At 39.3% G+C, this 72,089-nt stretch overlaps 1 protein-coding gene across 1 annotated transcript; it reads left to right on the plus strand.

Annotated features, from left to right (window-relative positions):
- Positions 1-15,111: 15,111 nt before the first annotated feature.
- On the plus strand, positions 15,112-38,416 carry ARL14EP (ADP ribosylation factor like GTPase 14 effector protein). Its single transcript, XM_060262172.1, has 3 exons — positions 15,112-15,993; positions 32,736-32,866; positions 36,200-38,416. The coding sequence occupies exons 1-3, from the start codon at positions 15,925-15,927 to the stop codon at positions 36,426-36,428; spliced, it is 429 nt and encodes a 142-aa protein (XP_060118155.1). The 5' UTR covers positions 15,112-15,924; the 3' UTR covers positions 36,429-38,416.
- Positions 38,417-72,089: the final 33,673 nt, after the last annotated feature.

Raw genomic sequence — 72,089 nt, forward strand, 5'->3', positions numbered from 1 at the left:
ACTTCTTTTATCTACCCATATATTACTTTTTACCCACCCCTCCCCCCGTTACTTGACCCCCGCCGGTGTTATTTACTTATAATGCTTATATTTAAAGGTACCCTTAACTATTAAAACAAAAACTTATATTCTTCTTCTAAAACTTAATCATTATCAAAAATTGTCCAATGTCCTTTTACTTTCCACTCTTTTTCTACATATCTTCTAAACTTTTTCCATTCCGTCTTAAAAACTTCTAAATCATAGTCTTTTAATGTTCTTGTTAATTTGTCCATTTCACTCCATGTCATAACTTTTATAATCCAAACCCATTTATCTGGTATTTTTTCTTGCTTCCACAACTGCGCATATAGCGTCCTAGCTGCTGAAAGCAAGTACCAAATTACTGTTCTATCTTCTTCTGGAAATTTTTCCATTTGTAATCCCAACAGAAAAGTCTCTGCACTTTTCTTAAATTCATATCCCAAGATCTTAGTAATTTCTTGCTGAATTATCTGCCAATACATTTTCGCCCTTTCTCAAGTCCACCACATATGGTAGAAAGAACCTTCATGTTTTTTACATTTCCAACATCTATCTGGCATCTTGTTAATCATCTTTGCCAATTTTTAGGAGTCATGTACCATCTGTACATCATTTTAAAACAGTTCTCTTTAATACTATGACACGTCAAAAGTTTCATAGAATTTTTCCACAAGTGTTCCCAAGTTTCCATCTGTATTTCTTTATTTACATTAATTGTCCAGTTAATCATTTGAGATTTCACTACTTCACTACTTCTGTAGACCATTTTAACAGTAATTTATATATTTTTGAAATTAATTTTTCATTCTCTCCAAGCAGAACTATTTCCATTTCTGTTTGTTCTTTTCTTATCCCTTCAGTTTTAATATCATTATCCACCAAGCTCATAATTTGTTGTATTTGGAACCAATCATATTTATTATTCAACTCTTCAGCAGCTTCCAATTCTACTTTGCCACTTTGTATTTTTAATAATTGATTATATGACAACCACTTTTCTTCACCTATTTCAGCCGTTATTTGAATTACTTCCACCGGCACTATCCATAACGGTTTCCTCTCATCCCCATATTTCTTGTACTTCATCCATGTATTTAACAAATTATTTCTTATATAATGGTGAGAGAAGAAACCGTCCATCTTCTTTTTTTCCATAATACAAATACGCGTGCCAGCCAAATTTGTTTCCGTGACCTTCCAACACTAAGAGTTTTTTGTTTAACAGCGTTATCCATTCTTTTATCCACACCAAACAAACTGCTTCTTGATATAATTTTAAATTCGGTAGTTGAAATCCACCTCTCTCTTTTGCATCTGTCAAAACTTTCATTTTAATCCTTGGTTTCTTCCCAGCCCACACAAATTCTGAAATTTTCCTTCACCATTTATCAAATTGTTTACTTTCTTTCACAATGGGAATAGTTGAAACAAATACATTATTCTTGGTAGAATATTCATTTTAATTGCAGCAATTCTACCCAGCAATGACAAATTAAGTTTGTTCCATTTTAACATATCTTCATCCATTTTACGCCATAGCTTCTCATAATTATTTTTAAATAAATCAATATTCTTCATTGTTATCTCCACACCCAAATATTTTACTTTGGAGATAACGTCACAACCCGTTAGTCTCTGTAATTCTTGTTGCTTATTTAATTGCATATTTTTGCATAGAAATTTTGATTTTTCTTTATTAATACAAAGTCCCGCCAACTCTCCATATTCTTGTATTTTAGCTAACAACAAAGGTGTAACTTGTATGGGGTTTTCATTTATAAACATTATGTCATCTGCAAATGGTCTATATTTGTAAGTAAATCCTTTTATTTTTAATCCTTCTATATCTTTGTCTTCTTGAATCTGCATCAGTAATATTTCAAGAGTCATTATAAACAACGAGGAAAGCGGACAACCTTGTCTTGTGCCTTTACTAATTATCATATCTTCTGTAAGGTCTGAAAAGGAAGATGGTGACCTAAAAGAATATATAATAAAAATAATTGCAGAATTTTTAGAGGAAGATCCTGAAGGGACTAAAAATATGTATGACTATATGTATAGAGTGAACTCACTTTATGCCAAGAAAAATAATCTACCAAGAGTTGTTGTTATAAGATCATGAGTAAAAACTTTGAAAAGACATTGATAGTGGGAGGCAGCAGAGTAAGAATTATGAAGGAGTTGCCAAGGCAAGTAATAAATTATAGAAGAACATATAGAAGAATGACAGAAAAATTACGGGACAATGAAATGAGGTTTAGCTGGATAATACCTGAAGGTTTGAGTTTTGAACTTCAGGGGAAAAGAATCACAATCACAAATACACAGGAACTGCTTAGTTTTTATGAAGAACATAAAGAATTTGCACCATGATGGATTACAAATTATTGTCTTGGAATGTAAATGGACTAAATTCACCACACACAAAAAAGGGCAACGTTTCATTGGATTAAAAAACAAAATTGTAATATAGTTTGTCTACAAGACGTGCATATTAAACAAAAGGATTACAAATTTTTATGGAATAAACAATTGGGGTTAGAATTTTTTTCATTGGCTGAACAGAAGAAAAGAAAGTGATTTTTTTATATTAAACAAGAATTGGAACCAAAATTAGTGTTTAAAGACAAAGATGGAAGATTTGTAGCAGTAGAAATAATATTAAATGCAAAGAAAACGCTGTTATTGGGATTGTATGTGCCTAACGGTGCAAAGGATGCTTTTTTTAAAGACATTACACAACAATCTGATGAACTGACGTATAACCAAGTTTTGATAATGGGAGATTTTAATGGAACAATTAAGAACTCTCTGGATAGATCGGGGGGGGGGGGGGGATAATAACAAAGAAGGAAAATTGCCAAAATCTTTTTTTGAACTGGTTAAACAAGAAAATTTGGAGGATATATGGAGGAAATTCAACCCTGAGGTGTGGGATTATACCTTTTTTTCAGCAAGACATAAAACTTTTTCCAGAATTGACATGTTGTGGGGCACTAAAGATTTAGGTCATAACAAGGAAAATGGAGATTTTACCCAAAATTGGGGCTGATCATAACCCAATAATGTGGATTACAAAATTGTCCAAGAAGTTGAGAAGATAGAGATTGAATGAGGATTTACTACAGAATAAAGAAATAGTGACATTTTTAGAAAATGAAACTAAAGCTTTCTTTCAAGTGAATGATAAAAAGGATATGGATTTTCAGATGGTCTGGGATGCCTATAAAGCAGTAATGAGAGGACTACTGATTACTTTGAATAATAAAGATAAGAGAGCAAAAGAAAAACAGTTGTTGGACATTCAGAATGAAATAAAGAAAAAAGAAGGGGAGTTGAGGAAAAGGCCAGGGAAAAAGAAAATTATAAGGGAAATTACAATATTACAAACACAAATGAGACATTTGTTAAATAAAGAATTGGAATGGAATTTGAAAAGATTGCAGCAGAAATCTTCTGAGGGTACAAACAAACCTGGAAAATATTTGGCTTGGCAATTGAAGAAGAAGAGAGAAAATAAAATTATTAATAAAATTGTGGTAGATGGTTAACCAAGAGGGAATAAAAAGAGCTTTTTTAAGTATTATGCCAAGTTGTTTAAAGGTGTTAAAATAAAGAAAGATGGATGAGTATTTACAAAAGATAAAAACAGAACCCTTAACAGAAAATATGTGAAAAGTTTTGAATGATCCAATTGAAAAAATTGAAATTGAGGCTGCAATTAATGCAATGAACATTGGAAAGGCACCTGGCCCAGATGGATATACAGCTAAATTTTTTAAAGATGAGTTAACACCGAAATTGCAGAAGTTGATGAACATGGTAAGAATAAAAGGGACAATACCAAATACATGGAAGGAAGCTGTTATTTCGTTGATACCAAAGGAAGATAGAGATGTCATGAATGTTAAAAATTATAGACCAATTTCGTTGTTAAATAATGACTATAAAATATATACAAGAATCTTGGCAGAACGGCTTAAACAGCATTTGATAAATTTTATAAAGGAGGATCAAGCAGGGTTTCTTCCCAAAAGGCAAATAAGAGACAATATCAGAACTGTTGTAAATATTGTAGAATATTACGAAAGACATCCAGAAAAGGAAGTAGCATTATTCTTTGCGGATGCAGAGAAAGCGTTTGACAATTTAAATTGGGACTATATTTTTACTGTAATGGAGAAGATGGAATTGGGAGAAAGCTTTATTAGAATGATAAAAGCGATATAGACTGAACAACGTGCCTTTTACAAATCTCTAGCCTCACACGGGGCATTGTGTTAGGTACACATTCTTCAGTCACATTGTACATGGTAACACTGCACATGGTAACACAATGTTATGATATGGTCTGTGTACTGTATGACAAATAGTTAGACTCAGTTGTTAGGATTTTAAATGTGAAAGGTTTCTAATATCATATTTGGAAGAGGAGAATCTAAATGTTTTAAAACAAACAACATTAATTCAAAAAAACGGAAAATGTGTTGTCGAGCTGCTGCTAGAAATTTCCTCAGATAGTCTGGGGTGAATTTGGCTTGGTTATCTCTCCCATGTTTGGAAGAGGAGTAACAAGCGCAGAGAGAAGGGAGTGTGAGAAGCATAACGGCTGTGTGAGACAGCATAATGCCTCCTCCTGAACTGCAGACTTCAGATGTCTTGTGACAGAGTCTCAAGAGAGAAGGGGCATGCCTGGCCTTCACTGGCTTATTTAAGGTCAGTGCAGCCTGACTGAAGAGGAGCAGCTAGTAGTTTCAAGGCCAAGCAGGTTTACTACCAGAAGGAAGGAAGGAGGACACAAGAACCCATAAATCTTTTCTGTCCCCTATCTGAAGCCCACCATATGGACATCAGGCCACTGGGTGGGACACAACAGACTGGGGTAACACAAACCCTAATCCACACAATATGAACTTTACAGGAAAAATGCTTTGAAGAGCAGCAATTGTTAATTGATTAGATATTAATCTGTTTTTACTACTGATGGGGAAACACCATTTTTTATTTTCGGAGTCAGGCACACCTATTGTTTGTGGGCCATCTGTACCCAGATTACACGTAGTGAATGCCTTCACTTGGGTGGGTAGGAAGACAGCAAGGGGGGGGGGCACTAACCCATAGCCTCTTTCTAGAGCCTGTTGTATTTTTTTCTCTACAACAGGCCTTATTCCTAATCCTTTAGTAAAGGGTAAGAGGCTGTGTACTACTACTCTGTATACTATTACAGAGTAGTAACAGTACAAGGCAACTGAATATGGATTTATTTTTAGATATTTGGAAATCATTTTTAGAAAATTATGTGTAGATCTGCCATCATTGTAATTTTGTCTGTCTGTATTATTTTTTTCTTTTCTTTTAATCTTTCTTTAATGTTGGATTGTAGGTCCCCCCCTCTTTTTTTTTTTGAGGAAATAAAACCTACAGGCTAACATATCAGTATTCTAGCCCACTAAATACTAGACCAATTTTTAGAAATGTTCAGAATTTGATACTGGAACATTGATAAAGTTGTTCAGAGAACTCTGTCAATCCAAGATACCATGAAGGACAATAACAGATGAATGGATGAAGTAGATGCTTATCTCATCACCATTTCTCATTGGGCACATCCTTCCCACTCTTTCCATGCCATAAAATCTTTCTGTAACTCCTTATTTCCCAATTCAAATCCTTTTGGGGAAATTCATGGTTATATAAAAGTGCATGGGCTTCAAACTTGGGCAGCCTAGTATCACTTAACAACCTTTTATCACTTGCGGGGGGGGGGGGAGGATCACCTTTTAAAGTCTGCAAGCATTTCACTGTTTGGTCCCATTGACTTCATGCAGAATCGCCACCAATATCAATGAAAGAATGATTTAGTGCTGAAACTTGTACGAAGCTGAAGTCATTCAGGAACGTGTTAAGGGAGTTCCTATAACTTTATTCAAATCAAACAGAGTGAAACAAAGAAAAGAGAATGAGGCATATCAGGGTCCTTTGTAGTAGCTTACCCTGCCCTGCATCTGCCTTTACAGAGACATAAGTAATAATTATTGAAAACTACTCCAGATTTTAGTACCCTGGAAGTAAAATAAAACACGGAATTGATTTCTGAATATTACAAAAAACTTGCTAAATGAATGCTAGCAGTAAAAATATAAGTTGTAAACATTTCCCTGTTATTTATATAAATTGATGTTATAACTGAATCAATAAAACCTTAACTCATAATTTTTTTCATTGATTTCCTCACTGAAAAGGCCATTTTGTAAGAGAAGCCTTCCTTGACTGAGAGTACTTCATAGTTTCTCTGTCAGTCTGGGGCAGTGATGCTCTGTATTCTTGTGCTTGGAGGGGGCACAGTGGCAGGGCTTCTAGCCCCACTGGTGGACCTCTTGTTAGCACTTGGGGTTTTTGGCCACTGTGTGACACAGAGTGTTGGACTGGATGGGCCATTGGCCTGATCCAACATGGCTTCTCTTATGTCTTGGGCCAACATATGATGGGAGCATTACAAACTGAAGTTATAATTGCTTTCTATAGAGGTTAGATGAAGAAATCACAAATGAGATACTCAAATCCAGTAGGTGATAAACTGAAAATTCTGTGATGCTTTCCAGCCAGCTCTATCTGCACTTTTAAAAAGCTTAGAAGTGCTGTACAAAACCTGAAGGACTGTGAAGGGTCACAGAGCCAGAGAGCCTTGAGTAACAGACTGTTCCAAGAGATCTTATTGGTTAGCATCAGCTGAGCAGAGGAAGACTTTTGAACTGGATGCTGAGGAGAATTTAGTCTGATTTCAGCCCTAGCTGAGAAGAGTCAAGTACTGACAGTTTTGGAATTCTGCCCTGACTGAGAGCAATTTAATACAGATAGGAGGGCTGGGGGCAAAGAAGTTTGGGAACTAGGCAAAGATTCCCATTCAGGTCAGAAAAAGGAAATAGATCTTCTAGTGAAAGGGGAATTTCCCTACCCAGTCAAACAAGGAGTTAGCTTCAAAGAGTTAAGAGATCTCTGGTCTGAAGTGGTTAGAAACTGCCTTTAGAGATCTTAAGAGTCAATTAAAAAGTCAAGATAAGGACTGGTGTTTCAAGAGAAGGGGTTTGGGTACTGGAAAAAGTGTACCAGCCTTCTGGAAACCAAAAGAGTCAGAGAATACTCAAAGAAAGTATACCAGAGTGTTTGGGAAAACACTGCAACAAAAGTCTCTCAACATAATGATTACAGTCACTGTGAATAGCTTAAAAAACTCTCATTAGCCTGAAACATAAGAACTAAAGTCTGTACATGTACCAGTTTTACCTCAGAAATTTCAATCCCTGATTTTGCTTGACCTTTCCCCTATATGTGAAATAAAATATTATGGGGGGTTTTTTTATTTCAAAACACCTCAAGTGCCATTTAAGTAGTTTAAGTTAAAGAGCGATCCTGCCCCTTTCCTTAGGTTCCTGGGCTGAGCCAACAGCCAAAATATCATACTGTGACAGGGTGGGGCAGCCAGAGTTTTTCAGCAAATAAGAAAACACATTACTAGAGCAGCTCAGTCACAAAAGGGAAAGAAAAATGGAAGGAAGAGGACAGGGCCACCACATCTATCTAACTTTCCATAAAACTCTAGAAAATATTTTCAAAAAATTATGACTCAGATCCACATTTCAAAACTGCAGCAATTTCAGCTATCATACACAGTTCAGATTTCATTCTTAAATCAAAGCTGAGTTACAGATTGGGTCCTAGTCTCCTAATTTAGTACCTGGGAGATAGTCATTCAACATGCAATTTTCCTCATAGGTGGTATTATAGAGAAGGAAGCCTCAAAGCAACCATAGTGGTTAAGGATTACACAGAGGTAATACTTGGTATTACCAATATTTGGTAGTACTTGGAAGGGAGGCAATGGCAAACCACCTCTGACTTGAAAACCCCTCGCTGGGGTTGCCATAAATCGGTTGCAACTTCATGGCTATATATGTAAATAGCTATATTTGGTACGTACAACCCAAAAAACAAAGGCACTTCTGCCAAAAGAAAATAGACACGATTGCCATCAATTTGCTTCTCCTGTTGCAGACCCCTATTTTGCCTTCTATGTTCATCCAATGGATCTCCTTGGCCTCCCAAAGCAAGATTTTGGAGAGCTCAGTGGAAAATTCTTTTCTGTCATTGAAACTGCATTCTCAGTATTTTATATTCAATACAAAGAATCTTCAATCTCCTTTTTTAGTCATAAGACTTGGGTGTTTTTTTTTAAATTCTTTATAAAAGTTATATTTCAGCATTCACCCTGAAAACCTCATTTCAGGCATTGCCATTGTACTAATGCTCTATTTTCGATTTGATTTTTTTCCATTACTATTATCAACAGCTGAAAAAGTGATTCTGATTTGCACATTTTGTTCCTACTTTAGGGTTCCAAAATACATTAACTTTGAAGTTAGTCCCATTAGTTGTAATGGAACACCCTCAGGACTTCACCCTTTCTAACTCAAGATAGAGTGGATAGGCTTCCCTCTAAGCCTTTTCCTCCAGTGCTGGAGCCTTCATCCAACCCTTGTTCTGTGACTGCCGATGAAAGGAATGGCATTGTTAATTTATTCAGAACAAGCATGTGGTGTCATCTGCTATCATGTTCCATTGCAATTCTCTTGTGCTAGAAGGCAACAAGCACGCTGTTACTCACTAGCCTGTTAGTAATTTCAGTTTGCTTGGCTCATTAAAATGATTTCTGAGATCTGCACTGTGGTTCACTGGATTTGTTGTGACTAAAATTCACCTTTTTCTCCAAATAAAAGATCATATTCTTAAAGAACTATTAGATTGTTATAAACAAACAACTAAAGGTTAACTTAAGAATAGGGAAATAGGGCCTAGAGTTCCCACAATCCCATAAGCAATTGGCCTTTTCATTTGCAACTACTTTGATTCTATGACAAGAGGAAAGCATTTAGTAGCACCAGAGCATGAGTCTACAGCTAGCAAAGGGGGAATTTATAAAAAAGAAATGAGCACCATACAGAGGCACAATACAAGAACTGCAATGCTTCTGTCTGCAGATAAATGTTAGTGACGGAAGACATTATATCTCTGTATAGCATAGCAATTAGAGGACTGAAACTAATTTTATCTGTACAGCACTACTGTGCCTGGTTCATGTACACCTGGCAATATTTGTGGCACACAGTAAACATGAGGGGGGGGGTGAGGAGGAGTAGGAGTTGGTTTTATACTCCATCCTTCATTACCTGAAGTAGTCTCGGAGTCTTCCCTTCCTCTCCCCACAACAGACACCCTGTGAGGTAGGTGGAGCTGAGAGAGCTCTTTCAAGAACAGCTCTGAAAGAATTTGTGACTGACTCAAGGTCACACTAGCAGGTACATATGGAAGAGTGGAGAATCAAACCCAGTTTTCCCAGATTAGAGTCTGCACTCCTAACCAATACACTAAAATGGCTTTCCCTTTGGTACAAATGTCACTTTCATCACCAACGATCACAGCAGCAAAGATATTACAATCTACATATGAATGTTCAATAGATGACCAGGCAGTAGTTATCACTGGTATAGAAACTGGGAGGTTAGTGAATAATCAGTGTTAAAAAAGTAATCTTTCACTAAATCATGGATTACCACTTACTGTACCTTCATTTTGCTTTGAAGAAACGTCAGAAGATATGGGGCTAGACTGTAAGAAATATTTCACTCACACACAGTAAAAAAAAGAAAGAAAATGGAAACAAAAGGAACAGACTATAACCTAAACTTTTATATTACAAAGATCACATGGAGGCCACTATAAATCATTCCACATGAGAAGGAACTTGATAGTGATTTATAAATGTATGCATGTAATGGAGGAGGTGGATATAGATAACTTTATTTCTCTCTCCCATAATACCAGCATTCAGGGGTACCCAATAAAGTTGACAGGCAATATGTTCAGGACAGAGAAATGGAAATACTTTTTTACTCAACCAATAATTAAATTGTGGAACTCACAGCCAATGGATGTAGTGATGACCACAAGCATGGATTCCAACGGTCCAATGGTTACTAGCCATGATGAGTAAAATATAGGGTTGCCAGCTCCACCTACCTCCCAGGGTGTCTATTGTGGGGAGGGGAAGGGAAAGGAGATTGTGAGGTGCTCTAAGACTCCTTCGGGTAATGAAGAGCAGGGAATAAATACCATCTCTTCTTATTCTACTATTTATAATAAAAATGGATAAAAATTGATCTCAAGAAAGGAGCTGCAGTCTTTCAATTATTTCCATTTATATTTAATTACAGCTTTAAGAGAAAACATTTGGAACTTATACAAATATTCATATCTAAGAATCAGTATGCCCTCTGCTGTCACAGCACTAGTACTGAGTCTTGGACTGAGCAAAATATTTTCTGTTTTGAGTTCCTGGTTTTTATCAGTATTTTTAAAGGCTAAGCTTTAAAGGCTGAATGCTGAATATGGCTGTTGTGCTTATTTCCAAGCACTTTTGCATGCATTTTTCTGTACCAAATGTTTCATCTTATGTTGTTTTTATTTCCTGAGGTTTTTGTATTTGTTTGCACACATCATTGTTTTAAAGAAAAAAATGTCAGTTGCCTTTGTAGATTTTATGAGAGGTCAGACAGATTCTTACATTTAATAAATAGATGAATAATACAGGTAAAGTGCTCAGAAAAAGTTGTAGAAAAGGTGTTTTGGCTTCAAGCAGACAAGACCAGTCCTGGAAAAGACATGGCTCTCAGAGAACCATCTATGCAGCAACAAAAGCCACTTAATTCTTCCTTCTACCATGATATTATCCAACACCAATAGCTTAATAACTGTGCAAATCTATTGGAAGGAGGGCAGATTCATTGCAAAGGATATGGCTCATTCACTTACCTTTTCCTAATTCCTAATAGCAACAACTTTGATGTTTTTATTGTATGTTGTATATCACCCAGAGCCCTGCAGTAACAGGGACTGGGTGAATCATAAATAGATAATAACTCCCTCTACATCCATATAAGACTTAAGTGTTCTTCTCATATTATCCTCCTCATAGTGCACTGGCTCCTCATGCTGAGAATGTAAGAAGTCCTAAGCCATATGGGAGGAGCCCATACTACGACACTGTTGTCACAATTATCATGAGAACTATTGCTGGCCTGGAGAAACGTCGGGGTTCTGTTTGCATAACAGAAGCAAGGACTCCCTTTTTGCAGTCCTGCATTAGACTATTCACTCTTGTTTCATACAGGACAAGTCTATTTTGAGTAGTCTCCTGTCCAGTAGTTATACGGCACCAGACACCAAAAAAATCCCCCAAAACGTGACCCTATGTGTGGGAGTGAAGTGGCAAGCAACAATTCAAAGCTGTCCCAAAAATGACAAACACAGTCCTAAGCATAAGAGAATAAACTCCACTGCACACAGTGTGACTTACTTCCATGTACACAGGCAAAAGATTGCTCGGCCATTTGCTGAACTAAGTCTTGAAGCCTTCAGCAGTGGGCAAAGTTGTAATACCAATCAAGTGTCTTGATATGGGACAACTTCTTGTTGGCATTTTACCACTCAATCCCCATAAAACCATGTCCATGCCCTCCAATGCCAAGAAGATGTATGACCTTTTGTACAGATTGCTGGAAAACAGCTTCCTCTTTCTATAAAAAAAAAAAAAGTCAGTCCCTTTCAGAGTTCAAAGCAATGGATCATATTCCCAACCTGCTGCCCCAAAAGTTTACCTTATATAGCCTCCTTCTTCCTTTCTTTGTTCTCCATAAACGTTTTTCTCCACTGCCACCTTAGTTTCTGGTCACTGGAACCCCTCCCCCCCTTTGAATCTACTGATTCCTTAATAACCTGCCTGTCCCATAGACCCTACCCATGAGCTCTGATTCATCTTTGCGAAAAATCCCTCATAACCCCTCCACACTTTAATTTATGCTTTTTCATAGTCGGCTGTATACTTTTGAGTTCCATAAATGCCCGCTCCTTCTTGCATACAGTTACTTATAATACCCATCTAATGCAACTAGACTATATGGGTATTTTCATATATGACACAAAGACACATGGGTCAGTATTATGTGATCTGACTGGCAACAACTCTCCAATGTTTCCAGTCTTTCCTGCCACTTGATCCTTCTGTCTGGAGATGACAGAGAGTGAACCTGGGAACTTTACATGCCAAACAGCTCAATTATCTACCCCACCACCCACAGGTCAAATATCTATAAAGTTAGGTGTGTCAAAGCCCATTGAGATCAATAGACATAAGCATTTCTAATTCTGCAACAAACCAGGCTGCTAGAAGGGCCCTTGAGTTTCTCTTGCAACTGAATGAATGAATGAATGAATGAATGAATGAATGAATGAATGAATGCTATAAAAATAGAAGAGCACCCTGAAGAACAATTAAATGTGCATTCTGCTAATGAATAACCAACTTCTAGGTGAGGCCCAAAATTCTCCTGAGATTATAACTGATCTCCAGATACAGAGACCAGTTCTCTTAGAGAAAATGGCAGCTTTGTACTTTATGGCATCACCTCCTTGCTGAACTCCTCCCCCCCCCCCCCAGATTCTACCTCCAAATCTCCAGAAATTTCCCACCCTGGAACTAGAAACCCTAAATAAACCAAAACTGATTCAAGAATCTTCTCATCTACACCCCTTCCCCATACAACATAATGGGGAGATTAGATTAACTGGTTTGAAGAGTCACAGCATATGAACAGTGCTTTATATATGCAATTTGCTGTAATGTAATATTTTATCTTTACCATGTGACCAAGAACTGAGCCAATGTGCTGAAACAGCCTGAAGTTGAATCAACCAAAACTTCATTGGCTGCTAGATCTAGGATAGAATGACTCAAACTATTTGTAAATGCTGGATAAAAAGAAAAAGCAAATCAAAAGAGCACTGATGATAATTTTTAAAACCATGCAGTTTTACAACTGCCTTGTCATTTTCAGTACCAGAAACTGGTAGTGTATCTTGCTGTATTACCACAATAGACCTGCAAGAAAATGAGTCATTAGTATAATTATTAGTTCAATAATCCCAGAATCTAAGGACTTTGATTCTCTGCTTCATACATGCTGAAGTGGACCCTCTACATTTCTTTTTACCAATCCAACCTTTTTTTAAAAAAATTACTCAGGCAATATTGGTAAAATTGGTGAGCCAGCAGTAATTTCATAATTTTGCCTGGGAGTTTTTTTTTGGGAAGGTATTTCATATTTGAAAACTATATACCAAGAAGCATATTATAATAGTAAAGCTAAAGGTAGTCCCCTGTGCGAGCACCGATTTGCTACCAACCCATGGGGTGACGTCACATCACGACGTTTTCTTGGCAGACTTTTTACTGACCTCAGAAGGATGGAAGGCTGAGTCAACCTTGCGCCGCCTATTGAACCCAGCTTCTGCTGGGATTGAACTCAGATTGTGAGCAGAGCTTGGACTGCAGTACTGCAGTTTACCACTCTGTGCCACAGGGCTCCTCCTATTGTAATAGTAGGTCTTTTTTAAAATGGGACGATTTAGAATCAGTTGCCTTTTAAACAAGCAACAAAATAAATTCAATTTTCCATGTCTTTGAGTCTGTATATAGATTATTGCTTTTCATAATAACGTTGTATTGTATATAAACAGTGCCTAAATGAGACAGCAAGGTAACAGGATATCAGCCAGGATTGCTTCTTAATGCCAAAAATACCCCCCCTCCCCAATTAGGAACCTTTCTGATGTTTCTGAATAGGAAGTGGTTTGGCTCTTTATTATTAAACTATCCACAAATTTAGGCACGCCTAACTGTATATACGATCAGACCGCTAGATATATCTTCAAGGTATAAAGAAAGCAACATGTTGGCATCCACAAACACATACTTTTGTTTACTGAAACGGCCATTGTTATGACTTACATATCCTGTATCATTTTTGCTTCCTAAAGTCCAAACTAAGCAAAGCACATTCCAGTAAAGTGTTGTCGATTTAAATAAAGCAGAATTCGAAGTCTGCATCCCATAACCTTCCTTAGGGTAAATGTCATTAAATATAGTCCAACGTACTTCCAGTAGGGATGCATAGCTCTCTCTCAAGCGAACGGTCCTTAATTTTAATGACTCGTACTCGGTATCGTAAATAGATAAATAAATGTTATGAATTTCAAAGGACTGGACCATTTATTTCACAGAGCTCGCTCTCACCGGTGAGAATTCTCGAGAGAGTAGACTGCGAGAGGATGAAGGGGAGAGAGCGAGTGCTGAGAAACTAGCTATACTGCGCATGTGCCTGATCTGGCGCGTTATTCTTTCGTGAACGCGCTGTGGCGCTTCCTGTTCCTTGATCTCTTTGGAGCAAAGAGATGTAAAAATCCAGGATACCATGAACACAACACTTCCAGTTTCAAGTGGAATCTTTTTTGTGGTGTAAAAGAAATGAAGTATATACGAATCGATTCATATGTAAATAGGAGGGAGAGATTTCATCACAGTGCATGGCAGTAATAGCCTACTCCCAAATTTCTTTTGCTCATTGATTGAACTTTGAGGTTTATAAAAAGGAAAAGGTAGCTTTGTAGTGAGAAGAAATGAGGCAGCAAATAAATTCAATCTGGCACTCAAATTCAGTCGATAAATTATTTACTGGAGCCGTAAAGTGACTTAACTACTGACCTGTTTCGCTTTCTGTTTGTAATTAAATAATCTTCTTGGACTAGTTGATACTTCAGCAAAAATAAGTGAGGCAAATCGTACACTCCAAACGATCTTTACAGTCATTTTCAAACGAGAGGGGAGAATAGAATTCACTATGCTCCTCCTTTGCAAACTGAAATGCCAGAACTGCATTCAGGGCACAATTCTGGAGTTCACACTGCCCGCCCCGGTTTTGAAGAGGGCCAGGAGCAAGGGAGGCCGCTCAGATGTTTGAGTAATAAATAAGACAGTGTGGTGCAGAGGGGGAAACAGGGAGGTTTACCAATCTCCACGCAGAGCCTAAACTTCTACCGGAATTGAAACTGATCTCCAGGCTCCGGAGCCAGTCCCCCTTGAGGAAATGGCGGCGTTGGCATGTGGACGCAGCGGCCTGACAGCTGCACTGAGCTCCCCTTCCCAAATTTTGCTGTCCCGAACGCTCCCACCAGGGCAACGTGGATTTCTCAAACTGGAGTTGGCAATAAAATGGGAAGTACTCGATGAGATTTTAAGAAACGACGAAGGTGAACATTGCTTCAGAGGGCAGCCGTTTCAGTCTGTAGAGGAACAGGTAGATGCGAGCACCTTAGCGACTAACAAGATTTTCGGAGCGTGAGCTTTCGAAAGTCAAAGCTCCCTTCGTCAGAAAGAAACGTATACAGTAGAGCCTAAATTTGTCAACCGGAAGCAAAAGTTTTGTAGGAAGACCTACCAGGCGCTTCTTGGAATTTTTCAACACAGGGTGTTGTTTCAGCGGGGGGAAGTGCTGTGTGCCAGGCGAAAATTTAACAGGTGCAGGCTCCCCCATCTTATCTTCAGAGTGTGGTTGTACTAATTCAAGCTTTGCCTTTCACCCAATGTTTAGTCGGACGAAATCGCAGTCTTGTGTCATAAAGAGAAACTTTTTTTTTTTGCAAATCTCTCAGGAAAGCAAATAAGCAACAGCTCTTCCCTCTTCACACCAATATTATCCTCCGTAGCTTACTTTCTTTTGGGAATGTGGTTACGTAACGAAAGGGACTCTTTAATGTCGCCTGTCGTGATTTTCCACATTACCGCCGCTGAGCTGGTCCCACACATGGAGGACTTTGTCGTGTTCAATCAGAATCCAGAAGTCTTGCTGAGGTGTCATTCAGACTACAGTCTCTTAGGGTTGGGGTTCTGCGTAGGTCTCCTTCCGCTTCGGCAGGGAGAGGGGGAAGTGTGTGGAGCTGATCGAGCTCATGGCGGCTTTTGCGGAAGTAGGATCGGGAATGGTCTCAGGACAAGGCCGAAGGAAAGCTTATGGCAAGGTACATGTTGGCGGGGTGGTAAGAGGAGCCTGTTTACAGTATGGCGTGAGGTTTTGTTTCCCTCGCCTCTTTCAAGGTTGAACGCAGGAAGCATCCCCCATTAGCGGTTTAAGGAAAGGGATTCAATGTTAGTTAAAAATAATAACTCGGAAGCTAATGAGTGCCTCGGCAACAGGAATATGGAAGAAGTAGTATGCATCACAGTCTGTGAAGCGGTTGTGCATGTTTTCTTTTCCATATCATTCAGTAATGTGGTGTTTTGTATTGTTAATTATGATAAGCGCAGTTAGTGAGGTATACATGTACCGGCTTCAGGAAAAGAAGCATCTATTGGTAAATCCTAAATTACACAGGAGTCAATAACAATGGACAGTTTATTTCAGCAGTTTCATAAGAGTTCATTTCTTCAGTTGCGTGCAGTACAAAAATGGCACAACCGTTGAGGGTGTGGGAATATTATAAAAAGAGGCCAATAAAAGGGTGTAATCTATTCACAGAGAGTGGTTGAGAGTTGCTCCCAAAGCAGCCAAATAAATTCGTTTTAATTTAATTACATTATAGCCTGCTTTTTCAAATAGCACAAGGCACCATAAAATGCAATAGGATTAGATTTACAAAAAAAAAAAAATAGAAACAATGGGGGGGACAGACATGGTGTCTCAAACAATGCAAAAGAAAAGAAACTTCAGAAGTAGAAAATGTAGTCAGAGCAAGAGGATGTACAAAAACGAATGGCAGTGTGGTCCATAGGAAACAATTGCAGAACCTGGATGTTCCATAGGATATAATGGGAGAGAAGATTGTTCATTGACTTGCATGGGTTTCATTGAAATACATTGAAGGACAGAAACGGTTGTGACAAAAACCTGGAATCGATCATTTTTTCTCCCATTATATCCTATGAACCATCCAACCTCCCATCCAGGCTCTGCTATTGTTTCCTATGGACAATCGTCTGCCAACATCCATGACTTTATTGACAGTGCTTTGCCAACCTCCAGGACTGGATAGACAGGGGAAAGTGCACTCTGCCAACTTTCAGGACTGGATTGACAGGGTAATAGGCCCTCTGCCAACTTCCAGGACTGGATTGACAGGGAAAAAAACTACGCTGCCAAACTCCAGGACTGGATTGACAGGGGAAAAGTTACTCTGCCAACCTCCAGGACTGGATTGATAGAGGAAAAGTTACTCTGCCAACCTCCAGGACTAGATTGACAGGGTAAAAGGTTCCTTGACAACCTCCACAACTGGATTGACGGGGAAAAGTCCTCTGCCAACCTCCAGTCCTGGATTGACAGGTCAAAATGCACTTTCCAACCTCCAGGCCTGGATTGACAGGGGAAAAGGTAGTTTTCCAACCCCCAGCACTGGATTGATAGTGGAAAATGTACTACCAACCTCCATGACTGGATTGACAGGGGAAAATGCACTTTGCCAGCCTCCAGGACTGGCTTGACAGGGGGAAAGGTCCTCTGCCAACCTCCAGGACCGGATTGACAGAGGGAAAGGTCCTCTGCCAATCTCCAGGACTGGATAGACAGGGCAAAATGCACTTTGCCAACCTCCAGGGCTAGATTGACAGGTGAAAATGTACTTTGCCAACCTCCAGAACTGGACCGACAGGGGAAAAAGTACTCTGCCAACCTCAGGACTGGATTGACAGGACAAACTGTACTCGGCCAGTCTCCAGGACTGGATTTTTTTTAAAAAAACAATTTTTATTATTCTGCAATATATTGTAATAATACTCATCTATTATTAAAAACTTAGTACCAATACATTACATTTTTCTCCTCCCCCCCCCCTTTTCGTGACCTCCGACGGTGCTTTTTAATTAAAATAATTTTTAAAAGTAAAAGGTAATTTTATGCAATTAAAAATCTTCATAAAAAGTGTTATGTCCAAAGTATAATAAAAATAAGGAAAAAACCATATACTATAATTATACTCCGTCTTCATTATGATCCTTTAGTCCTTATCATAAAAATAAAATTGAAGGGATAATATATTCCGTAGTCTCATTTTTAACTATAATCCTTGTCAAAAAAAGTTGAAAACAAAAAAATATAATCACATAGTCTCATTTTTTAACGTTCAGCTGTTGTCAAAAATCACCAAATAACCTTTTACCTTCCATTGTTTTTCAACGTATTTTTGAAATTTTCCCCATTTATTTTTAAACTTCTCTAGATCACATTCTTTTAAGATTCTTGTAAGCTTGTCCATTTCATTCCAATGCATAACTTTTATAATCCAGTCCCATTTTTCTGGTATTTTGTCTTGCTTCCACATCTGCGCATATAATGTCCATGCAGCTGAAAGCATGTACCAAATTATCGTTCTATCTTGTTTAGGAAATTTTTCCATTTGTAATCCCAACAAAAAGCTGTCTGGTGCCTTCTTAATATTGTAACCCAAAATTTTTGAAATCTCTTGCTGAATCATTTGCCAAAATTGTTTTGCCTTTTTACAAATCCACCACATATGGTAGAAAGATCCTTCATGTTTTTTACATTTCCAACATTTATCTGACACCTGATTGTTCATTTTTGACAGTTTTTTAGGTGTCATAAAGCACCTATATAGCATTTTAAAACAGTTTTCTTTAATATTATTACATGTTGATATCTTCATAGAGTTCTTCCATAGATACTCCCATTGTTCCATCTGTATTTCTTTATTTATATTTATCGCCCATTTTATCATTTGATATTTAACTACTTCATCTTCTGTAGACCATTTCAATATTAATTTATAAATTCTTGAAATCAATTTTTCATTGTCGCCAAACAGCATTCTTTTCAGTTCTGTTTGTTCTTGTCTCACTCCATCATTTTTAATATCCTGTTCAAGCAAACTCTTGATTTGTTGCAATTGAAACCAACTATACTTATATTCTAATTCTTCCGCCGATTTTAATTCCACCTTGCCTCCATGTATTTTTAACAATTGTTTGTACGATAACCATTTCTCTTCATTAATATCTGAGTATAACTTTTATTACTTCTGTTGGCACAATCCAAAGCGGTTTCCTCTCATCCTTATATCTTTTGTATTTCAACCAGGTATTTAACAAGTTACTTATATAATGATGTGAGAAGAAGCTGTCCATCTTACTTTTCCCATAACACAAATAAACATGCCAACCAAAAATATTTCCATGACCTTCTAATGCCAATAGTTTTCTAACTAATAATGTCATCCATTCCTTAATCCACACCAAACAAACTGCATCATGGTACAACTTTAAATCCGGCAATTGAAAGCCTCCCATTTCTTTTGCATTGGTCAGAATTTTCATTTTAATTCTTGGTTTCTTTCCAGCCCATACAAATTCTGAGAGTTTCCTTTGCCATTTATTAAATTGCTTATTATCCTTCACTATTGGAATTGTTTGAAACAAGAACATAATTCTTGGTAATACATTCATTTTGATTGTCGAGATTCTGCCCAGCATAGGCAAGTTCAACTTATTCCATTTTAATAAATCTCCATCAATTTTCCACCAGAGCTTCTCATAATTATTTTTATACAAATCAATGTTTTTTTGTTGTTATTTCTATACCTAAATACTTTACTTTAGAGGTCACTTCACACTTTGTTAGACTTTGTAATTCTTCCTGTTTAATCTTTGACATATTTTTACACAAATTTTTTTACTTCTCTTTATTTATACAGAAGCCTGCCAGCTCTCCATATTCTTGTATCTTTTGAAGCAGCAACGGTGTAACTTGAGTTGGATTATCGTTTATAAACATTACATCATCTGCAAATGCCCTGTATTTATAAGAAAAACCTTTCAATTTCAATCCCTCTATCTCTTTATCTTCTTGAATTCGCATAAGCAATATCTCTAAAGTCATTATAAATATCAGTGGAGACAGAGGACAACCTTGTCTTGTTCCTTTATTGATTATCATTTTTTCTGTCAAATCTGCATTTATACAGAGTCTTGCTTGTTGTTCAGTATATACTGCGTTCACCATTCTTACAAAATCTTTTCCCAATCTCAATTTCTCCATCACTGCAAACATAAAGTCCCAATGCACGTTATCAAATGCTTTCCTGGAGGCTAGTAGTGTACCTTTTCCCCTGTCAAGCCAGCCCTAGAGGCTGGCAGAGTACCTTTCCCCTGTCAATCCATTCCTGGAGTCTGGCAGAGTACCTTTTTCCCTGTCATTCCATTCCTGGAGGTTGACAGAGTACCTTTTCCCATGTCAATCCAGCCCTGGAGGCTAGCAGAGAACGGCCCATTGGAGGTTCGGAGGATTATCTCTGTGGGTTATTCCTACTGTTCCTTCAGGGAGGCAGGAAACACTTCCTTCACCTTCCTGTTGGCGCCTTTGGAATAACCCTGCCCTCAGTTGTGGCACTTCGAAAACTGTTGTCTTCCCTCTAACTAGAAGGACTAAAAACACAAACTAACAACATGCAACTACAACACTCCACTCCTGGAGGTTGGCAACTACCTGTTCCTCTGTCAATCCAGTCTTGGAGGTTGGCAGAGTACCTTTTCGCCTGTCAATCTAGTCCTGGAGGTTGACAAAGTGCATTTCCCCCTGTCAATCCAGACCTGGAGTTTGGCAGAGGACCTTTTCACCTGCCAATCCAGTCCTGGAGCTTGGCAGACTACCTGTTCCCCTTTCAATCCAGTCCTGGATGTTGGCAAAGTACATTTTCGCCAGGAAATCCAATCCTGGAGGATGGCAAAGTAAATTTTCACCTGTCAATCCAGTCCTGGAGGCTGCCATACTACTTTTTCCATTATCAATCCAGTCCAGGAGGTTGGCAGAGTACCTTTTCCCTGTCAATGAAGTCCAGGAGGTTGGTAGACTACTTTCTCCATTATCAATCCAGTCCTGGAGGCTGGCAGAGTACCTTTTCCCATGTCAATACACTCCTGGAGGTTGGCAACTACCTGCTCCTCTTTCAATCCAGTCTTGGAGGTTGGCAGAGTACCTTTTTGCCTGTCAATCTAGTCCTGGAGGTTGACAAAGTGCATTTCCCCCTGTCAATCCAGACCTGGAGTTTAGCAGAGGACCTTTTCACCTGCCATTCCAGTTCTGGAGGTTGGCAGACTACCTGTTCCCCTTTCAATCCAGTCCTGGAGGTTGGCAAAGTACATTTTCACCAGGAAATCCAATCCTGGAGGATGGCAAAGTAAATTTTCACCTGTCAATCCAGTCCTAGAGGCTGCCATACTACTTTCTCCATTATCAATCCAGTCCTGGAGGTTGGCAAAGTAAATTTTCACCTGTCAATCCAGTCCTGGAGGCTGCCATACTACTTTTTCCATTATCAATCCAGTCCAGGAGGTTGGCAGAGTACCTTTTCCCTGTCAATGAATTCCAGGAGGTTGGCAGACTACTTTTTCCATTATCAATCCATTCCTAGAAGTTGGCAGAGTACCTTTCCCCCAGTCAATCCAGTCCTGGTGGCTGGCAGAGTTCCTTCTCCCCTGTAAATCCAGTCCTGGAGGCTGGCAGAGTACCTTTTCCCATGTCAATCCACTCCTAGAGGTTGGCAACTACCTGTTCCTCTGTCAATCCAGTCTTGGAGGTTGGCAGAGGACCTTTCTCCCTGTCAATCCAGGCCTGGAGGTTGGCAGAGTAACTTTCCACCAGTCAATGCAGCCCTGGAAGCTGGCACAGTACCTTTTCCCCTGTCAATCCAGTCCTGGAGTTTGGCAGAGTACATTTTCCACTGTCAATCCAGTCCTGGAGGTTGGCAGAGGACCTTTCCCCCTGTCATTCCAGCCCTGAACGCTGGCAGAGTACCTTTTCGCCTGTAAATTCAGTTCTGGAAGTTTGCAAAGTGCATTTTCCCCTGTCAATCCAGTCCTGGAGGTTGGTAAAGTATATTTTCCCCTGTCATTCCAGTCCTGGAGGTTGGCAGACTACCTGTTTCCCTGTCATTCCAGTTCTGGAGGCTGCCAGAGTACCTTTTCCCCTATCAAGCCAGTCCTGGAGGCTGGCAGACTACCTGTTCTCCTGTCAATCCAGTCCTGGAGGCTGCCAGAGTACCTTTTCTCCTATCAAGCCAGTCCTGGAGGTTGGCAAAGTACATTTTCACAAGGAAATCCAGTCCTGGAGGATGGCAATACTATCTTTTCCATTGTCAATCCAATCCTGGATGTTGGCAGAGTACCTTTTCGCCTGTGAATCCAGTCCTGGAGGCTGCCAGACTACCTTTTCCATTGTCATTCCAGTCCTGGAGGTTGGCAGACTACATTTTCGCCTGTCAATCTAGTCCTGGAGGTTGGCAAAGTGCATTTCCCCCTGTCAATCCAGACCTGGAGGTTGGCATAGGACCTTTTCACCTGTCCATCTAGTCCTGGAGGTTGGTAGACTACCTGTTCCCCTGTCAATCCAGTCCTGGAGGTTGGCACACTACCTTTTCCCCTTTCAATCCACTCCTGGATGTTGGCAAAGTACATTTTTGCCAGGAAATCCAGTTCTGGAGGCTGCCATACTACTTTTTCCATTGTCAAAGTACTTGTTCCCCTGTCAATCCATTCCTGGAGGTTGGCAGAGTACCCTTTCCCCTGTCTATCCAGTCCTGGAGGTTGACAAAGCACTGTCAATCCAGTCCTGGAGGTTGGCAGATGATTGTCCATAGGAAACAATAACAGAGCCTGGATGGTCCTTAGGATGTAATGGAAGAGAAGATTATCCTTTCTCAACAGTTTTACACATTTTTAGAATGACAGAAATGTGGGAGCCTTTCTGGTCTTCTTTCTCAGACCATTTCACAAGGAATGGGCCACAACAAAGAAACGTGTTGAGCAACTATTGATCTTAATGAATTACAAAAGAAGGAATAACAGTATATATAAACCAATCCAAAGACATAAGGAACCGTTATTAGCATAAATCAACAAGGAACTATGCTCCTAAAATCTGTGTTAACAATTGTAACTCTCCAAAAAAGAATGCATTAACACTCAAAAGTCCATGCAGGTGTTCTGAAGGTTCACAAAGTCCATGACGAAGACCCGAGAATATTTTATTCTTCATTTCAATAAAATTCTTCTACATACAGTCTACATAACAAAATGCAATAATAGAACTTCAGAATATTTTACACACATCAAAAAACTGGGAAGTGACAGAAGACAAAAATGGCTCTAACAGAGATTGAAGATACTCATTGCAAAAAGGGTTTTATCAACAAGTATGTGAATACAAATTGGTTTTTAATTTTGTGGCCAGAAGACAGTCCAATCCAAAAATGGCATAATTGTCATAATAAAAGCAATGGGGGGGGGGGGAGGAAAACAGCTATAGGGCAGCCCCTATATGCAATTCAGTTGCAATAGAAGTTGTATAAACAGAACTTGAAGAAAAGACTAAGTGAAAGTACAAATATTTTCAAATTGATCTTACCCATTTGGAGGATGACACTTTCAGAAGGTTTCACTCAGATGAGCAAAGCTGTTGTGACACAGCATAGCAAGAGAGACTGCCCTGCAGATTCAGTGGTCCAAGGCCATGAAGGGCTTTGTTTGTGATCACCAGTACCTTGACTTTAACATAATGACTGATAGGTAACCAACAGAGTGTCTGCAGAATGGTTCTGTGGACTTAATAATTCTGGATATCAGGTCACCATTACAATCTAAAGTTTGCTTGTGGTGTCTAGTGCTCCACTGGCCCTCAGCCCATAAACTGCATTACAAGGAGGAGAGAAAGGAGGAGTTTGCTCTTAAAAGGAATGCAAACCGTAGCACTGAGCTAATTTGTTGCTGTGATATAAAGCACTCTATAGGTGACAAATGGATCAGTATCAGATAACAAAAAGACCAATTTATTGGTGTCAGAAAATTTACGCACTGCTAACAGATTATCAATAAATTTGGCTCTAGCCTCTTTGTACATGGGACAAAATACAATACAATGGATTAAATCCTCTAAAACTGTAGCTCCAGAAACAAAAACGCTGAGCCATTGGGATTTGAAGATATCTTCCCTTAAGAAGAGCCATTGGCATTGACTGGAAACGCAAAGATGTGAATGCCTTTCTGAGAATTTGAAATGAGATTTTCACTAAGAGGACCTAATGTGGTCTCTTTAAATAGCTTAAACCAAGGGTAAAATCTGGATTGGGCAATTCTAGAACTGTCCAAATGGGCATCACATTCATAGACCCAGTTTCGTAAGTTGGAATTATCAATCAAAGCCCCTAATAGATCATCTCGAATAGAGTACCGAACAAGTATGTTATAGCAAGCAGCCTCACGTGTCATTTACTGACAATATTGTTTGCTAAATACATTGGTGCTGTTACCTTTATTCCAGAATTTAAGCAAAGCTAGATGAATATGAGGTCTGACTGCAGCAGGCCCAGTTCAGCCCTCATTAGGGCTGCAGGGGTTCCCTTGGGTAGAGCAAGAAGTCTTCTAATGAACAGATTTTGTATTGTTTCCAGTCTGGAAATATGCTCCTTCCATCCTGACTTCTGTGCCATAAAGGAGGTGGGGAACTGCCTTACTTAAAAATAGTTTTATTGCTGGATCCACAAGATATCCACCCTTGGTATAGTAAAATCTCAGAATTGCTCCTATAATTTTTATTGTGGAGGATTTGACAATATCAAAATGTGTATTCCAATTTAAAGTTTCACTAAAAGTCACTCCCAAGTATTTAAAAGAGCTGCATTGTTCAATGGGAATACCATGGATGCTCCAAGAGTGTTTTTAGGGTGTTTTTTAAACATCATAGCATTCGTTTTTGTATAGTTTATAGTAAGAGCCTCCTCTTTACAGTATTCACCTAGTTGGAACAGCAAGAGATATTAGGACCATGTCACCTGCATATAAAAGAATCGAGATTTTCTGATGACCAAGTGTATGAGCGACAAACTTGGAACCTGACAACCTGTGTACTATATCGCTTAAGTACAAGTTAAAATGGAGGGGGGCAAAGACACATCCCTGCTTTACCCCCGCCCCTAAATATTGGACTTTCATTTGTTAGGGAACCTGAAGTACCCACCCCAATTTTAGCAAAGATGTCTACATGTAGTTCTTGAAGAAGGAACAACAAATGTTTATCTAAGTTTGTGCTAGATAACTTCTGCCAAAGACGGTTTATATCTATAGAATCAAATGCAGAAGCAAGATCTACAAATGCTACAAAAAGGACTTTGGTTGGGCCATTAATGCCTAAGAGGGCAAGTTGTTACCATACCATAGGGCCTGTAAGACAGAACTGTTCCACCAGACCTTTGGCTGAGGCAAGCAGGCGTCCTCTCTTATTGTCTATACCACCTACTGTCTTCCCCACAATGACTTACCATCTGAACTATTATATTCGGGCCATTAACTATGTTTTAATTTGCAAAATGTGCCTGTCTCACCTGTATTACATTTTTACTTGTATTGTTTAATTGTAGACTATTAATTTATTGATGTATTTTAACTGTTTTTATGCCTGTAATCCACCCTGAGCCCATATGGGAAAGGGCAAAATATAAATCTGCTAAATAAATAAAAATAAGTAAGTAAGTAAAAAAAGAATACAGAAACATTATTCTCTTTTCAACTCAAGTCTGGAATCCTGGGGTGTATGTCTGTGTACGAGAATGGATTTCAAGCAGAAGCCCCCACTTCAGTGATTTAATAAAATAAAAATAAAAATGCATCTGGATCACAGTCCTGTATATACAATGAGTTCATTAAACCTGCATATAAAACTATTCATAATCTACTCTACTATTTGTGGTCTGACTTATTCCAATACCACTAAAAGTTGGCATGAAGACTGAAAGACTCATTGCTTTTTCTTCATACCAGGTTCCTCTCACTCCCCAACACCACTTTGGGGGAAAGTCACTTACCTTTGCCCATCCCACCAAGCACAGCCACCTGCCTGCCTTCAGCTTTCCTCCAGCTCTGGCAAGAGAAAGCAGATGTCCCCAACAAACATTTGAAATTAATTAAATATGAATGTGGCATGTGTTTTCACAATTTTGGTCAGGTTTGTTAATCAGGGGACAGTGATTGGCTAGATCAGGAGTGTCAAACATGTGGGCTATGTGTTTGTCTACAAAACTGTAGTCTACCCCAGAGAAATAACTACAACTCCTATGTGGCAGTGCAAGAACAGAGAGACAGCCATGTCAGAATCAGCCTCCTATCTGGGAAGTCTAAATTCAAGATCTCCAATCAAAGGAAAATGTGAAAGAAAAATCACAAAAACCTTGGCTGGACACACACTCTCAGCCTAATGCTGGCTTGTTATTTCTCTTCTAAATAATTCATGTTTTCCTATTGAGAAAGACTGGAGGGCATGAATACAGTGAAAAAGAGGAGGGGGGGACCCAGTTGCATCCATAATAAGCCCAACAAAACACTTTCTCTTTGTAGGCGTGGCTCAGTAGCTCTGCAGTGTGATTGATTGAGCCCGGCAAACTGAATCAACACAGAGCTATAGAGCCAAGCTCCTTCAGCTAAGGCGCCTCCTCCCTTTGGGAAAAGGGAGGGGGAAGAGGGGAAGAACAGAGAGAGGCTGCTTTGCTGGCTGGCTTATTGGGAGAGAAACACAAAACGGCGAACAAAAAAGCAGGCAAGGGAGAATGAAGCAGACAACAGCCAGGTGCTAGAGGACCTGATTGGAGTCCTCTGGGGGTCAGATCCATCCCTTGGACTGTATGTTTGACACCCCTGCTTTAATACATTATTTCTCCATGATACATCTTAGGAAACCAGGTGATACATATTGTTTAAGGCTAAATCATATAGCCTTGTTCAAGGCTATTATTTTGGATGAGTGTTCTGTCTTTCTGCTGGAGGCCCACTGTCATAACCACATAAAATATGTCTTCAGTGCAGCTAAACTTCAGATGTTAACATTTTTATCATGGCCAGTATTGTCAATGACAAAAACTTCAAAAATAATTCTTATTCCCATGACTTTAAGAAGTAGTCTGGTTTTATTCCAAATGAATTTACTGCATTATCCTGTGTATGTTTACTGGAAGTCAGTGTGTTTATGTAAGTACACTTAAGACCACAGCCTTAAATGAACAGGTCCATAGATCTGCATACTAAACAATTAACTAAATTTTCTGTTTGGCTGTCATTTTTATTGTAAGTTGTCATTACTTTCTAAAGTACAAGACTAAATGAGGGGTGTTGTCAAGAAACAAGTTTGATTTTCAGAATGTGATCAGATAAATGCCTGTGGACTAGCTAAAACAGATGGCATTTCATGTGCTGGGTTACTACAGAGGCCTGAATCAGGCTGAATACAAGAAGCTAAATTTTAAAATTCCAGATTTGGTTTAAATTTCAAGGAAAGTGGCCCAGACCTACAGTAGAGATGAACTGAGATTCAAAGAGGTGCTTATAAGCAACTTCATATAAGGGAATGTGTGTACTAATGCTGAAGGGTATTTCCATTTTTGTCCTCTCTCTCTGCATCCCCACTTCTGGAGACAGTAGAGAGTATCTATACACTGAATGGGAAACCAATGCAAATCTTTGTATGCAGATTCACTTAATGGACTAGTTTGTACCCTGGCCTCAGAAAGTAATGTAACAAATACATATAATGATAGTGGGAATACTAAATAACTGAATATTAATTACTCATTGGAATAAAAATTTTATTTAGCCTTTAATGAGGAAGTGTGCCAGAACATAGATAGACCTACCCACACAGCACTACTTTCTGAAGAAAAAGTCATAGGGTTTTGTTTGCTGGTCTGGTTTCAGAATGTTTGTATATATCTGAAATGTCACTGGCTTAATAGCTTCTGCATATTGGTTTTGCCTCCATCCTTTCAAATTACTGGCTTTTATTCTTGCTTGAATATATTGATTTGATTTGATTTATATCCCGCCCTCCCTGCTGAAGCAGGCTCAGGGCGGCTCACAACATAAAATCGCAACAGACAACTAAAATCAATAAATATTAAAATTACACATTCAACAGTTGAAACAATATTAATTTAGTGCTATTTCAGTGGCGGTGGCATTTCTTCAATTTCCCTGAGATACAGGCTCCATGTCAGTTAAACGCCAGCTGGAAGAGAATAGTCTTACAGGCCCTGCAGAACTGCGCAAGGTTCCGCAAGGCCCTCACTTCCTCTGGCAGTTGATTCCACCAGCAGGGGGCTGCAATCGAGAAGGCCCTGTCTCTGGTGGTTTTTAATTTGGTGCTTATAAGTAATATAAAGTTTTATATCTTTCCATTTTTCTTTTTTTTAAAATAGAAAACATTCAGATTTTCTGACAGCTGCTTCTTACTCTCTTTCCCCCCTTAAGACAGATGGTGAAAATGCTCTGTATATATTTCAGGAATACTTTGATATGTATGGCTTTAGTATAACTGGAAGAGCCTTTTGGAAGCTGCTGGCTAAAAGCATGTGTGATATGTCTGTTTTCAAAACATGCATGTTACAGCTACTTCCTAAACAGATCTTAAAACATAGGAGTATATTAGAAAAGATGGACCAGAGTTCTTTTCCTAAGATATAATGAAGCACTGTTATCAATATATATTTATGATTAATACAACACTTTCAAGTTTTTACTGCAAAACTCTTGCTCAGATATGTTGCTTACTCAGAAGGTGATTTTATTTTAAGCTTACTTATAGTGAGCTCCAGTCAAAGAAAACTTTTCTGACTTTGCTCTCTTTTATATCTACTGTTTAAGTCCAGCACAGAATTGCAGACCTCTGGTTCATAAGGCCCCTTAGATGTTTTATAAAACAGTTGTCAGTTTCCTCATACCCAGCCGTTGATTGATCCTAGTGAAGGCACTGGATGCAAGACAGCAGTTTAGAGCACTCTGGAAGAGTGTCAGTACTCATGTAAGCTCCAGATTTTTCTTCTGTACATAATAAAGTCTGCAAAACAAAGTAAATTGTATAATTTACCTGGGTCACTGCATACAGGATACATTTCTTGAATTTAATGTTAGGATTGGTTTTCATTTTGAAACCCATCAGTCAAGTGTGAAAGAAAAAGTTAGCATAAATTTTACTTCTTTTACTGCTTTTTCTCCAAGATAATCTTCCTAATAGCTGCTAAAGATGATAATGACACAATGCAAACAATGAAATACATTGTACTGATCAATTATAATGGATCTATGTTCTGTTGGAAATCAACTGCAAGTTAGCCGTGACTGCTATTAAAACATTCTTTACCCGTCTCTCCACCTTCAAGACTAAGCAAGAATTATCATCAACTGACCCATTATTACTTCAGTTTCGGAGTGGGGTAACTTTTAGAGAATAATCTGTATACTATTAGTGACATGTGGGCCCTATCTGTAGATACCTAAATCTGTGGATCAGGGCCCCGGTGATCCTCTAAGTTTGCAGAAAAATCTGAAATGTTAATGAAAATATATTGGGGGTTAAATTCCCCCAATAATAAACAGCATCATCTGTGAACATAGAGACAACACACTTACTGTTGGGAGTTGTGGCAGAGCCTGGTGGTGGTGGCTGCAGTGGAGCCCAGTGGCTGGGAGCTGCACAGGGGTATACTGATGGGGAAGAAGAAGCCTGGTGGGTCTGGTGGCTGGGACCCATGTAGGGCTCACCACCATTAACAGTGAGGGGAGAAGACTTGGCAGGAGTGTGGCTAGGAGCTGCACAGGATTGCTGCTGCTGTTGCTGATGGGAAAGGGAGGAAGAAGCCTTGATGGGCCTGGCAACTGGAAGCTGAAACTTTTGTCCAAAATGCACACAGATAATCAGTGGAAATGCCGAGGCTGATTCTGAAGACCCTCAGTGAAGGACACTTGATTCTGATGCATGCATAAGGGAGCTTTTTAAAAACTTGTCTTAATACTGGACTAAGACTATCATGTGCACGCTAACCTCAGAGCCAGCTCTGTTGGAAATAGTAGTATGTTCTTTCAGTAAATATGCACAGGATAAAAATGCATAGCATGTTGAAACATAATTTTCTAGTTATGTTCAAACTGGAAAAACCCATCTTAAGTGTTAACTGTGTGCTGGATATGAATATACACAAAAACATTCATAGTTGAGAACTACAGAGTGAAGCAGTAGTTTGTATGTGTGCAACATTTACTAATCAAATGTAGCTTGGGTTTTTGTATAATCTCATAACAGTAACTTTCAGTAAAGCCACTTGATACATTCATCACATGATTATTTAATAACTGAGTGAAGTAAACGTATATATGAATAAACAAGGCATACAGAATGAACGTAAAAGTGAGTGTAGGAGTGGACAAAAAAAATGCTGGAAGCAGAAGTGGATGGATGTGTATGCAAGGTGACGCTACAGAATTATAGAATGTAATTTGGAATCAGTGAGTTACTACTTCAGAAAGTATAAACAGACATGACTCTCTTTATCTGACCTTTTCAAAGTACAGCTGTGGTATGGTTTCTTTAACTTACATCACTGAGATCACTGTCACGTTCAACTTTATTCCTTTCTCCAAAGTAGCAACCTCTTTTTCTCTTGCTGTTTCTTACTGGGGGGAAAACTGAATAGCAGCTCAGCAACACCAAGAAGTGATTTCATGAAGATGTGGTGTATGATTCAGGGCAGTTACTTTTTCATACGTGTAGCGATTATATGCACACTAACCTCAGAGCCAGCTCTGTTGGAAACGGTGGTATGTGCTTTCAGTAAATATGCATAGCAATTATTCTTGATACAACTCACCTCACTAGTAGATACTTCTTTCATCTTGGGAGCTGCTAGTTTTAACTATCTCCCGCACATGGAGTTGGTTATTACCTGGAGCTAGATGAAACATGCATATTACTCCCATCTTGCAGACACTTCACTGGCTGCCTGTCTGGTACTGGGCTCAATTTAAGCTATTAGCTATAACTATCACATCCAAAAATTTCATGGCCTTGGACCCTTATATCTGTGAGATCACGTCTCTCAGTATGCTCTACAACAGCTTCAGTCATCAGAGCAAGGTCTTCTTCAGCTGCCAACCTGCAAATGGGCAAAATCAACAACTTCAACCTTGTGGAATGACCTGCCTGAGGAGGTTAGGAAGGATCCCATTTTGCAGATAAAACCCTGTCGCTCTGCTGCGACCTCCTAGCCACATTTGATACAATATAGGGACTGGAAGCCCCTTGTCTGTCTTCAGGTCCTGTTTTGGATTATTTCAGCCTGCTCTCCCAGGACGAAGTAGACAAGGCCCTGGTAGCTGTAACGTCTACCACATGCCCCTTTATCCTTGCTCATTGTGGCTGGTTAAAGCCTACGGTGATGAGGTATGAATTCCCCTGAAGGAGATTATCAACTTGTCCCTTTCAACAGAGACTTTCCCAGGGGCTTTGAAGGAGGCAGTGGTCCACCGTTTCCTGATGAAACCATCTTTGGACCCTACAGCCCTCACAAACTACCACCCAGTTTCAAATCTCTCTAAATCTGGTCACCCAGACTTAGCCCCAGAGGAACTGGGTGGAGTATTACAAGCCATGACTGGCTGGTTGAAACAGAGCTGGCTGAAATTGAACCGATTGATGACGGAAGTCCTGTGTCTGGGTTGTGGGGGACTGGGATAGGGGATCCTTTGATGGTGCCCCTTTAGTGCCAGCACCAAGGAAAAAACTTTAGGGGCATTCTTAGATGCCCCTCTGACTATGGAAAACCAGGTCACCCCACTGCCAGAGCTGCTTTTTCCCATCTAAGGCAGGTCAGGCAACTGGTCCCATATCTTGCCCCCTCCATGAACTGGCCACAGTGACCCACGTGATGGTTACTTCCAGGCTGGACTATTGTAACTCTCTCTGTGTGGGGCTGCCGTTGGCTCTGATCCAGAAACTCTAGCTGGTGCAGAACTTGGCTGTGCAGATGTTGACTTCATCGCCTCTGTGGGCACAGATCCATCCTGTGCTCCGTGAACTGCACAGGCTTCCTATTGAGTACCAGGTCTGTTACAGTTCCACAGGGTCTGCAAAACAGGCCTTCAGTTGAGGGGGCAGACATTGACTTTTGTTCAGCCTCCGCTTCTCCTAGCACTTAGGATTGAGTGGTCTCTGGATTTTGAACAATCGTGGCTGTTGAGGCAGTATTTTGGATGGGTTCTTTAGTAGATTGTACTGTAATTTTAATGTTTTATTGTATTTTAATCCTATTTAAATTGCTTTAACCTTGTTGTAACCCACCCTGAGCCTGCTTTAGCAGGAGGGGTGGGATATACGTAAATCAAATAAAACAAATAAATAATAAACTAATAGCTTTCTGCAGACTATGCAGAAACTATGCAGAACTGAATTATTCAAGAGGGCTTTTTTAGCAGACAATAGAGTTGCATTGTACTGAACGATTCACAAAGGGACTGTGGTCTATACTACTGTGTATAACTGCTGAAACAGCAACAAAGATCCTACTATGGAATTTTTCATCATTTAACGTGTCATTTAATACTTATGCTTTGCTTCAGTTCTGTGTTTAACTTCTGGTTGGTTCTAAAACCCTGATCCTATTGCATTGTTTATTCAGTGACCCATCCATTGATGTATTGACTACTCTATGTCATCCACCTTGCAAACAAGTGAAAGAGGCAGACTGTAAGCAATATAAATATATAAAATAAATAAAAATATTTGTGCAGTCAATGTCTAAAGGATTTGACACTTAAGAGTTCTCACACACGGCCTCAGCTTTGTGCCCAAATTTTATAATATATGTGATGTACCTCAACTTTATTAGCAGTAGTTTATGCATTAAGCTTTGTATTACTGTTTCAAATGAAGTTGTCTCTATCTGTTCAGGGGCGTACAGCTAAAACCTTGAAGTCTTTACAGTTTGCTAATCTGGGACGACATACTGAATTTGCTCCAGAAGCAAACAAGAGGGAGAAAAGAAGGCTGCAAACAAAAAGTACATCCATTAATTCAGACAGGTGGGCTGTTTTCTACATTTATTAAACTTATCCTTGCTTTCATACCCTCAGGGAAAAGCAGTACCTAGACCTCTCTTCAGATCTGCTTGTGTAGACAGAATGTATTTCTTTCAAGTGCTTGGAAATGGCATGATAAAAGCAAAATGGTATTGTATAGTATAACTAGGAAAAACTTGGGAGTGAAATATGTAGTATTTACATACAATCTGCTGTCAGTGCATCTGCTATTTATTAATCCACAGAATGGCTAAAGAGCACTCATTATAGTTATGCCTCTGAAGGCAGATACCTGAGTGAGAGACTTTTAGCATCTCTTTGTCTACTTCTCTCATTCTTTTGAATTAGAATGGGACATAAACAAAAGTAATAATCAAATCATTGCTAGGGATCTGTTGGCCTCCTAATGTTACCTTTAGAAATGTCAGTGCTACATTCTCTGTGGGGAGGGCCTTAATGAGGAATTTTGGTGAACAATGATAAACAATAATATTAATGCTATCAATTAAAATAAATGCTGTTCATTCCAAACTGTATTATACTTTCAAAGAACCAGAGCACTGAAAGGAGATGCTTCTAAGAAAGTATAAAGTGAAGGGATTTAAACAATGCTAAAGAGGTTTAGAAAAAGACATGACAGCAACACTGCTGCCTTATGGAAGTAGGTTACAGTAGAAAAAAACAGAGTTCCAGATGTGAATGTTGGCCTAAGCCAGTGATTTCAGTCATGGCTCCTTGGGTGTTGTGGTGGCTGCTGATGTGTTTCCTGGTGTCCATTTGCTTCTTCCCAACAGCAAAAACCCAGTCGTAGTTTTTCTCCACTTCAGTGGAGTTGAAAGTGCCTCAGAGGACCCCAAAAAGTATTACCCTGAAGTCTATAGGGCACACCCGTTTGGAGACAGCTACCTCTATCTCCAAAGGATGCTTGGTTTGGAACCTCTTAATGTTTTGATGGATCTACCAGTATTTTGGAAATACAGATTAGACAATCTGAAATAGCCATGTCCAACTAAAACCACGGTGGCACAACTCGACAAGTGAACCGTAGATATTTAAACCTTCCATTCACTCCCCAAGTCATGCTGCCACCATGGCACAAGCAGCGTGACTTTGCAAGGGAACTTCTGAATTCGCCAATTCACGGCAGCGGCACAAGTCAGCAAGCAAAATTCTCCATTATACACTCTGTGGATGGTTCCCATAGTATAGGGCCGGGTTGTCAAACATGTGGCCCAGGGGTCAAATCAGGCCCCCGGAAGGCTCCTATCAGACCCCCAAGCAACTGGCTGTCATTTGCTTCCTTCTCCCTATCTCTTCCTTCTGCATAACAGCTTGCTTTGTTTTTCCAGGCTTACTCAATTGCACAGCAGAGCTACTGAGCCAAGCCTCTCTCCCTTCTATTGAGTGAGGGTCCTCCCTCCCCTCTCCCCTAGGGACGAAAGGAAAAAGCCAGAGCTTCCTTTGCCCAGTTCTCTGGATCCCATGGGAGAAATACAAAGAAAGCACCTTTAAGACCAATGAGTTCTAACGTTTTAAGCATGTTTTAAGTCTTTTTTTTAAATTGCATTTGTCTGTGTCCTTTATGAAGTTTATATCTCTGCTACCTAATCTTAAATAGATACACACATAACCTGGCCAAATATGGCTCAGCCCAACATGGTTCAAACAATAAAATTTACACACCCCTAATAGGTTCCTAGATAGAGATGTGGATGAAGGTGTAGTATTTTAAAAGCACTAATAATTGTATAGGTGTGTCTGCCTACAATGCACATTATACTTTTTATGTCTAAAAGAGGATTCCAGACAAATTAGTCCAGTACACTTTTGACACAACACTTACTGCTGCATCAGGGTGAAGTGATTCTTCCTCTGTGATAATGTAGATTTATCATCTCCTACTGGCTAGAACTTGTGACATCGCTTATTTATCATATCCCTTCTGAGCCATATTTTCTATATGAAGAAATCCAGACTCTTCAGTATTTCCTCATAGGAAAGGTGCTCCAAACACGATTATCTTGGTTGTCATCTTCACTACTCCTTCCATCTCTGTGATATCCTTTTTAAGATACAGGAAACAGAACTTCACACAGTATTCCAGATGATTGATTGATGGATCCTTGATGTTTCCAGCATATCAATGACAGCGATTCCAAAGCTCCAGATGATCTCAGTCAATTTTGTCATATAGATGTTAAACAACATCGCAATAGCACAGTGGGACTCTGCTGTGGGACTCCATATGATTGCTTTCAAGTTGCAGTTTCAGAGTAGACAATGACTATTTTATGCATTTGGGATGATTAAAATGTTTGGGCTGCTTAAGTGTTGTCCCTTTAAAGCCCTCACCATATTTTAAGTAAAAAAACTGCATGATCAACCATATCAGAAGCAGAATAAAATTAATTGTTCCCCTGCATCATTCATCCCCCTACCACTCCACTCGTTACTGTTTCATGCCCCACATGTCTAGACCAGGCTTCTGTCTTGCATAGTAAAGAACTGATCTCTGCTTTGCAGTGCAACAAATAAATGAGTTTTGCAGTATATGCTATATACGAAGTGTGGCCACACGGTGGCTAAGAAACCACATGCAGCTCTTTCACACAAATTGTGTGGCTCCCAGAGGTCAAGGAGGAACTTAACACAGGATTGTTCTTAAGTAAGCATGTTTAGCATCAGAATCTCAACAAGCCTCTGAGGACTGATCCCTAGGTAGGCAAGTATTTCTGCCATGCATGAAGCAATGGAGGAGGGGGAAATAGGCAGGCTTGCAAGTGCTTCTCCTCCACAGAGGTTGCCTGGAGACACAAGAGCCAAGGAAGCCACTGGAAGGAGGGACAAAATGAAACGGCTGTGCAGGGTTCCCTCTTAGTTTCGTAGTTCTCGTAGGAGCTGTATTTACTAACCTTGGTGTCAAGGTAAAGAGATGCATAATGATGCAAACAGTGGTCAGTGGTTTATATGGTACATGTGGGTTTCCTGAAAACACCTAGATTAATCACTGGTACCAAAAAAAAAATTCCTTAACTTTTTCCTATGCTGGTCTGGACAGTTGCTTTGTAAATTACAGTGACAGTATGGAGACTGTTAGGTTTGTAAGCATCTTGCCACGTGAATTTACCCTATTACATGGAAAAATCTCCCAAGCATTAGAGCTCATTGACAAACCTGGTTCTGTACGATGGTTCTATAAGAACAATCCTGTGGCTCCTGCTATGTATGAAGTCTCTGCTGCCTCTCTGCATAAGAGAACTAGCAAAAAGATTACTTTTCAGGTTAAAATGGACGGTAACATTACAAATGACTGTAAATTATGCTTTCCTTCTGCAGGCAAGTAATACCAGCAAAGAGCAGAGTATATGACAGCCAAGGACTTCTGCTTTATAGTGGGATTGATCTCTGTGACTGTCTTGATGAAGATTGCCTTGGATGTTTTTATGCTTGTCCCAAATGTGGCTCCAACAAGTGTGGGCCTGAATGTCGCTGTGACCGCAAATGGTTGTATGAGCAAATCGAAATAGAAGGAGGAGAAATAATTCGCAATAAGCATGTGGGATAGCCTACATGCCATATTCAAGTACTGTATTGCAAGGAACTAAGGTCCAAAGCTTTATACATACAAATATACATGATTGTCTGAGATTTCCAATTGCCGTCCAGTGTGATGTATATAAAGCAAAGCTCAGACATAACACATTTTCAGCATTCTTTCTATTCCTATAGCTATTACTACAAGGAATAAACTAGTACAAAGTCTGATTTGAGAGTTTTAATGTTCAAGGAGGATTAAAATGATCAGTATTAGTCATTTTGCAATCTCTGCTCCATAGTAGAGATGCTGTTCCTTTCAAAATATTGTGATGGTTACTTGAGTCACTTTAACCACTAGCAACCATAACCAGTATTATTCCTTGAGTAAATTGGTAATTTGATAGAGACATTGCATGATGAGCAGAAATATTAATAACAAACTAAAATTGATGACAATTGTTTCAATGATGTTGAACAACGTTGTCATTGTTTCAATGATGATTAATCTCTACTGGTTTACTTCAAGGGTTAGAATGCTAGGTGTGAGTTTCTCATTCATATTCTGAATAGAAATAAACCCTGTCCCTTGCTTTCATCAGTATGATGAGAGGAGGGGGGGGGGGGACACAAGGTGTATCATCAGGAAGCCTCTCCATTATGCATATATTGTTTAAGAACTTTATGTTGAGTGTCTGTGCAGGCTGAAAGAATTTATGAAGTACAACACAATCTGATCTTGGTTGTAAATGCACACATTGACTGTTAGATGATAGCGGTTATGGAGATTGTATTATGACTTGTCTTTAATCACTGATTGTTGACAAGAGTATGTAAGATATTTTTCAAGTAATCCTTTTAAAAGAACCATTAATTGGCTGCATTTTACTTGTTAGGGCAATTTGCCACATACCTAAATTAAGACAAATTCTAAGAGCATCAACATCTTTGTGTTGATTTTTAGTATATTTAAGCTATGAGACAGGGTTTTTTCTTACAAGACTGTAATTAAAAATTTTCACACCGTTGTTGGAGTTGAGCTATATAAGGTCCAGCTTCTGGTAAATTTTGATGAAAGTCACAGTAAAAATGTTACTAGCTCTTATAGTATGTCATGGTAGGAAAAGCAGCCTTCTGAGTCAGTGTGAACTTCATTTTTTTAAAAACAGCCTAGTTTTTATTTGAAGCTTTTCTTGATAAATTGTGTATGTTATGCAATTAAAAGACTTGAAGATAAAGTGCAGAAAATTGGCTATTACCTAAAACCTTTTAAGCAGCTTCATAGCAGCTGGCAGACTACTTATGCAGATAGAATTTCTACTCTCCCTGGCAAGTAGTATTCTGCAAAGGCTGTTGTACAATAAAAGTATTTAAATACACTTTGAGAATTTTTAAAAAGAAAATTATCTTTCTTATTTTGGCCAATGCAACGCTGAGGCTTAAGATTGTAATGCAATGGAATACAACATTCTTGTTGAAGTGTATTTCTTTGGGTTGGATCCTAATATTACTGTGCTGGCACAATGAGTCCTGCCCAATTCCCTTCCTTGTTATATTCCCTGTCCCATGTATGGTGTTCTGTCTACTCAAGTGTCATAATCTCCAGCACAGCATTTTTGGGATCTCCATCTTGCACCAGCAGAAAAAGCTGGTAAAACGTAATCTATATTTACATTTAACTGGGGTTAATACTGTTTCCATACTTTTTTTAGTTTTCTCTTGAATGAATATACTTCTTGTTCAGTGATTGACCAGTATATAAAATTCATCCAAACGAATGTATTGGTAAAGTGTTCTAGATATATAAAAAAAGGCTGCATTTCTGTCTCATCTGGTTAAGATATGTTGTTAATACTGAAGAAATTAGGAATTTCCTGCTGTTATCTTCTAAATCATGATGCAGTTTTTAGTAAATGTCAAACATTGTCTTCATGACGCCGTATCTGCAAGAGGAATAAAGGTTGTGCAATTTGTTTTTATTATTCAGCTGCACTAATAAAGAAATTGACTTCAACAAAATCATTGAGTATCTGGTTAATTTATATATTTTTAAAACTAACTTTTCCCTGCTGCATGGGGGGAGGGAGTAAACTGGTGGCAGAATTGGCATGCATGACAATTTATAAAACATGCATATATTTTGTTGAATTTCTTGAGTTTAATGTTTTGCCACTTAATTATGACAGGAAAAGATCAACCTTGAGACTGGTCACTGCCATTCTCCTCAATATAGAGTGTTCTCAGGTTTGAAGAAAAGTGTATTAAAAGTCATCTTCAAGACAATAACTACTTCTCTTCTAGGCACTATGATTTAATGGCAACTAATTTAAAAGGGACATGAATGGAAAATAACTATATCCTTGGCCAATTGGAAGCTTCGTGCTGAGGCTATGAACTCCCTTAGCTCCTCCTAATGTCTGTTCACTCTAGAGCAGATAGCAGAGGCCTCCAACTTCAATCATTATGTATTCCTACTTGACAATAACAGAGAGCCTTAGCTATCCACAATAGGTGTGCCATCTCTTAAAAAGGATAGGCACAATATAGAAAGAACTGTGTTCTGAGATGCTGCACAACGTAAACAATGAAAATTATATTCATAAGCAGTAAATCCAGCAGTGTTACAACAAATACAATGGTAGTGGTTCCAATAGGACTCTTATGTATATAGATATAGTCTTCCCAAATTATTGTTATAGTCAACTATAGATACATTAGCCCATCAATGTCCAACATCATCCACGCAATTTCCAGATTGTTCATGCAGAAACAAAACCCTTCTTCAGGGTGGTGTATCTTAGAAATATTTCAATATAATAAACAATATTATAGAAAAAAGGGGGGAAATGTATTTTACCATTACATAGTTACAAGCAGGGCTTTTTTGTAACAGGAACTCCTTTGCATATTAGGCCACACACCCCTGTTGTAGCCAATCCTGGAGCTTACAGTAGGCCCTGTACTAAGAGCTCTGTAAGCTCTTGGAGGATTGGCTATATCAGGGGTGTGTGGTCTAATATGCAAAGGAGTTCCTGCTACAAAGCCCTGATTACAAGAAACATTTAACACAAGAAATGTATACACTCACCCTTGTGAGATTCAACAACTTTTCTGAATGAGGTCTCAATTAAAGCATTCAAACTGGCACAGCTCACTTGGTTCAAGTCTTGGGGAAAATGCCTCTCTGTCACGGGCTGAGGCCGGGTCAGGCAAAGTCCAGGGGCAGTCCAAGGTCTGTAGCTGGTGAGCAAAGAGGGTCCAAGGCACCAAAACCGAATCACAGTCCAGGTATCGCAGGTCAGAGGTTCAGAAGCCAAAGTCAGGGGGTCCAGAAGTCAAAGCCAAAGTCAGGGAGTCCAAAAGCCAAAGTCAAAAGCCAAAGTGGATGCTAGAACGTCAGGTAAGTGATTAGTTGCTTCCACAAAGCCTCCTCCCAAAGCCCACAGCTATATAGCCCTCTGCTGGCTGTTGCCCACTTGGGCTAATTGCTGGCTCAGAGAGGCAGCCAGGATCCTGCTGAGACTCAAGCATCCTCACTCCAGAAGGGCCAGAATCCTTTCAAAACTCAGGGCTCAGGGAGCGTCTTGCTCGTGAGCATGCCGCCCTCCTCCGATCCCTGAGGTCCTGACGAAGGCGGTCACACACACGAGCCACCCGAGAGGGCGAGGCAGGGGGGCTTGGATCTTCTCCAGCAGGAGGCAGGGGCACCGGTGCAGGTGGCAGGGGCACAGTTTCTTCTGCAGTCTCAGCTTCTTCTGCAGGGTCCCCAGCACCCATGACACTCTCCTGAATTGCCACATAGGTGGTCACTAATAAATACAAGCTACAGGTATAGTTACTAACAGCTGGATATTCCAGTTAAGCTGGATATTCCAAGGAAGTAACAATAGTTTGGAGCAATTACATCTGTATACATAGAGTCCTATCAGGACCACTACCTTTGTATTTGTTGTAACATTGTTTGAACTGGATTTACTGTTTATGAATATAGTTTACATTGTGCAGCGTCTCAGAACACTTCTTTTTATATTGTGACTAGTCTTTTCTATGTTCTATTAATTATTACCAACATCTCTTAAAATGGAGTCAGAAAAATCTGTAGTTAACATGAAAGTGCATCTGGTACCATAGTAAATGGGGCCCCTTTCCTGTGGAACTGGAGACTCTCATGAGATCGTGTCAACATTTGCACATGGGCCATTGATGCCCTTGAAGACAAGCAGTTGGCAGCAGGGAGATGAACATGATGTCATAAGAATCCTGTTTTGTTTTGAGTGCAGTATGGGAGTCTTTCTAGTACAAACAAGTTGAAATTCCAAATTATTTTTCCCTTGTTCAAATAAAAGCATTTGTTTTGAAAGGGCAATTCAGGTTTGTGACTCAGGAAGGAATTGCCTTGTGACAAGCTGTCGATTTCAAAACTAGCCATTGATATTGAGGATTAACAGAAAGGTTACCTGAGGCATAGGAGGAGTGTTCTGTCTTTGGTACAGAAAGTTTCTCTAGACACCTGATAAATGGTGGCCTGCATTAACTAGAGATGTTGATAAAACTTTGTTCAGCCTGGTGTGCAGTACTTACTAGAACAGATTGAGCTGATCTATGTTACTGGTTGGGGAAAGGAGTTACATTGAGTTGCTATGTAACCACGAAATATGTGCTCTAAACCAGTGGTCTTCAATCTGAGTCTGGGTGCTCAGATCATAGAGCCACTTCTTTGCTGCTTTTTGGAAGGACCTGCTGCTAGCACACATGTTTAGGGAACGAGAGTGCTATACTTGTTTTCCACACAAGCTGCAGAGCAGCAGTACAGTGAGACCACTAATTGGCAAGGATAATGTCTCTAACTATATCCTACCATGGCTGTAACTCTTCTCCTCTTCCTCTCACATGGCTATTGTCACTGGCTTGCAACTTAATGTGTCCTGTGCTGCTGACTAGTGTTTAGAATAGGTCTCAGATCCAGAATGGTACCTAAAAAAAAAAAATTCAGTGAGTGGATCCAGGTATCAGGGGGTTTAAAATATGTGTGACCATTTATCTGGATTCCAAATACCAGTTTAGTATTTGCATCTAGGTTTTGGCAGGATTCCTTTATTATTCAGGACCATTATTCCTTATGGGGAATCTTTCTGGAGAACTGAAGGGACTTTTTTAAAAAGCAAATTGTACCATGATTGCAGTGCAGCAGCTGGTGACTTTTAAGTGATTTTGGACAGAGGTCCAATTCTCTGAGACCCTGAACAAGGTGCCCCCCAGCCATCCTCCATTGTTTTCTGGGCAGTGGCGGGGGGGATGACTTCCATGCTTTCTCCAGGACAATGAATAGTCAAAGACACAAGATCAAGTAAAACAACTGGCCAAAAAACTCACAAAGCAGAGAGACCCAACAAGCCCAAAGAAACAATGCAGAACCAGGGAATCCCAGCAGAAGCACAGGACAATGTAATAAGCCTAGCACTACAAATGTACAGCCTGAAAATCCAAGCCATTGTCAAAACAGATTCAAGCCAAATAGAAACACTGTTGTAAGGCCAACAAATATAAAATCAGAGAATCCAACCCAATGTACAACCTTTGAATACAAGGTAATGTTGAAACAGAATCCACTGCAAAGCACAATCATGACACAAACCAACTTATACAAAGAACACAGTGTTGCAAGTCCCACAGAACTAATTTCAAAGCACAGAATCTAAGTCAAAATCTGGCAAGTCAAAACCAAGTCCTGAAAAGAAGACACTGACAGACATAACAGCAAAATTCAAGACAAAAAGTCCCAGAAGCCTTGAAATGCTGGCTCCCAATATTCCCAATCCCAATTTTTTTAAAGACCTGTTTCCCGTTATAATGAAAAATCCCAGATACCATCCAGAGAATTGATTACATCTAGAAAATACTGCTAATGTATTTGTGTGTGTGTATTTTGGCCTGACATCTGAATGTACTTCCATACATGCTACTCCTCAGCTTGCACAATACAAACCATCCAACTATAGACTTCCATGATATCTAGGACTAGCACTATGAACAATATAAAGCATTTGTCAGGTGTTTGCCCTGCATGTGTTTGTAATTAGTACTGTGCTAATACCCTAAAAATCTTGTTCATCTTTAAGGTGCTACTGAACTCAAATCTAACATTGTCCTATAGCATTTTTCAAAAGCCCTGGCCTTTTGGAAACAGTCTTCTTCTAATGAATACATGTATGATATGGGGTAGTATGGCCACTTCGTAAATGTTGTGGCCAGGGCCGGCTCACCCACTAGGCAAACTAGGCATTTGCCTAGGGTGCCGGGGGCGCGTTGCTGAATTGGGCTCTCCGCCTTCCCTGTACCCAAGACAAATGCCTAATTTACCTCCCCGCACACACACCTTTGCCTCACTGCACCGTCCTGCCACCTCCTCCCTCCCCCCTTCCCTTCTGCGGCGCCATGCTCCGCCACCCCCGCCCCAGTGTGCTCAGAGGAGTGCCACTAGAATCAGCCCTACCTGCTTAGACATGGCCCAGACATCTCAGCATTCTCTCTTAAGAGAGTGCTTGATGAGGCTTCACTCCCCCCTCACTTCTGGTTCCAGAAAGGAGGGGGAGTGCAGCCTTGTTGAGCGCTTTCTTAAGAGAGAATGCTGAGCTGCCCGGCCCATGTCTAAGTGGGTAGGGCTGATTCTAGCTTCGCTCCTCTGAAAGTGCCAGGGGGGTAGGCGGAGGAGTGCAGCACCACAGAAGGGAAGGGAGGGGCAGTGACGGCCTGGCCTGGGGTGTGTATACACGTGCCTAGAGCCCCCAGGGGTGTGGGGCAGCAGACAGCGAGCCTGCCTGGGGCACCACATACCCTAGGTTCAGTCCTGGCTATGGCATTGACCTTCCAAGTTTTGCATATTTAATATATACTGTCACAAATTTCTGGGTCACTGAACAAGTTGAAAGATTTTAAAAGGCAATAATTAGCAATAATGTAAGTGTACATATTTTTCATTGACTAAAAGGTGACAGTAATGTAACCAGTGTAAACAAAGTTCTGTTTATCATTTTAATGTTTCAGTTTCACTTACTGAGTGCATACATATCTTCACAATATGTATGAATACTATTTTGTATGACTACAGAAACACACATATTTTCCAGCTGTTTTGTACTCCAACTTTGTCACACATGACCATGTACTGACAAAAATGTGGGTTTCCAGTGGCATATACTGACACTGCACAATACTCCTAGTCATACAAAAAAGTAACTACACATGTCAAAAATATACAATTTTGGATCAGTAAAATCATAACAACTGAACAGGACTAAAACTGAAACACAAAAAGTATGCTTAAAAGCAACCTAATAAAGCAACCTGAATGGGGATGGGGAAGTTAATTTTCTTTTTCTAAATTTGAACTTTCAAACTTTCAAATGTGGCTAGAAAATTCTTGCCACAGTGGTCCCAGATGAGGGAAGAGATTCACAATACAGTCCTATACAGAGCTCACCTAGTAAAACCTCATTGAAATTTATTGATTTTAAACTGGAGCAATTCTATATAGGACTGCCCAGTAAGACACTTGATATTGGACCAATTTCTGTGGATAAAAGTAACTGCAAGCTTCAATAGGCAGAAGTGAAATACAAAAGGTGTAACTGTAGCAGGAAAATAACAAAGTCCCACACATTGCTTGGTATGAAATGAGGTATTTTACTTTGACATCAAAGCAGAATTTAGTTGGCATAAGCCCCAAAATGACTAAATTAAAATCATCAGCCTTCAGACCATTTTTATTCACAACCCAAAACAAGCAGACAAACCTCCCCCTTATCTATTCATATGCCCCACCTTCCTGTATTTTTCCATTCCTTGTCCCTCTGCTTTCATGCGTTATCAGTTTAGCAGAAGCTTCCTCAGAGGGGCCTCTCTTAGCTACCTTATAACCTTGGATTCACACCCATTTTAAATGTTGCATCAGACATTCTCTTCTGAAGGCACAAAAAAAACATATTTTCATTTATTATTATAGGGGTGTTCATAATTATTCAGGGGTCCCTCTTCATTCCGCCCTTTCAGTCTTCTGAAAGTTTTTTTTATTATTTTAAAATCTGAAGGAGACTGACCATCATCATTATTAAACAAATCAATTCTATATGCGCACTCAGGAAGTGCAGCTAGGTGACAATTTGGTTTTCAACATTCCCAAGGAAGACTAAAATGACACTACAATGAGGTAATGAAATAGTGTATTGACAGTGATGGGGTATAGGTGGGTCAAGGGAGGAAAGAGGCAGTGATGGGATTATCCATTCACACTAGCATATCCCAGTATTTTCCATCTAGAGAAGGTGTGTGTGTGAAAGAAGGTCACTCAGAGGCATGCCTTGGCTATGCAGCCCAGCCTTCCAATATGGAGTTTTTCTGGTCTCCATTATCGGGCCTTTCTGGGCACACAGACTAGCTTGAGAGGGCCCCCTTGTTTTTTAAGGCTACCCTCTTTATTTGGCAGCACTCTGGTATCAATTCCTCCTCTTTGGCACTGTCCAGTCCTTGGAGGGTGTGTGCCACATTTCACGGTGCACTGCTGATCAGACTTCAAACAACCAGGGTCGTGACATGGTTGGGGCAAAGGGAAAGGTTTAGGAATGTCAACTACCAAAAATAGGCTATGCCTGAGTTAAAAAATATAAAATAATCCATTCATGGTATATGCATTGAATAATTACACATGTCCAGTCTAAATTTGTGAATATAGATCTTGGAAGGATCCTAGAGAACTTATTTCTTTATCAATAAGACATTACTAGTTATGATGCAAGAATACAAGAACTCATCTCAATTTCTAAAACACATAAGGGACATATGCAAGTGACATGCTATAAACTGAATCAACTCATGTGCCTTTATGGCAGACACCTTGTTGTATGCTAGATGATTAAGACACACACATTCAGACATACTTGAAAACATTGCCAGCCGTGGGCAGTCCACACCTGGCCACATTATTACAATACAAAAACCATTTCCTGACTAATTCTTTGTTCCCCTCCTGCCTTAGTCTAACAAAAGGTCTTCTTTCTTGAGTTCATGGAGAGTTTGCGTGCTCTATGCATGACAATCTTTTCACAGGGAAATCTGTTTCTATTGCAGCCAAAAGGAATTCCTTTTCCTGTAAGCACAACTTGGAAGTGGCAGTGGAGCTGCTGTTGTAATCAACTGGAGCAACCAGCCTTTTCCTAGGCAGAGGAATTTCCCTGGAAATAAGTTTTCTCCACAACTCAATTTGGATGGGGTTCTCTGGGAGGCCTTCCTTCCAACATCAATGAGGCAATAATAGGTGCTTTTTCCCTTTAAAGCTTTCCTTGGCTGTCCACAAATTGCCATACTTGAGTCCAACCCTGTTGAGATAGGGTTGAACACATTAGCTAAATTACCATATTTGCTTTGGACAGGAGACTTCCTCTTTCTCACATGGTGTTTCAATTTGACAAGGTCTCTACCCTTCCAATGTTAAAGGACAGATTTCATACACCATACATTATACAAAACACAAATTCACAATATAAACCTATGCATCAATTCTCATGATTCAGGCTAGTGCATATCCATATAGAAAACAAACACCTAGTGGTTCATGAGAAGCTTTTTATTTTTGTTGCAACAGATATGAATCTTAAAAAGAAAACATGAAATTGTGCACAAAATTTGGAGCTCCAAAAAGAGATTACCAGAGTTGAAGTTACCCCTGGATTATGAAAATGATCACAAAAAGGGAAGAAAAACCTCAAAAACAAACACAAAACAAAACTAAGGCCTCAATAGAACAATGCCAGCTTTTAACACACATGTATGTGAGGGATCAGACCCAAAAAGATTAGAGAACTGGATTAGAGAATTCAAACCACTGGACATCAGTGGGGTATTCAAGTCCCTCTGAACCCCATCTTCCTCTGTTTCAGCTCATCCAAAATTTCTTCTGTGGGTCTCACGTAGGTGTGAGAGTGGGTTTCAATAAACTTTTAACTACAAGAATCCTAAAAGCAAATAATAGTTAATCCTTAAACAAACAATTCTTAGCAGACATACCAGTAATTCTTAAAACTACTATCTAATAATGAGCATGCATTGAACTTGAATTGCAGATCCCGATTTTCTTCATATATATAACAAAACAATCCTGGAAAGCAAATTCTGGTTAATACACCTTGACAAAAAAGGTTGAAATAACAGAGAGACAGGAACTTAAAACAATTAAATGGAAATGTGTTATCCAGTAGCAAGCCTGGCCAAGACTAGAGACTGGATTGAAACACAAAATCAAACAGAATTGGAGTCCTACCATGGTAAGAACATGAAACATAGAAAGAATTTTCTGAACAAAACACTCAGAAAAGTCATGCTCTAACAAGATTATAGATGAAGGCATAAATTATGATAGATAAGCATATAGATGCCTCTTTCCACAAGTAAGAGGTTCACACTATATTTGAATAGGAAGATTGATATGCACAGTGAGAGGGCAGTTCTACCCAAGGAAGGGTATAGATGTTCCTCTATAACACGTTATATCTTCAAATAAAAAGAGGTCTTGTAGAAACCAAAATTTATGAGGCAGAACTTCAAAACATTGCTCTAAACAAAAACTCAGTACCAACCATCAAAGTACCAACCCCCCAGATTCAAATGAATGAAAAATTGGAAAGCAGCCCAAAGTAAGACAGAAAAACTGCCAGATGCAACACCTGAAGACCTCATGCTTCTGGTATAAGATGTTCTTAACAAAAATCCCAATAGAAATAAAATTTCCAGAAGGTTGGGTACTGTATTGCTTTAGCAGAATAGATGTTCCATATAAACCCAAGATTGCAAATATAAACTTTTAACCCATTATCTCAGATTAAAAAAAATTAACAAGAGATCTGTTAAATGCACCATTTCTTTAAAACAAAGAAGATCACAAGCTAAATATGTTAAAAGTATTCCCCTTTAAATTAAAGCTACATAATCTAAGTACAAGGGAAACTGATAATGGCCACTAGAAGAATATTCTCAGACTCAAAAGGTAAAGCAAAGAGAAATAAATTATCAGAGGAATAGCTTCTAATCTAGAAGAACTCTTAGCCTCAAGGCAGTTTACAGGCAGGGTCTTTTCTCTAGCAGAGAAAGATTAGTTGTAAGTGAAACTTTGGGATGCCAGCTCCTAGCTGGAGATTTCTGAATATCTGAATCAAATTTGAAGATTACAAGGCATGCAGTCCATCCTCCTGGACACCCGCTCTCCCAGAGGCACTAGCCTTAATGTTCTGGGCATTACATTATATTTTTGGGAGTGATCTCCAGGTTCCACCTGGAGATTGGCACCCTTGCAGAATTTCAAAAGTTTAAATTTGTATCTTTTAATCCCAAATTCAGGAGAATATGGAAATTCAGAAAAATATCTCAATTATGCCTCCCCCCTTTGATACCATGGGGTATATATATAAACACAAGATGAGGAAGGTGATGAGATATCTGCCTGGTGGGGGTTCAGGTTTTACACTTCTTATTTCTACAATTAAGACTAAATTTGGCTAAGTGCCTTTTCTTTCCTAAAACAGCTAAAGATTGTCTGCAAAAGTTTTCCTAGCCAAAATCCAGTGAAAGTTGCTAGGACATAAATTCCTTGCAAAAGAGAAAACTTTGACTCTTTGCAAAAATGCTGGCAATTTACTTCTCTTTTCTGGTTCTGTTAAAGATTTCAGATTGAGTAAAGAGAAGAAGATTAGCATTCCTTCCTGGTGAGGGAAGGGGCAGGAAGGAAAAGTCCCCTGTGCAAGCACCAGTTGTTTCTGACTCTGGGGTGACATTGATTTTACAACTTCACATTTTCGTGGCAGACTTTTTACGGGGTGGTTTGCCACTGTCTTTCACAGTCATCTACACTTTCCCCCAGCAAAGCTGGGTACTCATTTTACCAACTTCAGAAGGATAAAAGGCTGAGTCAACCTGGAGCCAACTACCTGAAAACCCTGCTTCCACTGGGGATCAAACTCAGGTGTGAGCAGAGTTTAGGACTGCAGTACTGCAGCTCCAACACTCTGTGCCACGGTGTTCTTGTGGGGGAAGGGCAGGAGGACTGCAAATTTGCAATCTTTAACTTCCCTAAGCCAGGCTCCAATTTGGGGCTGATTTAGGCACTCTCTGTACATGCTCAGAGGCCTTTCCTTGAGCCTGAAATTTATAGAACTAAAGCAATAAATATTTAACAAAACTAGTTTAATCTCTCTTTCTCAGAGATATTTGGTTCTGGCATTTTAAAGGTGAAAATAAAGGTACAACTCTCTAAATCTCTTTCTCAATCATGGCAATAAATTGTATTTATTTAATTTGCATCCTGGCTGCATTTTAAAAGAGCTGAACCTAAGTTCTTTTGGGCTAACTGTAATGCAGTAGCCATGCACTAACTGAATTTTAGTGCTAAAATAGCTGAATAGCCTTAACTGGATACACCACGAGGGTCTGGGAGGCATAAAAATAACATAAGTACATTTCTTTGGCTAGCCTAACCTAGACTAGAGTTTATTATGCTGAACAACCTCCTGACGTAATTCCATTCAGGGAAACCCTTGGATTCCATCTGGACATTTGAACTCTGTATGATAATATCTAGCTCTCTGAATTTATACCCAGTTAGCTAGTTCTATTGAACAGCTCACTAAAACCAAGCTTTCAGGGCCACCACAATCTGAGCCAAACTTATCCACTAGCGTTTGTAGAATCTTTCGGGATCAAGTGCCGTGTTCTACTGGAGAAAGTTTTTCTTCCAGACGTTTCGTTCTCAGCTGCGGAGAACATCCTCAGTGGCGTTGCAGCCGGAGCAGGCGCTCTGACCTTCTTGGCTGCTGTGCATTGAGTGGGGCCAGGGCTGCTGGAGAGCTGCTATTTCTAGGCTGAAGGGGTGTGATGAAAGGGCAATTGGTTTGTGGATGTGCCCATTGTTTGGTGGGGCTTCCTGGAAGGGTAGTGATAAGGAAACTGGCTGTTGAATGTGACCATTGTTCTGTGTTAATTGCTGGGAGGGTTGGAAGGGGTTTGAAGATAAGGAAGATGGTTGTTGACTGTGCTGATTGTTCTGAGACTTTCTGCAATTTATCCACTAGCCTTTGGAAATACCTACTATCAATTTGTGAAAACTGACTTGGGGAACCCCTTGCTGCAGTGGTGTGGTTTCGTTTTCTCTAGAGTTTTCCTAATAGGCAGAGGCTTGACTAGGGCCTCTGTGCTAAAAGATTTATCCAACCTGGTGGCAACCTACCTTCCTGGTGTTTCTGGGGAAAATACCAGACTTTGGACCTGTGTTGGACTATCAGTTGGCAAGTCTGCTGTTGGCAACCTTGGCCAGACAGGTGGCAGACTTCATCACACTAACAGAGACCTGATCTTTTGGGCAAAGCCACATTCTCTGCAGTTAGTTTTTTTTTTTTTTCCCTGAATGGGGTTGCCATATCCAGACAGGACAAATTGCTAGAGATCTAAAATGGAAGTCTAAAGAAAGATGAGATCCCAAGGGAACCAGGCTCTGAGCTCTCACTCACACCAAACTTCCATTACCCTGCAGAGAAAACTGAGTCTGCAACCTGGAACTTTGTGCTGCGATTCCAGGAGATCTCCAGGCCTCCCCCTGAGAACTGGCCTCATCTAATTTTAGTCCAAATCATTGCTCTTCTGTTTTTTATTTTAATAAGAGAAGAGAGGTCCTTGCTAACTTACAAAGCCAGGTCTCTCCATTCTAAAAGATATTCAAATCCAAACGTTAGATTTTTCTTGTAGGGGAGGTTTAGGGACAAAGGAGCCTTGCCTGCCCATGTGGAACTACCATTCTCTAACATTTCCCAGAATTCTGGCTTCTAAGTTCCTCACGGCACTAAACATTTAGACAAGACACTTATAGGGAAAACAAGAAGACGACGACATTGGATTTATATTCTGCCCTCCCCTCAAGAGTCTCAGAGCGGCTCACAATCTCCTCTATCTCCCTCCCTCACAATAAACACCCATGTTATTTCCAGGCCAATAGCACCATTTTATGTAGCAGGAAAACAACGAAGTCCCACACATTGCTTGGTATGAAATGAGGAATTTTACTTTGACATCAAAGCAGAATTTAGTCAGCATAAGCCCCAAAATGACTAAATTAAAATCATCAGCCTTCAGACGATTTTTATTCACAACCCAAAACAAGCAGACAAACCTCCCCCTTATCTATTCAAATGCTCCACCTTCCTGTATTTTTCCATTCCTTGTCCCTCTGCTTTCATGCATTATTAGTTTAGCAAAAGCTTCCTCAGAGGGGCCTCTCTTATCTACTTTACAATCTTGGATTCACACCCATTTGGGCTGTGGCCTCTAACAGTTACTTTTAAATGTTGCATCAGACATTCTCTTCTGAAGGCACAAAAACCATATTTTCATTTATTATTATAGGGGTGTTCATAATTATTCAGGGGTCCCTCTTCATAACTAATTACTGTTGTTTAAATCTGAGTTTAGATACCAAGTTTATTAACAATGCAAATATTTTAGTTAATGGGCCAAAACCTGACAAAACAATTTCTAGGATGCTAATTGAGCTATCATTTCCATCCTTTTCTTACAGTTTTCAGGTAATTGGCAAAGAGATTGTTTTTCACTGGATGTGGAAATTAAATCTACCATAGAGCCCCTTAGCCATTGGTGCCTGTAGTTAGTAAATATTAGTAGACACCCACCACTACATTCTCAATATGTGATCTTTTATAATTAATTGCATCCCTTCATCATAACACCTGCTAATTGCTATCTAAATTTTCTAGTCTAATCAAGTTATCAAGTGTCGTGGTTTCTTTTCAGTCTGGTGATTTTTCAGACTTATGAAATATAATTACTGCTAACACTACAGCAACTTTGGCCTGCAAACTGGGTGCTTTTATCTGTACATTTCAAATGTATCTCATATCTGAGCTTCGACCTTTCACTGCAGAAACTGGGAACTAGGAGAACAAAGATTTGCTGTTTTAGTGAAGTTCTTAGCTTTTTTTTTTTATCATGTGGATATATTTTACATAGGAGCATGCTGGAGGTCATCAATTCTATTTTGCTTATGCCCTTTGCACAATTTGAATCAAGTTTCCTGAGGTGAAAGGTTAGGATTTGCTGTTATGTAAACCTTTAGATTCAAAAAATGTGAAGCCTCAAAATGGCAGCCTCCTAGTGTAACAGTGGACTCTTAACTGGCATAGCTAGGTGGGGCTGGTTCATGTGCTTAACTATAGATATTTTTAATACAGAGACAGTTCAATAAAGTGGAATCATGCTTGAAACTCTTGTAGCTAGGCCAAAGGTACAGGAGGAAGTAATTGCTTGGTCTGACTTTGACCTGTATTCAACTACACATTCCAAAGAACTCCAGGCACTTTCTTAAGAGGGATGGCAATTTCTGCTGGTTCTCCCCTCCAACTGCAGAACCCCATTTTTGCCCCTATGTTATTCCTGAGGTTCTACCAATGCCTCACTGTAGTGTGGGTAAAGTGGTGGAGAAAAGAATGATCAAGCCACCTTGAGTCCCCACTGGACAGAAAGGCAGGGTATAAAAGAAGTAAATGAAAAAATGAATTGCCATGAACGACTGCTTTCTTCTTCAGGAGTGTAGCTGGAGAGACCGCCAAAACCCAGTTTCCATTTGCGCCGCAAAAGCCGCGGGACCTTCCGGCTCTTCCGGGTACTCCGCGGCAATTAGTGCGAAATCCGCGCCGATCCTGCGCGGTGAAGAGGGGCGTCGCTGCTGATTAAGGTCAGTGCGAAAACGCCCCGAGTGCCAGTGGATTCACACAGCAGCCCAGCAGCTGGCTGGAGAAGGCAGTCCTACTAGTCTTCAGGGAAAGCCCTAGTGGAGGGTGTGTTTCCACAAGTCTCCCAATCCTGGAATGAATCTTGTTGCTATATAATAATAGCTATAATGAATTTCAGCTCAGGCATGAGCACCTCTTCCTTAGCACTTTTGCTTGAGAGGAGGATGGCTGCCTGCCCCCTCCACCCAGGCTGCCAACAAGGTTTTGGCTCCAGCTTTGCTTAGTGTTAAGGTTGATTCAAAAGTAACATTCACCATTCTTTGCTCCAAAATTGAATGGGAGAGGAGTATGCCTGTGGGAAAGTGACTAGGCAGGCAGATTGCTTCCCCTCATCCCTGGTTAGGCAGTCTGGCATTACTCCATATGTATCACATGCCAATCTCCCTCTTCATGTATCTTTATGTGTTTGCTCTAATTCTGTCTTTGGCTGTTAAATGATCAACCATTTCCTCTTTTTCTTTTGGATTCAAAAGGTTTGGGGGTTTTTTTTGGGGGGGGGGGTGTTAAATAACTTTTTATTACAGAGCGCACTATTCCTCCTGCACCTTGCAAAAGTATGCTTGTCTAAATGCAACTGGGTGAAATCTTCTCATTGATTGTTTTTCTTCAGTTAGTTTTATAAGTTCTACTCCCTTTTTAAACTGATTGTGTTGGGAAATGGCTTTATTGATTAAGGTTATTTAAAAGATACCTCATTTTTATACCTGCACAGAACCAGATCAAAGGTTAAAAGCATCTATTATTTAAAATACTGTATTAACATTAAATATATGTGGTAATTTTAAAGCCATTCTGCAGTTAAATTTCCTTTGCCTATGATCAATGCAAACAGTACTTACCAAATCATTGGAATGGAAAGAGAAAAATAGGTTCAATATCTTTCTTTTTAAACTTTGGATGTGACCACTCTTTATTCTATACAACAAACTTAGTTTCAGACATTTGATTTCTTTCAGATAGCATCATTGTATCATGGGAACTGTTGTCAGAAGGCAGAGAACCTAAAATATTTGAATGTTGTTAATTTCACATATTTGTAACATTCCTCTAAGCAAAGATAACAGGGTTACACTTACCATTATTGATGGTCATTTGCACATGAGAATGACATCTGTGCAGGCCAGATTCAGGGAATTCTGGGATTTCTTGGAGTATGAGGCTCTTTCCCTCTTATTCAATGGTATTTCCCATCTAAAGGTCATCTGATGCAGAGAGGGAGGTGCCTCATCCACCAGTTCTCTCATGTCTAGGCCTGCAGCTACTGTGATTACAGAGGGTTACACAGAGGGTCGGAGGGAGGGAATGTGGGCTCCTTGATAAACATCTGTTACAGATACATACATCTTTGTTTTATCTGCATGTAGTTTTCATCTTAATTATCTCAGTGTAGTCCTACATGGGAGATCAGCAGTCTCACCACATAAAGGTCAGAGTATATAAGTCTGTCAGATGAATATGCTATGTAAAACAACTTTCCACATGTCTGTTTCTTTCCTGTCATTGATGTTGATGATATATTATCTGACAAAGGTGCCAGAAGAGGATCACATAACTTCTCTGCAAATGTCTCCTACAGGAATTCCTCTAAGAAGAGTACCAGAGGATGCGTATGCCTTGGTTGAATGACCATAGATCTGAATAAAGTATTTCATCTTTGTTAGATTATAGCAGGTTTTTATCAATATATTGATAATTTATGTGTTGCTAGCAAAAAAAACCCTGTTGTCAGTGTTAAAATGTGGAGGACGAGAAGCATTAGTTTCAGAGTACTAGTGATAAACTCCAGTGAAGTGCAGAAGATGCCAGCAGCCACATTGGGCCTAACCACAAATAGACAGCTATGTCTCCAGGAATCTACCCAGTGTTGTTTTACTATTTTGTAAACTGCATTGGGTACATTCCTGGAGACATAGCTGTCAAGGCTGACCTGCCTTGGCCTGAGAGAATTGTTCTTCTGTCTTGCACCTGACCCTGGACCAAGCCTCTCTGTCAAAAACATAACCAAGCTTAACCTGAGTTTGGACTAGTACACTCACAGCAACACATGATAAAGGAAAATAAGAAAGTATTTTATTAGAAAGAAAATAAAAGGTTTTTTAAAACAATATTGTACAAGTGAAGGGTTCAAGTACACACAAATAACAAAGGTAACTTCCTAAATACAATTACTGAATATGGTTTCTGCAGTCAGGTCTTCTTAAAGCTTTAGCAAATTCAGTCCAGAAGAGAGCAGAATCCATAAAATGGTAAGGAATGGGTAAGAGAATAGGATAAGGGGGGAAAATATGACCTATCAAATAGCTAGACTACCTTTTATAGAAAATTTAGGTCTTGGATCTTCTGGCCTCTTTCAGCCCTCCATGCAGTCTCCAGAGAGTCTTCTGGAACTTGAGCAAATTCCCCCCCTCTCAACAGCTGAAACCATTGAGCTAATTAACAGAACTGTCTTGAGTGACCTTGGAATGGTAATTGTCGGGGGGGGGGGGTGGCGGGAGTGACTGAACATGGCAAAAAATCCTACTCATGGAATTTTACTGAAATACGGCCACTGTGGGATAAAGATTAAGAGCAGGGAACTCTAATCTGGAGAACCAGGTCTGACCCCCCTACTCCGCCATGTGAAACCTATCAAGTTACCTTGAATCAGTCACAGTTTTCTCAAAAATCTCTCATTCCACCTACCTTACAAAGTGGTGGTTGCACAGAGAAGGAAGGAAGAAGATTGTTAAGCTGTTTTAGGGTAGAAAAAACCTGGTTTTCTTCTTTTCCTTGACAGTGGCATAAAATTTTCTGAATAAATAAATAATACTGGGGCTGGGATACAAATTATTCAAACCTTGTAAGATTGCCTCACGGCTGATATTGCATTCAAACAACTGTGATGGCTGCCCAATGAACTCTGATGGAAGAAGAAGATAGACCAGGGGTTTTTTTAAGGAAAGGAGGTAATCAAATATGGGGGCTAAGGCTGATGCTCTGTTTCTCAGACAATTCCCCTTTTTGTGTGGTGGGGGCGGCGGTGTTCCCTGAGGGCCAAGTACTATTGCCCTCCCCTCCTTCAAATCTCATTCTGAAAATACACAAAACATAGCTTCCTAAAACCTAATCTAGTATCCCAAAGAGTTAAATTTCAAGGATACAGGAACATAAGGAAAGTCAAAGAATGCTTTGGATCCTCACTGGGAAAAGTCCCAGGTTTTTTTTGTCTCTCCCTTTATCCTTATTTCCCTTAGCTATTCTTCCTTAGTACTTGGGTGGGATGCACCAAGGAAGACAAGGGTCACTACACAGAGACAGGCAATGAACCTTTGTTCATCTCTTGCCTTGAAAAGTCTATATGGTCACTGTAAATTGGCTTCAACATGATGGCACTTTACTTGCACACACATCCTTCAAAGGCAAAAATCATTCCTCCCAGAAGCCTCAACATTAAATGTATGTTCCCCTAAGTGGAAAAAGAACAAATGACACTGATTTTAATATTTTGATTCATTTGATGTTTCTCGCAGTGTTGACGTCCTGAAAACTCTTGTGGAAAATACAGTGTTAGATCCAGCAGAGGGCACCACTTTACTATAAAGTGTTCAGTTGTGTTCTACTGGCTCTTTAAATTGGGTTGTAATGCTGTAAAATAAACCTTTGGATTTTGTATGGACACAGAGATTCACATTAGGAGTTCACAGTGGCTAACTGAGTAATAAATCAGGAAATGAGATTAAATTCATACAATCAAAGCTATAAGGTCAGGAACATTCTGAATAAATTTTAAGGATAAAGTCAATATTCTAATCATAAAAGAAGTAAATCATTTCTCTCTGCTTTTCCCAGTTGCTTCATGTACTTCGTACATTTTGGTATTTTCCTCAGATTTACTGATATTTTACTGTGAAGGTGCTAATAACATCCTCATTTGCAGTCCACATTACTCTACTGTATTGTGTATGTCTAGATTTTTCTCTCCAAGATCCATTTAGATATATTCAGAATGGGAAACAAGCTGAGATGTTTGGTTTCTGAGTCACTTTTTAAGTTTGATCAGAATATTGTCAAATTTCACTTTGTTTGGAAGTTACAGTCCTGATCCATAGAAAAGTAAATCACCTAAACACTTAAAGTGATGATACTGACAGGGAATTACTTAAGTTCAACTTATGTTTAACTTACTCATTCCAACACATTCTTTTAAAGTAAAGATATGATTGACTGTTGTGATGTTCTCTGTGTTTTATTTAATTTATAAAAATAAAATATTGCTTGAGATAAATAATAGTTCAGTTGTTCATCTGTTCCAATAGATCTCTAATCACTTGATGCAATGGAGTCAGTTCTGATGAGAAATCCACCCCATGATACTTTTTTTCTACTGGAGATGCAAACTATCATCACTTTATCAGTTAGAAGTTGTTGCATTTGATGTGATGGTTTATTAGAGAGTTACAGAGGAAGATTTATAATTTAGAATTCTTCCTGCAAAAAAAGATTTAAAATCAATTGTAATTCATAAAATAACCAATCAGCTGTGTTTTCCCTCAGTATTAAATATATTAAGCAGAAGTAAATGTCACAAATTATTTTTCTACTTAATTTTATCTTATAAAAACTCAACTGAAACATCTCTGTTGATCTCTGTTATAGATAAATGAAGGCCAAATACAATGTGACCCTGGGAAATCTATGAATGGATCTTCCTAGCCCTTTAAAAATAGAAATACCCCTGTGGGAAATCGCTTTCAGATTGGGGTTGTAATGTGGGAAGAAGGGTTTAAATCCCTTCCTTTCAGGACTTGATAAATTGAAATTTGAGGACATCCGAGGACAAAGAGTTTCACCTGCAGAGCTAATAACAATCTGTAGGGAAGAGCATCTGTTTCCATTGTCAAAACTACATAGGGAGAGAAGTTAACCCCTCCCCTCTGCTTTGCACTATGGCTTCATCCAAATTCTGGTCTCTGCAATTACTATTTCATTTTTTTTAAGTTGGGGAAAGCTGTTAATAGCTCTCCCAACAGTGCATCTGCCTTGATCTTGAGGTAGTTGCCAAGCAGGAGAAAATGAAGAATTAATTGTCAGGAGTCATTCATATGCTTATCTGTTTCATGTTCAAGGATTGAGTGAACTTATTTATTTTGTTTATCTCAGAGTTAGAAGGGACCACCATGGTCATCTAGTCCAATCCCTGACAATGCAGGAACTTAAAGTTATAATATCACCAATGAATAGGTATCCAATTCATACTTAAAAACCTCCAGCATCAAAGAGTCCATCACCCCACAAGGAAGACTGTTTCAGTGTCAAACACACTTCACCATCAGGAAGTTCTTCTTTCTTCCTCAAATTCAGATGAAATCTCTTTTGCTGTAGTTTATATCCATTAATTTGAACCCTGTCATCAAACACAATTAAAAATGCATCTGCCCCATCCTCTACAAGGCTTCTCTCTAGGTGGCCATTATATCACCTCATATGTATTATGGGCCAGCCAGCTGACACCTCCTCATCAGAAGACGAATCAGAGGAGTCGAGCCTTGCACTGGTGGAATACCCACCCGAGCAACTGGATCAAGAAACAGACCCAATGGGGGAAGCATTAGGAAGTGAGAATGCTTCCCAGCCATAGCTATGCTGCTCATTCTGGCAGGAAAGGACAGAAAAGACACAGGGGCCAGAGCCTCAGCCCGTTAGGTTCTGAACCAGTAGAGCATAAAAGAAAGAAGGAATGCTTGGCAGCTTTAGAGAGAAGATGGAGCACTCACCTAATTGCACAGCAGTGATCAATGTTGGCTCCTGGAGCAGAGTCTTACAGAATCAGGACTGACATGCCAATAGAAAGCAGCAAGGACCTACATCTGGAGGATGAGGAATCCACCAGGAAGAAGTGACACCTGGGCTTTGAGGGATGAGTCAGCAAAAGAAGACAGTTATAAGGAACATGCTGAGAAAGGCTCAGTGTGAAAGCAATTTTGCTTGACACCTCTTCAGCTAACAGAGTGGTACTTTGTCCTGTTTAACCTGTGCTTACTTTTACTGTTAGAGACCCAGATCCTGCCCTGTCTTCCTTGGACCATGAACTCTAGACCCTCCTTTTCCCCTGGTCTTTGGACTGAACCTTCAGCTCTCTGACTCCAGACTGGTTAGTAGACTGTACTGTTGCATTCTGTCTTACTTGTTTCAAAAATCTAGATATAATGCCTAACCCTGTTTCCAATAATTATAAATTTAAAAACCACAATCTTCAATAGAGAGCAGCCGCAGCAAAAGCTGCTAAGAACCACTACTCTACCCTTTAAGCTGTTACCAAAAATTAATTATCCCAGAGATAAGTATTTGCATGAACAAAACCCATCGTCTTCAGCAAGGTGAAAAGTAAAATAAAAATAAAAAATAAAGCTCCAGCGGAAGCGCAGATGAAAAGGCAGAAAATAAAAGAATCCGGAGATAGACAAGCAAGGGGGGGGGGAGTTAAGATCGTCAAACACACTCAGAAAGTTTCTGTCTCAGCTCACCGCCAGCGCCGCCTGCGTCTTCCGCGTCCGACCTCCTAAAGGAGAACTTCAGCTTGCGTCCGCCATTACCGACAGCTTCCTCTCTCCTGACTCAAGTCGCGGTTCTCACACCGGTCGCGGACTGGCAACCACTTTTAATGTCTCAAAGACAGAAAACAAATCGCTTCTCAACCCCCTACTTCCCCCCGTCTTCCTTCTGCCAATATCACAGCCAGGTTCTTTGTTGTTTCCCCTCAAAACGATTGTTCATCCAGTCGCCGCTAAGCCGCCAAGCCGCCCGCCTCCTCAGCCGTTCACGTCCTCAACCGATACCCACATGCCGCAGCTCCGCTCCCTATCGATCGGTGCAGCACACAAACCTCTTACCAGCTTTGTCTTCTTCTCGCCATCACCATGAGCTGCACCATTCGCATTCCAAGGGTGGGACGACCCAGGTAGGAAAGAACGCTATGGGGTGCACTTGAGGGAGTTAAGATTCCTCTCCAATCTCCCTTTCCCGGCGGCACAGTTAGGCACCGAGGTGTTGCTGGGGTATCGGCCAGGAGGAAAACTGGCGCTGGGTGAGGAACCTCCGTTCCTCCCCCATGTCCAGAAAGCCCCCCAGGCTTCGGAGCGTCTCCAGACAGCTCCTTAAGAGGTACTTCCCAGCCGGGAAGCCCCCTCGATTACCCCACAAACGGAGTTCCCTCCCAAGACAAGGAAAGGAGCTCTGCGTCACTCCGCCATCTTGCCGGAAGTCTCGCATTCTGTCTTACTTGTTACTGTTTTATTTGTGCATCCCAGAAACTTTGAGTAGAGTAAAACCACCAAGCTCTGCCCTGAATGTGACACTATGTGTCTCTTCTTTAACATAGAGATTTCCAGTTCTTTCAGTTTCTCCAGATAGAACATAGTCTCCAAATCTCCCACCAGCTTTGTTGCCCTCCTCTGGACTCCTTCCATCTCACTGACATCCTTCCTAAACAGGTGCCCAAAAGTGAAGGTGCCCAGGTGAGGTCTAACCAAAGCAGTGTATAGCAGCACCAATACCTTGCATGATCTCCATATTACACTTCTGCAAATGCAGCCTAAAAGCACATTAGTCTTTTTTACAACACAGCACACTGCTGGCTCATGGAAAGATTATGGTCTACTAGAAGTCCCAAATCCTCAGTACCTCCTATCACTATTTATATAACTGGTTTTTACTATCAACATTCAATATTTTACACTTCACCCTGTTAAACTTCATTTTATTTGCTGGGGTGCATCCTCCATCCTATCCAAGTCCACCTGTATCCTATTTCTATTCTCCAAGGTATTAACTACTCACCCAGTTTAATATCATCTGCAAACATGATGAGCACATTCTGAACTCCATCTTCTAAATCATTTATAAAGATATTAAACAGCATTGGGCCCAAAATGGAACCCTGGGATACTCCACTTGTCACCTCCTGCCTTGTTGATTGGGAACCATGAACAATCACCCTTTGAGTATGATCTACCAACCAGACTTTAATCCTGGGATGTTGGACTCATTTGTTATGAGGGCCAGATCTGACATGAGACCTTGTGGGTCGGACCACGTGTCATAAAACGTAATGTATAACTTTTAATATAAATCATACACAAAAATGAATTTGAAAACATATTGTCTGAAAATCAGACTGCATAAAATTTGCAAACCATATACAATTTCACATATACATTAGATGGATTTCCAGTTACTACAATGACCATACATGTTTCGGCCCCTAAGGGCCTTTCTCAGTGGGAAATATATTAAAAATGTTCAAAGACACACATCCAGGAATAAAATGATAGACAGCCAGGTGTTGCTTCTAGAATTATTGAATAAAGAGAATAGGGGGGGGGGGGGTTGGGGGAGAATCAAAATTATTATATGCATTATTTTAAAAAAATTAATGTTAAAATTATTGTAAGCTGTTGTTACCTTATATGACATGTGGTTACATAAAACTATATAAAGTAAATCATATCTGGATAATTACAGTTTACAATAATTTTAAAGTTAAAAAATTAGACATTTAATGCATATAATAAGTTTGGGTTTTTCCCGTCTCTTCTCTTTCTAGAAGCAACACCTGGCTGTCTATCATTTTATTCCCACTGAGGAAGGCCCTTCGGGGCTGAAACATTTATGGTTATTGTAGTGATTTGAAATCCATCAAATGCATATGTGAAATTATAGTTTGCAAATGTTATGTATATATATAGTTTGCAAATGTTATGCACTCATATTCAAACAATATGTTTTAAAATCATTTTGGTGTATGTTTTATATTAAATGTTATACATTTTATTATTTGTGTTGTAGGCAACTTGACCCTCCATTACACTGTTTAGATTTGGTTGAATTTTTTCCCCTTCTCCCTTTCTTTGTCATAAAATGTAATGGTAGGTAGCAGAAATATATAAATTTTATAAAGGATGCAGATAAACAAAGATTTTTTTAAAAAACTTAAAACTAAGCATGCTTAAAGCATTAGCACTCTTCCAATATTTTGTTTATTTAACAGTCTCTGATACCTTATGCTCTGAATTGTTGCATCAAAAACTGGAAACAATGTTGGTGCTGTGGCAATCTTGAGTGTGCTGTTCAGGTATGTAAAAGTGCAAACTACTTTTGATTTACTGACATTCATTACAGAAATCTCATGGTCAATGCCTTGAGTCTAAGAGCCAGAGGAAAACATGAAATGGCTGGACACTGAGCTTTTGTACATAAGGTGCTTTGTGTGCTGGTCAAGACTGAGTGCCATGCCATAGTAACTCCATCAAAAAAAGAGGTTTGGTTAGTCTAACACTACTTATCTCCCCACCCCCCACCACCCCAAAATACGGATATTTAACAATCACAGTGTGTCTCTTCAGGTGTTTACAAACAGATTATGTAATAATCTGTTCCAAAACCTTTAATGGAATCAATGGCAAATCATCTGGCCTATAATTCCCTGGCTCCCTCCCCCCTTCTTTAAAAATAGGTACAACACTAGTCTTTTCCCAGTTCCCTGGTGCCTCTTCCATTCGCCAAGATTTTTCAAAAATTAAAGAGAGGTTCCAAGATGGCATCTGCCAGCTCTTTCAACACCCTAGGATGCCATTCATCAGGTTCCAAGGACTCGTATGATTTAAAGCAATCAGATCTTCTAAGACCATATTCCTATTTTATATATATCTACTTTATTATCCCCACCCTCTCCTCCCCAATGTAAACTATTTCTTCTAATAGCAGATTCTGAATAGATTAGGGCCGTTTTCCCACTTACCTTACCCCGGAGCGACGTCCCTCTTCACTGCGCTGCGTCTGCGCGAATTTCTCACAAACTGCTGCGCAGCACCAGGAAGAGCCGCGTAGTCCCGGGGCTTTTGCGTCTCAAATGTAAACCTGCTTTTTGGCAGTTTACATTTGCGACGCAAAAGCCCCGGGACTACGCGGCTCTTCCTGGTACTGCGCAGCAGTTTGTGCAAAATCCGCGCAGACGCAGCGCGGTGAAGAGGGACGTCGCTCTGGGGTAAGGTAAGTGGGAAAACGGCCTAGTTGTAATATCCAGAGGGGTGATAGGCATGGAGATATCAGCATTAGTAATGAGACAGGAAACCTAGGTCTCAATTTGGTACAGGAGGATTCAGTCCAGAAGGATGCAAAGAATAAATGGACATAAGTCTGACATTAGAAACTACAGTGTTCAAAATCCAGTGGGGGAGCATTTTAACCTTCCAAGACATTCAGTTGCTGACCTAAAGTAGCAGTTCTCTTACAAAGGAATTTTAAAGAAAGATTAGAAAGAGAGGCTGCTGAATTGCAACTGATAATGAAATTCAAGACAATACATCCTCCTGGACTGAACTGAGACCTTAGCTTCTTCTGTCATTTCCAGTGCTTGCTATTATCATTTGCATCTGAAATCACTCCACTCTCCAAGATATAAGGATAGATGAACTCACATTCTAACTGTATCTGAAGAAATGAGCAGTGATTTATGTAAGCTCATGCCCTGCCACAAATGTTGTTAGTCGTTAAGGTGCAACTGGACTCTTGCTCCTTTCCACTAATAAAGATTACAAACTGTGCTGTTAGGGTTATTTTATTTCCCCCCATCTGATAGAATTTAAAAGGTGGATCTCTCCACTCAGTGCTAGTTATGATAATGAAACAATTAAAAAAGCAAGGGGGGTTAATGTGAAGAAAGGCAGCTTGTGAGCTGGAAGGGGAGACAGGGAGATGTGTTGGAGCCATAAATTTATTTTTAAATACTTAGCCATCTACCTTCCAGTCGTTAAATAATCCAATACAAGTGTTGTAATTCCTAATCAGGGTCTTTTTTGAAAGCTTCTCCATTGACCCTTTGATTCCGTCACAGGGTGATTAGCTAGGGTCCGAGGAGGCGTGTAGGTCATGGTCAGTAGTGAAATATCTCTGGTACCTGCCATTATATTTTATGGCACACTTGGCCCAGCCTGATCAAATGACATTTATGTCAGATCCAGCCCTCATAACAAATGAGTTTGGCACTTCTGCTCTAGAACCCACAGGTTTGTTAATTATTTTCAGTTGGTCTCTGACCTCTGTATACCCTGCCAGCCTATTTGATATTTTGAACAATTCCTGCCTATAGTTGAGATATTTTATTTTTAGCCAGAATGAATGTGATCCCATCAGCAATTCTGAGAGGACACTATATGAAGATTGCATTCCAGGACAGATATTGTGAATGTGGATGGGGAAAGCCTGAAATATGAGATCACATTATTTTGTATTGCCAACAGTATAACCTATATAGAGCAAAATGGTTGGATCCAGTCCTGAGGAATTTAGTGTCTGTTGATAGAACTAAGATTGTACCATCTTTATTAAAGGATGAGGATCCAAGGATTACTTTAGCCATGGCATAATTCTTGATGGTTATTACATGGAAGGAAAAGATTATTTTTTATGACGGGGTTAAGAAATTTTAAGGGGTTAATTTCAAATTTAGAAATCAAGTAGGAGTTAAAATACATAGAAATATATACAGAAGAAGCTACATTCTACAAGAGCAGGTATTCAAAACAGAAGCCAAGTGTCAAGACCAGTGATGACAGCAAATGTTGACTTTGCAAGACAATGGCTGAAACAGTCGACCATATAGTCAGTGCCTGTAGTAAAATTGCTCAAACTGACTATAAAGAATGTAATGTGCGCTATGTTGTACTGGAATCTTTGCAAGAAGTATGGCTTACCATCAGCCAGAAATTCATGGAAGCCCCAACCAGACAAGATAGTGGAGAATGATGAAACAAAGATTCTTTGGAAATTCCCATTACAAATAGATAAATACCTAAAGCATAACAACCTTCATATCACAATTGTAGAAAAAATGAGAAACTGGGTCTCAGTCATTGACATTGCGATCCCAGGAGACAGGAGAGTAGAAAAGAAAGAACAGGAGAAAATCACAAATACCAAGACTTAGTAATAGACTGTTAGAGAACTAGGCAGAGAGTTGCTGCTGAATAAGAGGTACGGAGACATAAGCACTACACAGTGAGTAGACAAGAGACAAAAACTGTAGTTGCAATGAATATATTTACCAGTACAGTATCCAATACTCAAAGTCTCAGCCAAGCCACGGTCAGTTACACAAATCCGTCCAATACACAGTAGATACACAGAGAATGGTCGAAACACAGTTACCAAGGTCAATGCACAGTATTCGCTGCCAAACGGACAGTAAGCAATGCAGTACTCACAGTCCTTACCAGGCAGAAAGAGCAAACATTCTGACCTTCCTTTATACACAAGCCAAGCATGCAATCTCAGCATGACACAGCACAAGCTTAATTACAGGTGACATCATCCCACATTACATCAGTAACAAGAAGCACCTGGTGCATGACTCAGCAGTGCACTTTACTTTACAGACTACATCACTAGTACTCAAGATGGAGTCAGTTCATCCATTTTAGAAATGATTCCAGACATAGATTTAGAGTGCCTCTGGGAGAAGGAGGTTACCATCATGCCAGTTGTCACTGGAGCCCTTGGAGCAGCATCTAGAAGTCTCACCTGGATATTCTGGGCATTAAGCAAATAATACTAGCTCAGCTCAAGAAGAACAGCAGGAGTTCTTGGAATAGCAAGAATCCTGTGAAGATACAATTGCAATTCCAAAGAATTTGGATAGTTCATGAATTGCAGAACACCATCTACCAGGCAAATATCTGACTGTGACAATTCAGAATAATTATAATTTAGTGCGGTCTGACTTGAGTACTTAGGTCAAATGAATGGATCATTGAAGGAAGGCTAGTATTCTTTTTTTTTTGTTAACAATTTTTTTTAATTTTGCAATATATTGAAAACATATGCTACTATCAAAATCTAAATATAGTTTATCAATACATTACACATTTTCCCACCCATCCCCCCTCCAAATTGTGACCTCCGCTGGTATACAAAACAAATTAAAAACCTTTTAAAAGTAAAAATTTCTATATATAGAATCTTAACTAAAAGTTATCATTCATTTAACTTTATCTTAACACCAACATGACTACTATTCTTATTCCTTTACTTAATACTTTCTACTTATACATCAATATTACACATTTGATCAGATAGCCATAATATATTCTCCTTTGCACTTTAAAAATTCAATTATTACTTGTTAAACATTAAACATAGATTTCGTAATCATTAAATCATCCCTTATAATTATATAAATCTTAATCTTGTTTTAACTCACATGGATTTACTATATGAATTCAACTACTTATGCTTCATACCTAAAACAATAATCACAATCCTTTTTCACTTTTAAAGTTCAGTTAATATTATCAAAAACCACTAAATGGCTCTTCATCTTCCATTGTATCTCCATATAGTTTTGGAAATTATTTGGAATTTATTAAATTCCTCCCGGTTACAATCTTTTAAGATTCTAGTAAGTTTGTCCATTTCACTCCAATTAAGAACCTTTAAGATACAGTCCTATTTTTCTGGTATTTTATCTTGCTTCCACATTTGCGCATACAATGTCCTCGCAGCTGAAAGCAAATACCACAGCAATGTCCTGTCTTGCTTCGGAAAGCTTTCCATTTGTAATCCCACCAGAAAGACATCCGGTGCTCTCTTAATATTATATCCCAAGATTTTCGAAATCTTTTGTTGAATCATTAACCAAAATTGTTTTGCCTTTTCACAAGTCCTCCACATATGGTAGAAAGAACCTTCATGTTCTTTACATTTCCAACACCTATCTGAAGCTTGATTGTTCATTTTTGCTATTTTTTTAGGTGTCATATACCACCTATACAGCATTTTAAAACAGTTCTCTTTTATATTGTAACACGTTGAAATTTTCATAGAGTTCTTCCATAGGTGTTCCCACGTCTCCATTTGTCTTTCTTTATTAAAGTTTATTGCCCATTTAATTATTTGAGGTTTCCTTTTCTGTAGACCATTTCAATAGCAACTTATAAGTCCTTGAAATCAATTTTTCATTTTCACCCAACAGCATTTTTTCCATTTTTGTTTTTCAAATCTTATACCTGTACTTCAAATATCTTTTTCCACCAAGCTTTTAATCTGAAGCAATTGAAACCAATCAAATTTTCCTTGTAGTTCTTCAGCCGATTTCATTTCAACTTTACCTCCCTGAAATTTAGCAGATGTTTTATTTTTCTTTGTTAATATAAAAGCCTGCTATTTATATGAAAAACCTTTCAACTTCAAACCCTCAATCTCATTATCATCATCAATTTGAGACAGAGATAGAGGGCAGCCTTATTTTGTGCCTTTGCTAATCTTCATCTGCTCAGTCAAGTCAGCATTCACACAAAGTTCAGCTTGTTCTTCTGTGTATATTGCCTTAATCATCCTTATAAAATCATCTCCTAATTTCATTGTTTCCATCACAGCAATTAAGTCCCAATTAAGATTGTCAAAAGCTTTTTCTGCATCAGCAAAAAATAAAGCCACCTCTTTTTCTGGATGCTTATCATAATATTCTACAATATCTATTACAGTTCTGATATCTCTTATTTGCCTTCTGGGGAGAAAACCTGCTTGTTCCTCTTGAATAGAAATGTTCAAATGCTGTTTGAGTCTTTCCACTAGAATTCTAGCAAAAAGCTTATAATCGTTGTTCAGTAGTGAAATTGGTCTGTAGTTTTTTACATTCGTGGAATCTCTATCATCTTTTGGAATCAAAGTAATCACGGCTTCTTTCCATGTGTTTAGCACCTTCCCCTCTTGCCTTATACAGTTCATCAATTTTTGAAGTTTGGGTACTAGTACTTCTCCCAAGACTTTATAAAATTTTGCTAAAAAACCATCAGGGCCCAGAGCTTTTCCTAATTTAATTGAACAAATTGCTGCTTAAATTTCTATTTTCTCAATTAGATCATTTAAAATCTTTTCCATATTCTCACTTAAGGGTTGTACTTTTATTTTGCGCAAGTAGGCATCAATTTTCTCTCTATTTACTTGTTGACCTTTGAATAATTTGGTGTAGGATTTGTAAAACTCCCTTTTAATTCCAGCTTGGTTCACAATTTCTTTACCCTCTGAAAAAATCTTATTTATAAACTTTTTTCCCTTTTTTTTCAGTTGCCATGCCAATTTCATTAGCGCCTTTAAATGATTTCTGCTGTAGCCTTTTTAAATCCCACTCCACCTCTTTGTTCAATAAATGTCTCAATTGATTCTGTAAAATTGTTATCTCTCTCATTATTTTTCCCCTGTCTTTTCTTCAAGTAATTTTCTTTTCTGCCTATTTCTGCTTGCAAGTCCTTCAGTTGTTTTTCTTTGACTCTTTTGTCATTATTGTTCAATGTAATTAGTAGTCCTCTCATAACAGCTTTATACACGTCCCATACAGTTTGAATATTAACCTCTTGATCTTCATTAGCCTGAAAGAAAGCTTTAGTCTCTTTTTCAAGAGATTTCACTACTTCAGCTTTTAACAGCAGGTCTTCATTTAGTCTCCATCTTCTTCTCTTTCTCCTTCCCTTTGCTGACCACATTAATGGATTATGGTCTGCACCTATTTTTGGAAGAATCTCTATTTTACTAGTAATAAGTCCCAAGTCCTTTGTAGTCCATAACATATCAATTCTTGAGAATCTGAATTACATTAGGATTAAACTTTCTCCAGATGTCTTCCAAACTTTCTTGCTCTATTATTTCAAAAAAAGACTTTGGCAGCTTGCCATCTTTTTTCTTTTTGTTTCCCGATCTTTTCAGAGAGTTCTTAATTGTTCCATTGAAATCTCCCATTAACATTACCTGTTCATAAATCATTTGATCAAGTTGTTGCTGAATGTCTTTAAAAAAGGCATCTTTTCCCCCGTTAGGGGCATAAAGTCCCAACAACAACGTCTTTTTTCATTCATAAACACCTCCACAGCAATGTATCTGCCTTCATTATCTTTAAAAACCAATTTTGGCTCCAATTCTTTTTTAATATAAAAGACCACTCCTTTTTTTTTCTTTAACTAATGAAAAAAAAATTTCCCCCAAAGCCTTATTCCACAAAAATTTGTAATCCAATTGCTTAATATGTACTTCTTGTAGACATACTATATTACATTTCTGCTTTTTAATTCAATGAAAAATTGCTTTTCTTTTTTGAGGTGAATTAAGTCCATTTACATTCCAAGAAATTAATTTGTAATCCATAATAATTTTTCAATTATTTTGTATCCTCAAATTCTTTATTGTCCACCAAAATTCATTCATGCCTTGCATGTCCACTATTGTCTTTCTCAGTCTTTTATATTCAAAGCTAATACCTTCAGGTAAAATCCATCTGTATCTTATATCCTTGTCTTTCAGCGTGTCTGTCAATTTCTTAAATTGTTTTCTATCAATGATGACTTTCCTTGGCAGTTCCTTCATCATCCGCACTCTGCTTTCCTCCACCACCAATGGACTTTCAAATTGCTTACTTAAGATCCTACCCACCACATCTCTTGTGGTAAACTTCACTACTACGTTCGTGGGTAGCTTGCGCTTTCTGGCAAATTCTGAATTGACCCTGTAGACGTAATCACACAAACATCCCATCTCCACAGGGTCATCTCCCATAAAATCAGACAATGTTGTAACAATATAGTTCTTTAGATCCTCTTGGTCAGTCTCAGGTACTCCTCTTAGACGTATCATGTTCTCCATCAGCTTGCAATCCTGTAGTATTGCTTTATCCTGCATCTTTTTAATGGTAGCATCTTGATCTTTTATCTTTTCTTCAATCTCTTCAGTCTTTTTCGCTGTTGCTTGAGACTCTTTTCTCAGTTCATCAATTTCTTTTTTTATATCCTTCTTTACTTCTTCAGCACTTGAATTTATTTCTTTAATTATTTCCTTAGTGAGTTTCTTTTCACTTCCTGTTATTAAATCCATTGCTTTTAAAAGCCTTGCTTCTATAGGATCCAGTTGATCCTGCCCTTGTTTAGACATTTTTCCTTCTGCCAGTGAGGAGGCTCTTGCCCTTGTAGCTCTTAATCCCAGCTTCTGGTCTGACATTACTGGCTGCCCATTACAAGTAATGGAGTTCAAATTGATCTCACCAATCCACAGTCTGATAGTTGCATTTAATAGATTAGAGCATGCCCTTTCCAGCAAGCCCAAAATTGCCTTCCTCAGAGCTCCCTGGCTCAAGAAATTAATTGTCAAAAGTTTTTAAATTTCCAAGATGGCAGTTTCCAAGCCCCACTTTAAAAAAAAAACTTTTCTTTTTTTTTCCTAGGACTTATTTTTCATTTTCAACTATATAGTCCAAATTGTTTCTCCTTTTGGGGATGATTTATGTTGATTATGAATATTATTACAGTCCAGTTTCACTGTATTTTATAAAAAAAACTTTGACCTTTCTGTAATGGCCTTCGATATTTCTCTATGGTTTCTGATTCTTGAAAATACCCGGATGTTAAGAAGTTCCTCTTTCTCTAGCAATTACTTCCTGATTCTCTGACAATGAAGTCCCGTACTCACTGGTTGTAAATCTCTCAATGTTTAAAACACACGTCACTTCCTGCTTGTAATAAGAGACTGCAATTGTTTTGTCTGGGGGTCTCAGAAGCCACAGGAATTTTCAACAGCAAGTATTTATCTGCATTTTTCTGCTTTCTCTTAATTCCAAAAGTTCCACACTCACCCCCTTCCACTCCTCTTTAATTTCACTCTGAAGTCAATAGCTCTGGATTTTAAAACTTTTTTTTAAACAGTCTTAAATTAGTGCCAAAGTGAAAGATAAGAATCTTTACCTTAACGCTGTTAACCATTAATTATACCATCCAATTCAGTCTTCTGATGTTATTATAGTCCGTAGGAAGTTGGAACCTTAATGAGTTTATGTCAACTTAATGACTCCAGAGATACTTTATAGATGCTGGTATGCAGACTCTCATTGGGGAACCTTCAAAGCTGAAAACAGACCCCTCCTGGGATCTCTCACCAGCCAAAGTAAATCCCCTCAAGTGATTTATGCACGTCCTAGACAGTTTCTTGTGCTGGAAAAAAGTAGACAGCAGGCATTAGAGTGCCTTTTATGTCCAAAACAAAGCTCTCGGTCTGTTTCTCCTAAGAGAAACAGGTCAGCTCATTGTGCTCCAACTCTGGAAGCCCCCGAAGGAAGGCTAGTATTCTGAAGTGTTTTGTTCCTACTAATATTCTGGGGTGTTCTGTTCCTACTATACTATTTCAACATGATTTATGCTTGTTTTTGGAATTCCAAATTTCAGGGGGGCTCTGTTATTCCCTATGAGGACACTTTCTGAGGGGATGTTTTTCAAGCAATGCCATCAAAGTCCTGCCCGTCCACTAAAGACCCCCTCATGTTTCAGGCGAACTGGATCAAGGGTGAACAAGGTGCCCAAGACATCCTACTTAGTTCCACTGCTTCCTATGGGGAAACAATTTCATGCTTTCTCCAGGGCAATTAAGCCAATAGCCAAACACACAAGAACAACCTCTAGCCAAAAGCTTCCAACTGCAAACTGAACCAACAAGTCCAGCAGAATCAACATCAAACCAAAGAAACAAACCCCTCCAAAAGTATAAGCCCTTTCAAAATCAAAAGGTAAAGCAGTTAAAAATTCTAAAACGAGAAGATAAGCAAATGAAACAGCTCAAGGCTTTGAGCCTCTTCTAAAAAACAAAAGTAAACCAAGAGAAAATATTTGTAAGAACCAGAAAGAAAACAAAGGCTCCTTTCCCCCACAATTACAGTCTCCCTTAGACAAAAACAAAAAACACAGAAAAACTTGAAATAGTATTTAAAATAATATTTTAAGACAAAGGACAACTAATCCTGACATAGAAAAAGTAAAACATCTTCCCAGGTAGGCAGCAGCATGCAACAGAATTAATCCAAGCCACAGGCAGACCAGAACAGCAGCAGCACACCACTCTAAAAATAATCTCCAGTCACCTGAACATTCAGCTAAATATCAGCAGTGAGTTGTCCACTCATACACAAGTAAACATATGGATTCCTCCAAATGTTCAGGGCCTGATTATTGGAAGAAGCTTTACATATGTACTTGTACATGTGTAAGGCTCACTTCAGCCACTCACTAGAATGTGCAAACACTAGGGCAGAACCATTAAGCAAGGTGCCATTTCCCTATCTGCCAGTATGATGGTACATGTGCTCTAAGGTCTGCTACCACTTTCATGGATACACATAATATTAACACAATAATAGTTTAGGATGATCTTCCAGTTGGGCAATAATTATCCCATATTCTACCAAGGAAATCTGGAACACACTAATCTGAATCAATTGTATGTGAGATAGCCAGTGGTGACTCCATGCTCACATTCAAATTGTGCATTGGGTTTCAATAGATCATCTTGGTGTAGTGGTTAAGATCAGGAGACTATAAAATGAAGAATCAGATTTGATTCCCTGCTCCTCCACATGAAGCCAACTGGATGACCTCAGGCCAGTCACAGTTCTCTCAGAACTCTCTCAACCCCACCTATCTCATAAGGTGCCTATTTGGGGAGAGGAAGGGAAGGCAACTGTAAGATGTTTTGCAACACCTTAAAGTAGATTAAAGAGGGGTATAAATATCTACTCTTTTACTTCAGAACAGAAACTGAACCATCAAAAGTGCACATGAGGCGGAGCATCAGTCACTCACCACTGGACTCAATGGAAATACATAGAACACAAAGAAGACAAAGACGACTGCAGATTTATACCCCACCCTTCTCTCTGAATCAGAGACTCAGAGCAGCTTACAGTTTCCTATATCTTCTCCCCCCACAATAGACACCCTGTGAAGTGGGCAGGGTTGAGAGGGCTCTCACAGCAGCTGCCCTTTCAAGGACAACCCTGGCGATAGCTATGGCTA

The sequence above is a fragment of the Heteronotia binoei genome, chromosome 21 (genome assembly GCF_032191835.1).
Source record: "Heteronotia binoei isolate CCM8104 ecotype False Entrance Well chromosome 21, APGP_CSIRO_Hbin_v1, whole genome shotgun sequence".
Lineage (NCBI taxonomy): Eukaryota > Metazoa > Chordata > Lepidosauria > Squamata > Gekkonidae > Heteronotia > Heteronotia binoei.

Excerpts from the sequence above, each read along its gene's own strand:
- ARL14EP (XM_060262172.1), top strand. The coding sequence starts at position 15,925 with ATGGCGGCTTTTGCGGAAGTAGGATCGGGAATGGTCTCAGGACAAGGC. Across the intron at positions 15,994-32,735 it reads GAAGGAAAGCTTATGGCAAG|GGGCGTACAGCTAAAACCTT; the intron begins GTACATGTTGGC and ends CTATCTGTTCAG. Across the intron at positions 32,867-36,199 it reads ACATCCATTAATTCAGACAG|GCAAGTAATACCAGCAAAGA; the intron begins GTGGGCTGTTTT and ends TTCCTTCTGCAG.